This window comes from Vanessa tameamea, chromosome 7 (assembly GCF_037043105.1).
Source record: "Vanessa tameamea isolate UH-Manoa-2023 chromosome 7, ilVanTame1 primary haplotype, whole genome shotgun sequence".
Classification (NCBI taxonomy): Eukaryota; Metazoa; Arthropoda; class Insecta; order Lepidoptera; family Nymphalidae; genus Vanessa; species Vanessa tameamea.
The window spans coordinates 1,152,715-1,224,803 of NC_087315.1; the positions used below are offsets into that span (position 1 = coordinate 1,152,715).

General features: G+C 32.9%; 1 protein-coding gene across 1 annotated transcript; it reads left to right on the top strand.

Moving 5' to 3' along the window:
• Window positions 1-17,062: 17,062 nt before the first annotated feature.
• On the top strand, window positions 17,063-49,483 carry LOC113392207 (sodium- and chloride-dependent glycine transporter 2-like). Its single transcript, XM_026628502.2, has 11 exons — window positions 17,063-17,195; window positions 20,140-20,418; window positions 21,515-21,731; window positions 26,594-26,708; window positions 26,990-27,169; window positions 29,364-29,553; window positions 39,594-39,793; window positions 43,501-43,632; window positions 44,968-45,102; window positions 47,540-47,692; window positions 49,337-49,483. The coding sequence occupies exons 2-11, from the start codon at window positions 20,166-20,168 to the stop codon at window positions 49,466-49,468; spliced, it is 1,707 nt and encodes a 568-aa protein (XP_026484287.2). The 5' UTR covers window positions 17,063-17,195; window positions 20,140-20,165; the 3' UTR covers window positions 49,469-49,483.
• Window positions 49,484-72,089: the final 22,606 nt, after the last annotated feature.

Genomic DNA, 72,089 nt, shown 5'->3' on the forward strand with positions numbered 1-72,089 from the left:
CTGCCTTAAGGTGAACCCTTTTGGGCTCGAGAGTGACGTTCGTCCTGAGGGTGTCTCCTATGAGATCGCACCTCGGCTCAGAACGTAGTCGGTGGGGAAATGTCTCATAGATACACAAAGGCTTTTATATGCGACGCGTTTAGGTTACCTCACGACATTTTCCTTCTGAGCACTAAATGCGTATTGCGTAATAAATACAAATTAAGTACATGAAAATTTAGTGGTCCTGGCCCGAGTTTTTAGATTTTAGGAACTTACCTTAGTGTACCATTTTTGTGGTAATGTGTTACACTAACAAAAAATCAAACTATATATATTCAGACAATATAATAATATTGAAATACATAAATATCATCCAACGTTATGGAAATGGTTAATATTACACTCTGTCAAATACCATCTGAGTTACACGTATAATGCAATTATGCTAGTCGTCCACTCGGCGCCTAAATTGCGTTACACATAAGTAGGGCATTTAGTGTATTAACAACTCGCCTGATACATTCGTATCCATTACGATACTACAAATCAGGTTTAAATTGAAATAGGGACAAAAAACATACGACAATTATCTAAATATATATTATATTATTAGGTATTTGAAAGTTGTTAAAGTTGTAGCCAAAAAAAAGTTTGTTTTAAATAATAGTCAAATAAAGAGCCATCACGCTACAAGATTTCTTAAAATTTGTATCGTTATGAAACCTATGTGCATCCGCTATTAACTCAAACCGAAATAACCGCAAAGTATCAGGTGCAGGACTGAAATTATTTTTGAGGTATAGGGGAGCAACAACTCCCAAACTTCAGCGAGCTATTTTTTTTTTTTCTATGAACGGCAAAACCCGAAAACATTCAACCTCTTGAGACACCACTAGAACAACAACCTCCAATAAAATTTACAACTAAAGTCGTATTGTGTAAATATTTTGTATGAGTTAAACTTGAAAATATATTTATTCTCAAAATCGAGCACTTCACTAGGGGATTGAAGTTCGTTGAGAAGTCGATATTTTCAGACAATGATAAGAGAAATAAATGATATTTCACAATGACGATACTCCGCCGACCCCCAGCTCCCTCTATCCAATCCAATATTGATTTCAAGTGGCCTCTGAATGAGCCACTTGGTATATGGGAATACTTTTAAAATACTAACAATGAAAAATACTCCTTATATTTATTTTGAAATCGTTTCAATTTAGTTTATTAAATTAGTTTTCAAGTTAGATAGAATGATGTAAGACCTGAGTGAATCATATATAAATACATAGTATATATGTTACTGTAAAAGCTCGAACTAAGGTAAATCTAAAGATTTTCCAGTAAAACCTAAGATTTACCAATTAAATGAGGGTAAAAGTTCGAATCACAAAGTTTTATGGACATTAACCATTCATAATCGGTAAATCTTAGGTTTTACTGAAAAATCTTAAGATTTACCGTAGATCGAGCTTTTACAGTAATATATATACTGGGTGGTTAGGCTTTGTACAATATTGTCTGGCTAGCTAAGCCACTAGTCACATATTCTACCGTTAAACAGAACTACTTTTTTTGTATATCTTAATCTATTAATATGTATCTCCATTTTACATTCTGTATATTGTAACCTATTACAATTTAATTATATTAAACATTTTTTTTTTATTAAGTAGTTATTATCGACAGTTCAGTTTAAATCTCTTATTTCAGAAACTTCAAATTGCATTTAAACTGGTCAAAATGGAAAATAGTTCCGTTTCAGTAGTATTTGTAATAAATACTGAATATTAAATACAACATATATTTTAATTAATTTATGAAACAAACTATTATGAACTAAAATAATATTTAGTGCGTGCAATATAAAATAGTGCATACAAACCTAAATTAAATGAGAGGTCAAAATTTATCAAGGTCTTTCAACTCAATTATATGAGTATTTTCCTTTCTTTTGTGCTATACAGCTTTTGCAACATTAGGTAACTGATAAAAAAATATAATAAAGGATGTGGAGCTTGCTCTGCCATGCTGCTTAGAGACGAGTTGGTGGATAGGTACACTTGTGGCAGCATTACTCGTTAAGTCCAGGTTTCCCCACAACGTTTTCTTTAATTTTTTTCCACTTTCTTTTCATTGACGAAATGCTTGAAATATTTTACAACCCACATCGATGTCAAGTATTCTGTTCATAAATAACTAAGTGAGTTAAACTGCTTCGCAAAATATCAATTTAAAGGCATGCACTAAATTAATTATTGTTATGGAAGCGTTGTACGGCCGGAAGGTAGGAAAGAGCTACCAAGATTTATACCTCGCATCCGATGTGGCTTCAACGTGCTAAGTCTCTAGACATAGCGTTTACCGATATATAGGTGTAAATTATAAAGATGCGGTACGCTACAAAGGAGTTAAGATACTTATTAACTTTTTTGGTCGTGTTTTGATTCAAATTTCAATGAATTCGTTGATCTATTGGATATATTATAAGACTTCAGTTCCTCAGAGCAAAGTTAAAATTTTACGTTGCATTAGAAAAAAGTAATTGAGTTTTCTATCCAGAAATTCATAATAGAAGTCTAAAATTAGGATGAGCGTCACTCTCCAGTGCCGCGTAAGGTAGTTGGAACTACTTCACAAACTGGCCTGATTTTGATTTGGATTAATCTGTAGTTTCACTTGTATTTACTAAATCATTTACTTACAATTATTTACAATATATTGATAAGATAATACATGCAGGTTCATCAAACCGATTAAACTTTTCAATTGAAATATTAATAAGCCAATTTTATGTTTTTTACAAAATTGTAGGTTCAAACTTTTTTATCTGTGACACAATTTGTATGATATGTTTCAATCTTCTTTGACAGTGAAAGTAAAGATATATATATATATTTTTCAACTATTGGGCAATAATTATACAGACTTAGACTATCGTCTATAACTCAGGCCGAAACATTTGCAAAGACTGGAGTTATTAATTAAAACATTATGAGCAGACGCACATTTCGCCTTTGATAATACATAAAATTACTACACAGTCGTGGTTAAAATATTAAAACCGGTGGAATCACTCCACCGTTAACAAGATTTTTGAAGGTGCTACTTTTTACTACTTGTAATGGGATAAACGATTTGAAAAAGTATAAAACACAAACAAATAAAAGCATTATTTTTTCTCCTTTAATCTTGGGAGGGAAGGTTTTGAAATTTATTCGACACAGTTTTAATTAACTGAATTGATCGAATTATATAAATTAAACGATATTCAACTGATTGGTCATTCGTCAGTAGAGGAATTGTCGACAAATACAGGTCTATTCAAGATTTTTAATTAAATTAACCATTAAAGAAATTATTAACGGTATTCAACATTAATTGCTTACTCATATTTGTTTTTCTTCAAACTCTAATTAAATTGATGTAATTTTCCAGAATCCATTGAGAATGCGGAAAAATAAAGACATTTTTATCTAAATGGCCTCATAGATCATTTTTGAATAGTCATTGTTACGGCGTTCAATTAATTGTAAAGCTACTACCAGTTCGGAAGGTATATTATACCGAGAAGAATTGCCAAGAACCTCAGCAAGTATTGTCCACTTTAATAGTATGAAGTATTTGTAGGTTTTTGTTGATTTACCCTAAATATAAATAATATCCGCCCATTTGAATTACAGTTACGGAGAAAAATCTCAAAGAAAAGTCAAGCACGTGATTATCATTCAGGGAATATAGAACCAATATTGACAAACACACTTGGCGTTCTATTTCCTCTTTGAAATTGAAAGTCCGATGGGATAGCAATCCAACGCGACCGTTACAAGATGTAACACTGCCAACATCTTAATGATAGTCCGTTAAAAAGTCCGAGCATTTCTTCACGTGAAAACCCGATATATATGATGCTTAAATTAGCCTAACCCAGGATTCAACTGAAAGGTTCCGAGTAACTCTTGAAACGAACTACTAGACCAAAGTAAATTAGTGATTTTCTCAAACACCGTAAATATTCCAATTCGATTGATTGATTGAAAGGAGATAATATTGCTCATTCATCATTGACGAGAAAAAACTTCGCCATACTCTTGAAACTTCGGAAGTGCTGATGTACTTTAAGTCCGTCGTCTAAAGGAAGAAACGAAGATACTTTAAAACGACAGTACAAAATTACCGCAATTTTTCAGGGAAGCATAGCAACATGGATGAAATGTTAAAATGGTTTTAGCCATTAGTGGAGGGAGAGATCTCGACAAATTGGTAAAGACATTGTTGGCAAATTACATAAAATCTTTTTTTTTTTTTCAAAGATAATAGGCAGAAACAAGAGAAGCCTTAATTTGCATAATGGGGTGTAGCTTTAGCCGCTTCTATTCTATTTTTTTCAATCACATTCCTAGACCAGGAGATTGCATTTTTTTTAAATTACAATGACAAATTCTACATTAAATATTTTTGAAATTAATTAACCAATGATCATTAACTTAGGTCTTGTACTTATTTAGTTATTTTGAGTAAAATTTTTGCATCACAAATTATATATTAGCATGAGAAAGGAATACATTTTTTATTTCAATATTTAATCATAAATCTTAAACTTTAACGCCGTGATTACCCAGCGGTTAGAAGTCGTAAGTCTTAACCAATTATTCTGGGTTCAATCTCGGGGAAGCATCACCAACTTCTATGAGCTTAATTTGTGATTATAATTCATCTCGTGCTCGATGAAAACATCGTGAAGAAACCTGCAAAGGCGGATGAGGATATTTATCCACTTGTATCCTCCATACCCACATTGGAGCAGCGTAGTGGAATAAGCTTAAAACAAACAGCAATCCAAGCCTTCTTCTCAAAAAACGGTCTACTCCGTTTTTAGCCAAGAAGGCCTAAGCCCAGGAGACCTTAAAAATAAATTAACCAATAAGATTGTTACAATATGCAATCGGGAATAGTCATGTTGGTACTAAATGTAAAACAATAATTTCAAGTTAATGTAATTATAAAACTAGTATGGTCATGCATAAACATTAACATACATAACATATACAAGAAAAATCATCCAAATACTTGATCACCTGCATCTTTTTAATTTATATATATTTGACATTTATAATATTTGTGTCAAAGACCAGCCAACTACGCCGCACATATAGATGCAATACAAATGGCTTTGAGAACTTTTCGACAGAAAAACCCAATAACTATTTATTGACTCAATCTGGGGTTTCAACCCAGAACTTTGGGATCTGGGGCCTTATATATATCCAATAGACTAACAAGGCAGTCAATGATCGATATTCGAACAAAAGTTTAGTAATATATCTATGACGTAACAGATAATAACCAAATTTTAAATTAACATGGTTATTTTTATTACTATCAGAGTTTACTAGGTCTCGTGAACAAGACATTCGTAGATAATGTCGAAATATCGAGCTCCACCAAATAAAAATAAAAAACATGGTAAATATCCCGTTTTAAATACTGATAGAAATAACCAAATTGCTTAAAAAAACAACCGCCTCCTCCCATAGTATATCTTCCCGCACAAAGATGACATCGTTTCTTGATTTCCATTATTTTCAACGTCATTCAGTTCCAAATCTTAAAGATAATCGTAATGATTTCCCGTCTACATTATTAGTAATCCAACTGTGATGAGGCTAAGTAATGTTTTTATTATATATAAATGTACATTGCGTTAAAAAAACATCCAATCTAATAAATGGGATGACAATTTTTGTAACGTTCAACTGTTCTAGCGATTTTAGCCAATATATATAAAACTTATAGCAAAAGATTCAGCGCGTTCCAGAGAAGGTTTATATTTGTAATTAATATTTAAAACGACTTTACTTTATACTTTATTGTACACAACGCGGAGAAAATAAATAAATACAACATAGATCCAACCTAAATAAAAGAGGCGTACAATTTTGGCGAACTTATCGCTACGTAGCGATCTCTTCCAGGCAACCCATACTACAGTAATACTATATGTCGCCCGCAGCTTTGCTAGCCTGTATCTTTTCTTGGGATTCAACATTGCTTCACACAAAATTTTATAAAATTCGCTCTAGTGGTTTGGTCTTGAATGCGTAACAGACAGACAGATAGAATTACATTTGTATTCGCATTTGTAATATATGTGTAGATTTTTATATAAGTAGCTGCGTTCAACAGATTCACTTGCTTCAATTAGATGTTGTCCAGCGTGAATTTCATGTTCTGGCCATTTAAATATTAATGTGTGTACAATTGAAATACATCATATAATATGTATATGAGTATAACATGTCTCATTTTAATATGCTGAGTAATAGAGTGTTTACCTTGTATATAGGCATGCTTAAAATGTATGTGTATTTGATAATTTATTATTCTGACTGTACCTTTATCAATCTACTAATAATATGAAGGGGTAAAATTTATTTGTTTGTGTGTTTTGTCATCTCCAGAACGATAGATCTAATTTTTTTTCGCTCATTACTAATTACGTTATTCCCTAGTGCTATAGGGTAAGTATATGTCATATCATTTTCTTTATTGTTAAATTGCCGCCGCGTTAAGACAGTATGTTGCTAATATAATTATATACTTCTATGATATATATTCATAGTAACATTAATCACTTTAATATAATCAGTGATAATCGTTGTATGTACACGAGTCGTAATAATAGGCTTATGACGCCAAGATTTGACTCCGCAAAGTCAATAAATCCGTCTGGGGCAAAGTATCCGTTTCTATGATAAAATTCCGCAGATATTTTTACCTTTGCCGATTCATAAATTCAAATCATTTGTAAAAAATATATGATTAAATAAAGAATATTATTCAATCCAAGATTATATAGATGATTAAAAAACGTGAAGCTAATACTTGTTGACTTCCAGTCAGGATATATTATATACATATATAATTGTATTTAACTACTGATATTCTAGCCGGTTATTCTCGACAGTGGTGACCACATACCATCAGGGTCACCTGAAACTGTCACTGACCATAAACATCGGCACCGTCAAAAAAAATATTCCTTGCATCGCCAATGCGCCACAGAACTTGAGAGTTCAGATGTTATGTCCCTTTTGCCAATAGTTGCACCGACTCATTCTCAGTTCAAACTGGAACATACAAATACTAAGTATTGCTGTTTGGCGTTAGAATATCTGATGAGTGGGTGGATACCACAGATAACCCAGATAGACTTGCAGAAATCCCTAACACCAAGTAAACCTTTTTTAATTTATTCAAATACACTATCATACTCCGTCACGTACTATGTATTATAATGTATTATATATTTTGTACATTGCGTAACACTTTCTATTCGTTTGAATCTTAACAAGAGAACATCAAACAGGAATATATCTTTGATGTCAAATAACATTCACATTTCACGCGAAAGAAACCGATGAAGTGTATGGAGTGGATAAAAGGATGGAACGTTATAAGTGTTTGGAAATAATTTGACGGGAGTTAATAAGTAATATGCTTTTTATAATATTAAAACTTTTGAGTTGGCAAAAGCGACAAAGTTGCAAAAGTGTCTACACAATATTTTTACTATCGAGTCCCTATATATATTGGAGCGAACCAAACGTTAGCGCGATTCAGAAATCAGACCCTTCTTACAAATTTTCCGTTCTAATTCTTCATTAAATATGTCCGTTATGTGTCCGTTAGCCTATACATTAACAAAAAAAAATAAAACAAATGATAGAAATAATTCTCAAACGTTTCCGGTGACGTGTTAAATATAGAGATACAAGTTATGTATCTTGTGGTACCTATCTTATAATTATATCAAAATTTATTCAACATGGTAGTATTACAGGTTCGTATTGGTTGTCAAATATCAAGAACCAGGTACGTAAATATCAGACCTGAATATAATCTTATATGTTAAATTGTTCGCATGGGTCTTTTCTGTAGGAGAAAAATCGTTCAATCGTGGAATACGATGGAATATCATGTCATAATGGGATGCTTTGTACTGCTATTACAAGCATGAAGGTGCGTCACCTTAGATTTTAAAATTCGGAGTACTTTAACGCTTAGAGGAATGGTTGTGCCATGCTTATTCGGTTTCCCATGCAAAATAATGGCCAGTAAATGTGCTACTGCTGGGCCATTGTGACTTTGGGTTTGAGGAAGAAGTTTTAATTTTATTCCACAGCGTAACTAACTTTAGTCCAATGGAAGTTCAACAAAATTAACACCAGAATTATTACCCGACGGATGCATTTATTTCTGATGATAATAAATACAAAATTCTGAAACTGAAACAAGAAACTGTCTTCAAAAATAACTCAGTAAAATAAACTATAAGTAATGCGAGCCCAAAACAAATTACGTCCCATATTTTTCTTCAGTTTCAAATAGGACCAAACTGGTAGTATATACATATATAATAAATAATAATAAATATCCCAAATAAAAACTATTTTTCCATCACCTGCTAAATAAACAAAAATCAAAATCATTCCATACATGACAAGGTCTTCGAATGGAACTTATCCTTTTTTATAGTCGATTAATGATCGAAAAACATTTATAAAAGGCTCATAAGCCGAGTGTGAGATATAAAAAACCGTGTCCATATGAAATATCCACTAAACTAACTAGTGACTAATTTATCACACAACATTTGTTAAGAGACAATCAGTAAATACGATAAATATCTTCTTATAAAGTAAATTTGTTCATATTATCAATGATAACAAGAAGAAATACTTTAAATTGTGCAACGTATTTTACTTTAATCTTTAAATAACTATCATACGGTTTGTGGCTTTTCATGATAATAGCGATAATACTTACTTTGAAATTAATAAACAATTTGGAATATTTCTCATAAAGGTCATTAATACGGTATTTCAATTGATAATGAAACGCGAACGTTCAATTAGTGCTCGATCCAGTTGTTCGTGCATGACAATATAATAGAGATATTATGTTGTCATTCACTGAGTCAACATGAATTCTGTGTCTTTCATCAAAACCTGAATAAATATTTGTACTGAACATCAAGGCTCAGAAGCTCTTCCTTCCTTCTTTCAACAAGGAAGCAGCTTTTCAGCAAAATCGGCTTTAGTTATTTCGTCAAATTTAAATCACTTGCGCAATTTATTTAAGTACAAGGAGTATTATTAGATTATAATAGTATAATCTTCTTTATAAATATCTCCTCAGGATTTGCAGACCCATAAGTGAACTAGATCAACGAGTCAGTCAAAATACTAACTAAACAGAAAGCATCCAAAGATGCCCAACACCAGGGATCAGAGGATTGAAGACGTTATCTATGACGAGAGGGGCTTGGAAAATTTTGATAGTTCTTCGACAGAAATTCCCCAATAACTTTTAGCTGACTTCAAAATATTGGTTATTTGAACGCACAAGCTCAGGTTCTGCAGACCCATAAGTAAACTAGATAAATGAGTCAGTCAAAAGGCAAACTAAACACAAAGCGTACACAGACTTTATCGCAAGAGAAATACAATACCAGGAAAGTAGATGTAGGTGCATAGGGTTATAGATGTTATCTTTTTTTTATGATATCGGGTGTGCAAATGTACCACCTGATGGTAAATAGTCACCATCTCCCACAGACAATCGCGTTGTAAGAAATATTAACTATTCCTTACATCGCCAATGTGCCACCAACCTTGGGAACTAAGATGTGATATCCCTTGTGCCTGTAGTTACACTGGCTCACTCACCCTTCAAAACTTAACAATACTGAGTACTGCCGTTTGGCGGTAGAATATCTGTACCTACCTAGACGGGCGTGCACAAAGCCCTACCACCAATAATATGAATACTGACAAAAATCGCAGATTACGTTCGTGAAATGTCAGAAAACAAATTATAACGTGACATTGACTATACTAATATAATTATAAAAAATTTACAAAATGTCACTGTAAGTACGGCTCGTTTATATTTTTAATTTGTATCGTAAAATTTATTATTCTAACTCTTTATTAATATGAAAAACCTCACCTGAGAATTGATTTATCGGGATTGGACCAACGTATTAGTTGAGGCTAAATTCAAAATTTAACATCAGCTTCGCAAATAAATTTTGCATTCGAAATTTAAAAAAACATTAAAATTCTAACGTTACATTGACAGTAGTAATTTATCAGCTGTAATGTTGATAACATTTTAGTTGTTTACTTTGATTTATAGACTAAAAAAGATTTTGAATTTAGAATCGAAAACAGTCCTACAGTGACATTTTTTTTTCACTTACCTTTCGTAACTGTTTGTCTCTCTTTCTTTTTTATATTTTTTTTCTTATTCTAGCAAATTACTCACGCGTATAATATGTTATACGTTCGTATCAGACTATTCGTTTGCACAAATTTCTTAATCCTAGACTTGCGTTAAAAGTAATATCATATTGATTACATCACATTTATCATTTCTAATCAGTTCTTTGGAGATAAGACCTATAATTTCGGTGTACGATTCGATCAGTTTCGATCAGATATTTGCGACATGTACCTGTGTTGAAATTTAACGTTTCATCGTCATTTTTAGTGCCTATGTGTCGCATAAAGTATATTTGTTTAGAATTTAATGTTTCGGAGTTCTGTTTACTAAAATGGCTGGTGGAAATAACACTATGAACGAGGCAAGTTATTTAATGTTATTTTAAATTCTCATATTTGGTATATTCGTAAATTTTTTTTTGGTTTTTTATAAGCGTCTATTGGCATATCCTATTCAATATTTAAAATTAAAATTATGTTTGTGAAATTAAAAAAAAATAAATATATATATATGTGTATATATAGAGTTTACTCAAATAGCATCGATAAATATTATTATCGACTATTTTTTATTATAAATAAATCAACGGAATTATTCGTTTCGATTGATTTATCGTACGTTGTAATAAGTATAATAACATTGTTAAAGTATTAGTCGATAAAATGTCAATGCACTGGTTACTTGGCAATGTTAAAAAAAAAACTTAAATTGCAATAGAATTTTATTATATTTCAATATCAATTAATTTATCTTAAATTTATGCTTATAGCAATGAATTGTGTTTTTTTATACATCAGCGTATAAGACGTAATGTAAACGTCCACTTTGTCTCTCTTTTAATTTACTAAGGGAAAGAGATATTTGCAAAACAAATACGTATAAAAAAAAAAAAAAATATTGCAATAGTTTATAAATTTACTAATAGACTTTTATTAGTAATAATAATAACTTTATCGTTAACCTGATGTTTTCAAATCTTAATAATACTACCCTGGCTTCCGAACTAGTTCAAGCTGTGCGTTTCTTCCTATACAATTTTCATCTATTTTTTTTTTTTTTTTAAATAAATAAAACAAAGGACTTGCTAGTTATTACAAAAAAAATATTTGAATATAGAATTAAGTATGTTCTGTATTTAATTTGTTGTTTCTTTAATTTAACAAATCGTGACTGAACATCAGAAACCGATTTTTTTTGAGTTACTTATAAACGAGTCGTATTATATGCGAAACGGAATGATTTTTAATTACGTCTCGAAGATAATTTCATTCAATTTCAAAATAAATAGATTATATTATCCGTATTAGTCTAATAAACACTTTCTTACTAAAATAATTTAAAAATCCTATGTTAAAGAATAAGGAAACGTACAGATAGATTTATTTTACGCATACTTATTGAATTTAAATAAAGAAAAAATTATAAATATAGAAACTCGGAATGGCAGTCTTTTGGAGACGTTGATCGTGGCAAAAGTGAAAATTCAAAATCAAATATTCTTTATTAAATTGGGCTTTTATAAGAATTTTTGATCGAATTAAATTCAATCTGATAGTTACCACGATCTTACGTAACATTCTGTCATAAAGGAGAGGGTACCACTGATTTTAGTAAGCAGCATAGCCCTCGGCTAGGGAGATCACAAAGCTGTTCTTTATATTATTAATATTTAAAACTGTATTCACATTGGTTAGTTATCAATGACCAGCGTGTATTTAAGGGCCGGCAACGCACCTGCAAGCTCCCCGGTGTTGCAGATGTCCATGGGCGGTGGTAATTACTTTCCATCAGGTGAGCTTCCTGTTCGTTTGCCCCCAATAACATAAAAAAAAAATCGACAAAAAAACTGCAAAGTTCTCATGCATTGTTTTTTGCATATGATATCGATTTTTAAAATATAAACGATTATCGATTGGTGATTCATAGTAATTATATTTTGCATATTAAAATTATACGATATTATTTTATCTTTAAATAGGAAACGATTTGATATTCTTAACATATCAATGACGACATTCATTTAAATGATACTTGGTGGTAGGGCTTTGTGCAAGCCTGTCTGGGTAGGTACCACCCACTCATCAGATATTCTACCGCCAAGTAACAGTACTCTGTATTGTTGTGTTCCGGTTAGAAGGGTGAGTGAGCCAGTGTAATCACAGGCACAAGGGACATAACATCTTGGTTCCCAATGTTGGTGGCGCATAGGTGATGTAAGGAATGGTTAATATTTCTTACAGCGCCTTTGTTTATGGGCGGTGGTGACCACTTACCATCAGGTGGCCCATATACTCGTCCGCCAATCAACGCCATAAAAAAAAAAAAATTAAAAAAAAAATGAATCATCTTTAAACAATCACCCTTAGAAAGGGAGTGTGTTCATCTTCTTAAATAAAAATATTTTATTATAAATTATACGAGAAATATAATTTATTCTCTTGTCAACGCCTATAATTCTTGTTTTAATAGTATAACCCTGAAAACTTAAATCAAATCAAATGTATTTTATTCAAGTAAACTTTACAAAAAGCCGAGATGGCCCAGTGGTTAGAACGCGTGCATCTTAACCGATGATTTCGGTTGCAAACCCAGGCCAGCACCACTGAATTTTCATGTGCTTAATTTGTGTTTATAATTCATCTCGTGCTCGGCGGTGAAGGAAAACATCTTGAGGAAACCTTCATGTGTCTAATTTCAACCAAATTCTGCCACATGTATCCACCAAACAGCATTGGAGCAACATGGTGGAATATGGTCCAAACCTTTTCCTCAAAAGAAGAGGAGGCCTTAGCCCAGCTGTGGGAAATTTACAGGCTGTTAATAAAAAATAAAAAAAACTTTACAATAAAGCGTTTTTATAATATCGTCAATATTTAAACACTACCACCGTTTCGGAAATCAGGAGAAAAAACGGCAAGACACTCGCATAGTTTCTCTAATCAAATAAACAGATTTACCAAGCTGTGATTCACAATTATTGTTCAATCTGTGGTGGAATGCGAGCCTAAATCCATACGTTTTTTTTTCTAAATATATTTTTTTAATGAATAATAAGGTTAATAATTAACTTAGTCTTAATAAACTTTTAAATTTGTGAAATGGTAAATTGGTTATATTTTTCGGTATCTTATTATACATGCGTATACCATTGTCCAAAACGTCCACTGTACCGTATGCAAGCGGAAAGCAGGGGTTACAAGTTTATTTTTAAACATTGACAATATAAATTTTTAATAAAATAAAAATTGTAAAATAAGATGAGGTGTTAAGTTGGCTATTTCGCCTTGACACTTAATTGGCGGTTCAGCGAGCAACTTCGTTCGTCGTTTTTGTTCATCATTACTTTTTGCATACCACTCAAAATAAGTATAACTTCAGTTATGATGATTTCCAACGAAACCCAGCACGTCATTATGGTAACAGGTATGGCTGGGTAATTAAATATGTAATAAAAAACCTATCAAAAATGGATGAAAACTAAAAACAAAACTAGAATGATTTTTTTTTTATAATGATATTAATTGTACATAAGGCTTACTTTTAACATACTTTTAATTACGAAGATATCCAGTGGCCAGAAGACCTGAATCGAAGGCTCAATTTAGATCTGCATTGCGTTGATATTTCATAATTATAAATATTTCAAAGACTAATATATCTAAGCGAACTTTTTATAAATCTCAGTATGTCAACATTAATCGTGCTAAGATCTAAAAAGTTTCATTTAGAGTCAAAGCCTTTGATAATGAAGTCTATGTGAAGTAAGAAGTACATAACTCAGTTAACGACATTCTACAAGTATCACTTAAGTTGGTAGGTGTTTGAAACTGGAGCTCTTAACTTCCGAGCGCAGGTGCACATCTCATATGTTTATAGAATCGGTGTAATGTTATCAACAGCGCACTTTTAACTTAACGATTTTGCAATCATTAAAATAAACTAAGTTTAATATTTAATAATTTAAGTCAATAATCAAAATCATAATACTTTTAAAGTAAGCTATTATACGTATATTTTCAAGCACATTTGAATCGCCAGCGTATAGGGAGGGAGGGGAAGACGAGCAGCTCGTCTCGTTCAACACCTCGATGAGATCGATCCTGATCTCTCAGAGGATCAGTACGGGTTCGGGTTCAGCTCTACGATTTATTATCATCTACATAGTCTTGTGTTAAATAACATACTTTTGTTATGTTATCCTTAACACAGGTTATTTAATTAGCTTAGCTAGGATAGCCAGCACATGATCTGTGTTTCGTTTTGATGACTATGTTGTTATACATTGAGATTTTTTGTCCTAATTCAACCATGTAATTTTTTATAAAGATGATTTTTTGTGGAATAAATATTATTTTATTAATGTTTTTAACAAAATTGAATTTATCAATTAGTAATGTTAAAAATACTGTAAATGCGATTAATTTATAGTATGAATATCCTTTGTTCAAGCAAATCTTCTACCCTTTAACTCAATTTAAAACACATATAGACTTAAATTTTGGAGAAGATTATGGTTTTGTAACGTGGTGTCACATTAGAAAAGGACTTTGTGTTCAAAGGGACCCTGTACTTGTTCTTCAACTTCATTGGATCAATACGTTTAAAGTGCCATTGTTTTAACGTACTAAGATAAATAATCTCATACAATTTTGTGAGACACAATAAATAGTTTTACTTTTATTTATTTTTTTATATATTGTACGTAGGCAAACGTGATAATGGGACACCTGATCGTAAACGTTCACCTCTGCCCGTAGACAATGGCATAATAAGTAAGGAATGGTTAATATCCTTACATCGATAATGCACGTCTGACTGTGGGAACTTAAATGTAACCTCCTTTGTGTCTGTAGTTATACTAGTTCACTTATCATTTAAACAGCAATAAATTATTGGGTTCCGCAATAAGTTATTGCTATTACGCGGAATTTTGAAAAAGGAATTGTAAAAAGCGTTAACACCATTTATCAATTTGATGGGTGAATTCATAACGCAGTAAAACAGATACTCAGATGTTGCAAGAAAAATGATTTGATTATATATACCTTAGGAATAGTTTTCTGGATACATGGTATATTCATGGTTTTACTATTAGACAGTAGAAGCAAAATAATAAAATTCATGAAATGCATTACTTATTTAAATAATAAAATATATAAATAATGTTCTGAATACTAAAGAGCGACTGTAGGAGATAGTCTTGTTTCTTAATGTCTGAGCGACAACTTCTGCATAATATTATTTGAAGAACAGCAAACTGAATCGAAGTTAGCATCTCCATTGAGCCCATAGCAATTGAAACGAAATTTGCATTTAAATTAAAATAATTATTCAATTGTTTGATGGGATTAAGTTAGCAAGAATCCACTTTATTCAAATTAATACTTTAAGTAACTATTTAGAGTCAAACTCATTATAACAATTTGGTTCCAAAAGTTATTTTGTAACTTGTAAGCTCCAAAAAGAAGAAAAATAAATGATTTCTGATTGTTGCCCTATCCAACATGACTGATATTAGCAAATGAGGAGACTTTTTTTGCAATGTCTACATGAAACAATGACTAAACCAATATTCGTTAAACTTATACTAGATCATGAAGAGCGTTTTGGAAAAGGTTTTAGTATATAATATTGTTAAATAATATACTGTGCTTTGCAGTTAAATCTGTTTCAAATTTAGACTATTGACAAAACAAGTGTGATTTATATAATAAAACTATCATCCCGCCCCGGCTTCGCTTGGGTGCAATGCGGATATTAATGTCTTTATATACAACGTTCACAGCATTTTTTTTTGATTAGACAATACAAACCGCTATGTCCCTGCATTTTAAATCTGTAATATATTGGAAAATATTCATTTAAATTACATACTGTAAGGGTTCATATTATTTTGGGATATGCCTAAAAATAGACATATACTCGGGAAATTTTTTTATAGACTCTTTTAAGGTGTACAATACTGTAGTACATTATTTTGTTATATCTCGTAAGGTTCAGCCAGCTTTTGCAATGTAAGCGCAAATAATGTGTTTATTTACGACATCACATTAGAAACCTCCAAAATTATCAGTGTTTCTCGACTATGTTATACTTGTGTTATTCACATAAACCTTCCTCTTGAACCACTCTATCTATCAAAAAAAACACCATCAAAATCCGTTGCGTGGTTTTAAAGATCTAAGCATACATAGGGACGGGCGGACAGCGGGAAGCGAATTTGTTTAATACTATTATATTAATTATATTATACTAAATATATGCGATAAAGGTATCCATGAAGGATATATTTGGTCCCATAAACTCTTACACATATAAAAACACTCAGATTTTAACTCAAATGTTTCATGTAATTCTATAATGAAAAAAAAAAAATAAACAACGAATTTGTAAAAGATCACACCAACCCCTGTGAAGGACATGCGAAATAAACTCGGTTTTATTTCAAAGTTCATGATCTTACCGCTTTCAATTTATAATAATATTAAAAATAATAAGAAATAGCTTGAATACGGTCGTTTTATTTCCAAACGTGCTGCCATCCTTTTATAGCAACCTCTACATATATAAAACAGTTATAGATAAAAAATATCTGTCTGTAATAAGACCATTAAAAAAAAACATCTTAACTAACTCTGTACCATAACAATACCCTATCATTATGAAAAACATTACCAACATAATAAAAAAAATAACAGAACTGAAATGCAAGAAATGTTCATTTTAAAACTGAAAATATATTTCCTTCTAGGCAAAGACTAAAGGCAGTCTGCCGGAAAACGGTAGTGATAATGCCTTGAACGATACTCCCGAGCGAGCAGCGTGGGGACGACCGCTGGAATTCATATTGGCATGTCTAGGATACGCCGTCGGACTTGGGAATGTCTGGCGATTCCCTTACCTGTGCTACAGAAATGGTGGAGGTAAGAAGCTATTTGATAAAACAGTTTCTATTCCCTAGAACGAAGCCATTGTTTTAGGTAAGGTCTTATTTGAATATCTCTTTAACGCCTCGATGATATTTTCGTCTATGCTATCTAATATAAATGTTTTGGTAACATTTTAGTAGTGGTTCTCTTCACGAATATTTTTTTTATTTTATCCAAAGAATAATATATTTGAAACTGATTTTGAAAGTTATAATCGATTTGGAAAAAAACAGTTAAGAGATACCCGAGAAAAACTAGTGAATGAAATTTGCTTGAAAATTAAAATGACACATACCAGGACCAGTACAGAATCCTAACACTAGCGAAAAAAGATGATCCTTTTTTTTATGCACATCTGCAGTACACTAAGAGCTCTTGTCTCAAATTCTGCTTCGAAAATTTACATAATATTAGTAAAATTGTTTACACACCGTATTATATATCTTGATAATTCTACATTATATACAATAATATATAATTATAGTATCTATTTATAACTTATATAAGCAGTAAATCAATCTAGATAAATTATATTCAATAGAAACTTATAGGGTTTACGATATTTCTGCGTAAAACATTATGAAAATACAAAAATGTTAGCACATTAAAAAAAAACCATCACAGACAATAAAACACCACAATAACTGGGTAAAATATTTAATGATACTATTGTGTGAGTTCAGCTTTCGAAATTTAAAAATTAAGTGAGAACAATTCGTTAGTTTAAACATGTTTGTGTTAATTATTATCTTATTTTTGGCTAGTAACCATGCTTAGCACAACAAGGACGTAGACGTAAAAATATCAAAGAAAATCAGTCAATGGGATTATTAGGATTATAACTTGTTTTCGAGATTCAAGTTTCTATTGTGCATGGTTCTTATTCTTGTAAGGACTAAAAGGGTAAAATTTTTCAAAGTAAAATCCGCGTTAAGCTATGAAAAATGAGCTTTGTGATGCGTATATTGCGTAATTGCATTTTCTTTGACGCGACCGAGAACAAATTTTGTTTTCCTTTTGTAAAGAAATGTAGAAAACTATTTTCTTTTACAAATTTAAGCTTAGCCGTTGTAATTTTAAGTATTTTCATGTCGTTAATATATAAACAATTTTGATTAATAAATTATATATTAATGTTTCAGTAATTTTTTTTGACGACCTCCGTGGTCGATTGGTGTGTACACCGGTTTTCATGGGTACGCCACTGCAAAGTACCGGGTTTCGATTCCCGGCCGAATCGATGTAGAAAAAGTTCATTAGTTTTCTATATTGTCTTGGATCTGATTGTTTGTGGTACCGTCGTTACGTCTGATTTTCCATAACACAATGCTTTAGCTACTTACATTGGGATCAGAGTAATGTATGTGATGTTGTCCAATATTAAAAAATATTAACAAATGCAATTAATGTAAGAAATAATAATAATAATAATCGATTATTATGTATAATAACGTAAATGTTATAAAAACAGAAATTCAACATTTTTACCGGGTGTTATTAATAATTCTTCTCTTATGATAATTAAAAAAAAAAGACTAATCGAACTTTTTCGTTTCTTTTTTCAATATTTATTGGGAATTCATAATGTACCACGATATTTATAGGTAGCTCAATAAAGCCGATGTAATGAATAATAATTATTATGTAGTTAGATTGAACAATAAATCTACATTAAAATCTTTAAGAATTTACTAAAAGTAAATTGAGTGATAAAAATGTGATTTATGTTTGCAAGAAATCCTTTCGTTATGGAACTAAGAATTACCAATAAAAGTTGCGGTTGAGGTTATTTTTATAAATTCAATATATTTATCAAAATCAAGGTGTCTTTATCAATAATAGAATAACAGATAAAAGACATTAATTACCTCATTTTGCATATTCGATAGCCTATTTATAGAAAAAGCTTATTAAATATGACATAATGCCGCGACCTACGGAGGCGAAACAGTAACGTTTAAAGTAAATGAAACTGTACGGAGCCACTATTTGTATATACCATAGATTATTCCAATCGAAGAAGGACTAAAAATAAATAAACATGAGATTTTCATATTCCAAGTGTTTGCTTTGCTTATAAGTGTATACTACACTTTAGACTGATTAATATATCTTACATAACTACTGAGAATTTTTCGATTGAAAAACCCAATAACTTTTTATCGGTCCGACCTTGGCCAACCCCCCCCCCCTCAGGACCTCGTGTCTGCGGCCATATATTAGACCAACGAAGCATTCAGATTATTTTGAATTTAACAACACAAGCCCACTTCACTACAATGTTACTTAACATATCAACTTAAATTTTACTTCTAGAGTTCTGATATCATCCTTGCAGATATCCAAAACACAATTTTCCGCGAATTCATAATGTTGTTTATGATGCTTTACTCCTTTTGTGGTCAAAATCGACTAAAGACGTATATTCGTGTGCAGTCGGGCAGAAGATGAGGGTTCGGTTGTTTTCTTGAAATACTATTATAATAATATACTATATCAGTAAAGGTGGAATTACGGACCCGAAAAGACCATAAAAGATTTCACGATAGCGTTATTAATATATTGTCGTTATAAATTCCAAGATAATGAAATAAAGAAACAGATTGAATATATTTCCAATATATTTTAGGTAGGATCGAGTCTTTCAACTAAAACGATTAAAATGCAAAATATCAAAAAATGCTCGATCGATTGAGTTAGGTAGTTGTAAATTCAGTTGAATCATCTGACGCATAAATAAAGTTACATAGAAGCAGTACTGCAGACCATGAGATCTAATCTTTCATATTCTTGGTACTTAATAACACTGGCTCTTCATCCAAACCCGAAACAAAACAATCCATAATATTGATATTTAACTTGATATTTAACACAAATAATTGGCAAAGTTTTAAAATGTACTAGTAAATATGATTGTAATAAAAAAATATTGTTCCAGGTGCATTTTTGATCCCGTTTTTCTTGATGTTGGTCCTAATTGGACTTCCAATATTCTACCTTGAGCTGTATATTGGACAATACACAGCATTGGGGCCAATCAAGGCTTTTAGTTCGATTGGTCCTTTCTTCAGCGGCGTTGGTTACTGCACATTGGTTGTGATCAGTATTATATCAATATATTTCATGATCATCATCGCTTGGACTAGTTTTTATACATTCGTGTCAATTGGCGGTCAACTTGGTTGGGGATCCTGTGACAATGTGTATAACACTGACTGTAAGTGGTTTGTTTTTATTTATGAAAGATAATGTTTATATTGATGAAAAGCACTGTGTTTTGTCTCATTGTAGTTGAATGGACATATCAAAAGACAATCAAAAGACACGTGTTCGAATATAATTAAGGGCGTATAACAATCAATCCCATGATTTCCTCAACATTTCTCCTTAGAAATTCAATGGCATAGAGGTATATTCCAAAGCCCCGTTTATATAAATATAGTTCATATCAGTAGCTACTTTTTGTAAATGTGTCAATATTTTACGATTTGGAAATATGAATAAATGTAAAATTCACATAATTAACTAACAACATGATCATTGATGTTTGCGATTTATGCTTCGTAAATTTTATTTAAGATTTGAATTTAAATTTAGAAATTATCTTCTCTCATACGTATAAAAGTAATACAATCCTTACTTTAGTCGTTAAATTTATGCTCGAGTCGTATAAAATTTATGACTGACGAGTATATTATAATCGTAAAAAGTACGTATATTATTGGCAATACTAAGGTATATGGTAATTTTGAACACAAAAATAAAATAAAAAAACGTTAAAAAGATTCTGACTACATTTTATTTAAATTACAAAACTGAAATTAATTTATGATATAAAATTCTCTCATGTTTTTTCTCTAGTAGAAATATATGCACCAATTATTTCTATACTTACTTAGTTCTTAATTCTGTTTTTTTTAGCTAAGTGTGGCAGATTTTGTTTGACCTTTTCTACCTCCAAAATATCCTTGAACACAAATTAGTATATTCATAATACAGAATGTATACCAGTCTAATGTCTTTTGATAAAGTTTAATTCAATCATTATATTACTTTCAATACGTGATAATGCAAAATTGCTACAGAAAGGGAAATGAAGAAATATTTTTTTGCTTGTTTGTCTGAAAAAAAAACTTTTATGCAAATTAATGATTGATATTATTATTATATAAACTTAGCTTACTCCTGCACCAATTTTAAACAAACGTGTGCCATACTATATTCCCAAATTGTAGATATTCGAAGAAGCTCTTGCACATTAATTGTCCGATTTTATAGTTAATTCAAGTCTAATATGTAAATTCTAAATACAGTTTGTTACAGTGGTTCATACGATAAGGAGTGCAGAATGAATAACACAGGAGAATCTTCAGATCTGACGTATTATTTACGAAAGTGCATGAGCATTGATGAAATATGTAGAATGACAGGATTCGAATCATATGATGGAAAATATTGCTGGAACGGAAATGAAACAGTTCCTTGGTACACGAACGTTACCAGAAGACTGGCTTCCGAAGAGTACTACAAGTAAGTTTAAGAAATATCGTTATATTAAAAAGGCACTGATGATGGTAAAGGTGATGAGGATATGGATCTGGTAATTCTAAAACTTCCTCGCAATACTTGGCAAATGTTTTGGAATACTGAGACAGAACTGAGAAGTGTGAAGTACATGTTTGCAATGAAAGGTCGTCAAATAATTATGACTTTCGAAACGATTTTGGTCACAGCAGATATTTTTAAGAAATATTGATATGAAAGTGAAAAAGTATTTGCGCCACCTGACTGTGTCTGTCCGTATGTTTACTTCCACACCATCCATTTGCCAATCGGTCTACTTATTTTCAAATAAAAAATACAATTTTAAGCGGAAATTCGCCACAAAAATTCTTATTTGTATGTAATAATTGAATAATTTAAAGGTTTATTTATCTTTATGAAATTCATCCATAAAGTTAACCAAGAGTTAGTTTTTATCGTTTTTTTTTTGGATCATCTTATCAGTTTATTCGTATAAAGTGTTTTGGACACTTAACTCACTTTTATGTAATCTATAAAGTACTGAGTACTTGTTGGTTTTTTTTTATTGAATGTGAAGAGGCTTATTTCTGCAAGGCATATATGGTTTTTATTGGACCTATTATAAACAATTTAAATTTGATATTTATAAAGATCACTAATTTTTGTCCGCGAAATTTGGTCCTTTGCCCGTTCCACGTTATCAGCAAAAAGGTGTTGACAACGTATGTGACAATTTAATGGTTATTAATATTTAATATTACATATCATATATAAGGTTTTTTATTGTACGATTCATTAATGAAATAGTTAGCTTAATCATTATTTGCTGATGGCCGAGATGGCCCAGTGGTTATAACGCGTGCATCTTAACCGATATATCAGGTTCAAACCCAGGCAAGCACCACTGAATTTTCATGTTCTTAATTTGTGTTTATAATTCATCTCGTGCTCGGAGGTGAAGGAAAACATCGTGAGGAAACCTGCATGTGTCTAATTTCAACGAAATTCTGCCACATGTTTATTCCACCAACCCGCATTGGAGCAGCGTGGTGGAATATGCTCCAAACCTTCTCCACAAAGGGAGAGGAGGCCTTAGCCCAGCAGTGGGAAATTTACCGGCTGCTAATGTAATCATTATTTCGATTCAATCACATACTGTAACAATTACTGGCTCTAACCCCACTCCTCTGCTTCGAACAGCACATTAGGCCGTTTGTCCTGCACCTGAACTTCGATCGTGTTGGATTTGCTGTCCCATCGGATAGTGATATTGGATGTCGTATTGGATTTGCCGTCCCATTGGATAGTGATAGTCAGGGAAGCCGTTTGTCCTGCACATGAACTTTGTCGATCGTGTTGGATTTGCCGTCCCGTCGGATAGTGATAGTCAGGGAAACCGTTTATCCTGCACCTTAACTTTGTCGATCGTGTTGGATTTGCCGTCCCGTCGGATAGTGATAGTCAGGGAAACCGTTTGTCCTGCACCTTAACTTTGTCGATCGTGTTGGATTTGCCGGCCCGTCGGATAGTGATAGTAAGGGAGACCGTTTGTCCTGCACCTTAACTTTGTCGATCGTGTTGGATTTGCCGTCCCGTCGGATAGTGATAGTAAGGGAGACCGTTTGTCCTGCACCTTAACTTTGTCGATCGTGTTGGATTTGCCGTCCCGTCGGATAGTGATAGTCAGGGAAACCGTTTGTCCTGCACCTTAACTTTGTCGATCGTGTTGGATTTGCCGGCCCGTCGGATAGTGATAGTAAGGGAGACCGTTTGTCCTGCACCTTAACTTTGTCGATCGTGTTGGATTTGCCGTCCCGTCGGATAGTGATAGTCAGGGAAACCGTTTATCCTACACCTTAACTTTGTCGATCGTGTTGGATTTGCCGTCCCGTCGGATAGTGATAGTCAGGGAAACCGTTTATCCTGCACCTTAACTTTGTCGATCGTGTTGGATTTGCCGTCCCATCGGATAGTGATAGTCAGGGAAACCGTTTATCCTGCACCTTAACTTTGTCGATCGTGTTGGATTTCCCGTCCCGTCGGATAGTGATTGTAAGGTAATAGATAGTACCCCTATGTTTGCGCAAACTCTTGTGCCCCATGATGTTGTACGTAGTTGGCTGTTCGGCCTTGAGATTGGCTGTCGTAGCTAATATCGGTCCGAACGACATCATCAAGTATAATCATTATTTTGATTAAACCAATTTAACAACTACCTAGCTCCTAAGTGTTACTTGATTTGAAAATATAATTAGAATTTTTTTTTATAGTCGATACATAATGCTCAAATCTGTTTCCTTACTTATATAATCTGATTATTCTAAATAAGTTATCTGTATTATCATGTTGATAATATGACGTTATATATATTATTAGAATTTTTAAATACCATTCGAATTAGCAAAGTGAATTGTGATTGAGATAGTTTATAACTTCTTAGGTTATAAAGAATAATATAATATATAAATATATATATAATAATATAATACAAAAATAGAATATAATATTTATAAAGAACCGACCTGTATACATAGCAGGAAATAACTGGTTATATATAAATAACTTAATAAATACTAAAACTTTGGTACTAATAATACAATGTATGCTGCTTCTCCCTCTTCTCTTCACCTCACCTCACCATACCTTACCTCACCGAAGTACCCCCACTACAAAACGCCAGCTTCATTCAGCTCACTTCATAATATCACCGTCATTTATATGTATATATATGTGTAAAGATTAACTATTGCGTTTAACAATTTTAATGGGTATTTATTGTGCACTACATCCTTAGTGCAGAAGTATATGAACAACGCAAGTACAATCCCTATTCCCTTAATACGATGAGGTGATAAATCTGACACGACTGGACAAAAGTTTAAGTGCATGTTCGGCTTTACATACCGGGTGGTAGGGCTTTGTGCAAGCCCAATGCTAGGTACCACCCAGTGACCAAATATTCTAAAGCCATACAGCAACACTTACAATATTCTTGAGTTCCAGTGAGTGAAAGGAAACTACAGGAAAGCAACATAATGTTTGTAGACAAAACAAATGTAAAGAGTTCTTGGTCAATGTTTGTTGATTATTATCAAATTTTAAATATATTTAAACTGTAACCATGCAGTGGCTATCCGGTAGCGTGTGCGTATTAAGATTTTTATCAATCACATCACTAATTACATTATCAGATTTGGTCGCCTTGTTATCAAACAAGACTCGCGTAATATATTAAATATTTATTGATACTAATCGAATTATGTATGTATATTAATTATTCGCAAAATAGACATTGCTTTCGTGACTACTATCAAAATCAAAATATACTTTATTCAAGGCTTTTACATTCAAAAGTGCTTACTTTTGAATCATCATTTAACAAACTATAACAAGTGAAACTACCATCGGTTCGGAATTCAGATTCTACCAAGGCGAACCGGCAAACTCAGTAGGTACCCTTCTTCAACATTTAAAAAGTCATGTTAATTAAATACAATTATATATGTCTGCCTACCTGGAAGTCCACACTTTTTTATCATCTATATAACCTTGTATTGAATAATATGCCTTATTTAACAATGTATTTTTTACAAATTATTTGAATTTATGAATCGGCATGGTAAAAAATATCTGCGGATTTTTATTATAGAAACGAACACCTTGTCCCAAGAAGGATTTATTGACTTTGCAAAATCGGAAACTTGACGTTATAAGCTTAACCTTACGTCTCGTGCACATACGATGATTATTATCACTGATTCTATCAAAGTGATCAATGTTACTGTGAATATAAATACATAATATTATTGTAAATATATTGTAACGCAACAGTAAGTATTCCTACTTTGTTACATACATGTCGAACACAACGTTTTGTTAAAGTTTTTCGAGGAAATCTCGATTTATTTCAGGACGATTACTGTTCCTAATCCTTATGGAGCGTACGCGTCATTACTTCCCTGACTGATAAATAACGATAAAAATGATAAAAAACGCAAGGGTAATCTAGATTTAATAATAATAACATTTTCGATGTATTCAAACAAGGTTTATGAATATTTATGATATACCTTACAAGGTCAGAGAGCATCGATAATTGAATGGAACCTCAATGAAAGAACAATCAAAATTATTATGTGAACGTTGCAATAAAGTCGTGTTTTCCAATAATATATTTGAATTTAGAACGTACTTGTCTCTTATTCCATTTACTTTAGTCATATTATTTCTTATTTTTCATATCTATTTCTGATCATGTCCTCATTACTCAATCTCTGAACTTGTAATTTCTAAGTGGATCAATTTATTTTTTAACTTTTTCACCTTTGATGACGCTGACCCTGAAACTGATGCTGCGTATGGACCTCGCACCTTAAAAATCTTTAATCATTCCTTATATCCCCAATGCACCAACATCTTTGACAGCTGATATGTTCTTGATCTTGATGATCTTCCTCGTGCCAGAAGTTTATACTGGGTCATTGATCTTTCAAACTGGAAAACGATAACACTAAATATTTCTGGTTGACAGTAGAGCATGTGTAGCGTGTTGCTGATGTGTGTGGGTGGATTCTACCCAGATGGGCTAAAACAGGGCTTAGAATATCACTGGATTGATTAATTCTGATCACACTTAAACATTTTCTGATCACTCTATGGTCGTATAGAATTGCTGGTTTGGACCAGCTCGGTTTGTATTCCATGGTGCACTATGATATTTACGTGCACTGTGCAGACTAGTCTAGTTATTGAGATTCGATATTGAGTTTGGACTTAATTAATGAATATTTGTCACAATTATCCTACTGTCCAAGTGTACAATAGTTTTTAAACTAGCAAATATTAAACGAATGATTATTTATTTTTAGTGAACGTGTATTAGGACGCGGTGATTCCACATGGGAGAATTGGGGAACTATTCAGTGGCACATAGTTGGATGTCTTTTCTTTTCTTGGTTTGTGGCATTCCTATGTGTTATAAAGGTAAGAATTTTTTATTATATTTAACCTAAAAGAAAAAGCTCAATAAAAAGTGGTACACTGTACCACTTTACCAGTGATACACCACTTTCCATTGAGCCTTGAGTCAAGACGTAGATGTTTACATGTTGAGATAAGTAACTGCACAGTGAAGGGCCTATTTATTCAAGCTTTCAATAAACATCTACCTAAGAAGAAAGATTATACAATTGGTTGAATTAATATTTAGTTAATAAATGTTTTAACAGCAAAACTGTATCTTATCTGGACTTTATTTGTTTTAGGGGGTACAGTCAGCGGGAAAAGTAGTATATTTCACGGCTCTATTCCCATACGTGATGTTAACAGCTTTATTAATCAGGGGTGTGACGCTGGAAGGAGCTGCAGAAGGTATAATGTTCTACCTATCCCCTAATTGGAGTACGCTATTGGAAGCTCGAGTCTGGGGAGATGCAGCTTCCCAGGTAAATATATACACATTTTAAACATTTTATTTTGTTGCGATTAAAAATTATGTTTTGAGCAATACTATATTTGACCTTGAATTAGTTACGACTTGTTAATAGCTTAAAAAAAATAGTACTGTTTTGTTAAAGTTGTTAAGCGAAATAGCCTTAATTTTATATTATAGCAATACCGCATATAAACTAAGGAGGTGTGTATATGTCGCCGGCAACTGGTTAATTAACCATCAAAGTTAAACGCCTAGCCACTTTACTAAATATTCTCCGTTCATAGAATAGGGTAAATTTCTTCTCTCTTTTTAAAATGAGTTAAAAAAGACCGACTCTCCAACTCTATTTGCTCTTCTCGGTCTGACCCCTAACCTTAAATGCTCCGTTCCTGAGATAGTATCAAAAATAAATATAGTAATTCTAACTTAGATTAAATTAGGTTGTGTATCAACAATTCTAAAACGAAATAGTTTTATCTCTTAGAGGTTAATAGAAATATATCATTAAAGTAAATAAATTAAAAATAACGAACCGCCTGGTAACACCTTTGAGACACACTATCGAGCTCATTTCACAACGCTTCTTCAAAGCGGGGGATAAGGGGTAGAATTTTAGATATTAATGTTCTTGCGATGTTATTCATTAGTGACCAGTCCTGTATACATTAAAACAAAAGACTTGAACCATATCAAACATTACTTAAGAGTATCAGCTTTTATTTGATCACAATGTATAATTAATTTATCCATTATACTGCATTGCGACATTGTAATAACGCATCTATTTATTATTATTTTTTAAATATTACTCAAGTTACTGTAAAACTATGTCGTGTAATTAAACACTCATCAATAATTAAAGAATAAATATTTTCTCATTTTCTATTATAAAATAAATTACTTGCTTTTAAAGTAGATCTTTTGTCTTACTTTGTTTTAAAAGAAACTTTTATAATTGTTGTCCCTAATGTTGTCTGTACACATTCAGGACAGCTGCCTAGACCTAAATAAAATTGGTTAAAAGATCCTATAAAAAATGCAAATGTGTTCGATGTTTAGAAACAATGATGTATCAATTAAACGGAGCATAGTTTTAATCTCCTTTCGCCAAAGTGCTATTCAGTCACTCATTAAAACTTAAGAAACTCTCGAGTCAAAACATTAATCCTTCTACGGGATTTATCGAAAACAATTTCCACTTTTATTCGCGTTATACATAAATAAACACCTTAAGACTAATTAAGTTGAAAATTTGTACAAATTGTGCGGCGATTAATACAAAGTTTTAAATTAATTGACGCTGTTTTTATTAGCGAAATTTTCTTCAAGTTTTTTCGGCGAAGTTTTTCACTTAAGCTACTGAGCGACTTTAAGAACTTTGAAGCAAATAATATTACCAGTTTCTTGCTGGATTTTTGTAACACAAGTTTGCAATGACGAAGTCTTAGATTTCATTTTTTCCGTTTTACGTTTAGAACCTTATAAAATGAAAAATTTTCGTGAGCTGTATAGATGGAGCTGTTTACGATCACAAATTAAATAAATTAAAATTTGCCAATATTCTAAAAAATTGGAACTAAAAATCTTTACAATATGTTTATTTTAAATATATTAATTACCATTTTGAATAATCCTTCTCCAAAGGAGAACAGGCCTTAGCTCAGCTGTGCTGATACTTATATAGGTAACAATATTATAAACTTCGGTCCACCCAGTTATTAGTAATTAGTAATGCGTCACTTTACTCCTGTTATTTTTGGTAGTGATAGATAGACAAAAGGGAGGCAAGTATGTAACAGGAAGCGATTTGATTTGAAGCGAAAATTATTCGATTTGACCAATGACCATGCGTGGTTCTAGAGTTGACCGTCTGATGCCAACCCATTTCCCAAAAAAAATACAATGTTATTATAGGTTATCCGAACATGATGACATATCAGCCGTTACATATCGTATGCGACTGTTTTATGGGTCCGTTTTTTATTTAAAACATTAGGGTATACATTTTTTCTTCTGTTTTAAATACCAAAACTGCATACAACGTTTGAATGCACCTTTTTACCTTGGACCTGGTACCTACCGAGGTCATGACTGTCTCTTATTTCTGTAATTATTTAGGCAGTAATGTTTTGTGCATCTAGGCAGACTTGGACTAGCAATATAGTATATCAATTAATTTAATAAAAATACATTCTTTTCAACAGATTTTCTATTCCTTCGGAGTCGCTTGCGGCTCCCTGGTCACCTTGGCATCGTATAACAAGTTCAACAATAACTGTCATTTCGACGCCGTATTTGTCAGCTGTACAAACTTTCTGACATCAATATACGCGGGTTTCGCCATATTTTCCGTCCTCGGTTTCCAAGCTCAGATGATGGGAGTCAGCGTTGATGGTAAGTGATAAAACCATTTTTTAGCCTGATGCATCAGTTTAATATGCTTTATGCGACTGCACCTGACTTCCTTGTGTCTCATCTAGGTCAGACTATATAATTTCTTGTTTAATCTTTAAGATTTCAAACCGTGGTTATGATCTGATCAGAAAGACGTCAAAGAAAGGATATTTACTTAAATAATAAATGAACTTCTGTTACCTTATAATTAACATATCAGTGGTTAAATGGAAACAAAAATGAATTATGAGCAATAAAAGTTAAAAAAATCACTTAGTAAACACTTAGCTTCGTATGGAAGTCACAATATTTTACTTAAGATATCATACTTATGATTTTCAGTAGATATAGATTACTATTTATTTCTGTAATACAGTTTTAATAAATATGAGACTCTTTTTCTTAACTGAACGTACGTTTATAACGAAGCTGACTTTAAGGAAGCTGACTCATTTCAAACTTGGATGGTTATTCAATTGTAAAAAAATGTTGGTTTTAAACAGATTAGTTTCTTTTTAATGTTTTGGTGGCAAGTTAGCCGCCACGCCATTATAGCCCGTGGATTATGCAAGAGATTTTTTCTAAGTTATAAGTTAAGCGCTATCTATCAATCGAGTACGTTGACACCTCTATGACTGTGTGTTGGCTGAATCCCAACACCAGCACAAGCATTCCCAAATCTGAAAACATCTCTTTTTCATACATATTAATCAGCATATTGAACGCTTGCTTTATAAATATTCACTTTAATACAAACTTACCAAATTCAAATGGTTTTATCTTTAGTTTTTTATGGTTTTGTGCTGCTTGTCCATAGCGCGATTTTATTACGGTACGTTCAGTTAACTGCGCTGCAGAAAAATAGTACATGTTACGGCGGCCCACCGGCGTATCGGCATTTGTATGCTGAATAAACCGGTTTCAACTAGTTCGCACCGATATATTGACGTTTTGAATAAAATGTCGTCAATTTTATATCAAACTTGAAAATTAAGCTTAGATAATACCGTAGACGATAACCTTACTCCTTAATTCGTTTATATTATAAGTGGATTCATGTAGACTGTAGTGGTTCTCATTAGTATTATTATTTGAAGTGTGCCGAGATGACCACTTACCACGAGGCCCAATTTTGTGACTAATATTAAACTGTAAATTAAAAAATATAGCTTTTATTTTAAACAAATAAAACATACTAAAAACTAAAACTCAACTGAATTGACTGCCCAACGTACGATAACAATGTCAGTTCGATCTAGTTAAAACTGGTTGTTACCGCTTACAAAACATAGGGCAGACATGCCGAGTTATATCGTTAGAAGATTTCAACATTGCAAACAACATCACTGACCGTATGCAATCAATCTACATGTGATATTCACATTACAACAATTTTAATTAACTGGCTTCAATGTATAAGCGATTTTACTGCTTAATTAATAAAGTTTATTATTAATATTACGTATATTTTTTTAACTGAATCGAAAATATTTCCGATCAACGGCCACAAAGCAAATATAAGAAGAAACTTCTATCGATATCCCACAAAAGGAATGTGTGGTTTTATTCCAATATACTCCGTATGTTAAACAAAGAAAGGGGCGAAAGTAAATCCAATAAAACGATACTGTTCGCAATTCAAATCTGTAACGAATCAGACCGGTTTTTTTTCTTTTTAAAGAATGAATGGATTGAGTTATTCTATAATTAACTATTGGGATCTTCGGATTTGGTATTTAATTACATGCACAGGATTTATTTAGGACTTGCAATATAATGTATACTAGGTACCAAATAAGTAGGTGGTTAGTTTTATGATTAGAGTAGATGAATTTGAACCAAATATTGGGAGTTTGGGTTCCACTGGTGTTCAGACCGACAATCTGCTGCTACGTGCTTTGTGTCTTTGATTCTTCTCGTTTTTCTTCACCGTCGAGTTTATTTGAAGAATATTTTCAGTACGGCAATTTTAACTACAAATAAAAACACGAATGCAATTAAAGTAATATATTGTGAACTAAAACAATTTACAAATATTGTACAAAATTAAGGGTAAATAAATAGATGCAGGGCCGCAAAGCTAAAGAAATCTTGCACATAGTGGATTTTGAGAGTTCATGTAGCCTTGGAAATAGGAAAGGTTTTTTTTTTAAATGAATAATTATATACAAAGTAAAGAAAGAAGTGGTTTCAAATGCTTAACACAAAGGCCTTAAGTATGTACATACATACGTAGTGAATTCGTTAAAAAGTGAGAAATCATTATTATTTACCACAATAATGAAATGCGAATTTCGATTACCAAGTATATTTTGGCATCGGTATGAGGATGAAGTTCTTACATAACCTATGCGTGAACAACCTTAACATATACCAGAGGTTATGCTCCGTGTGCCTATAGTTACGATGGCTGATTTACTCATCAGACCGGAACCCAAAAATACTACTGGGTGATACAAAGACGTGCCTGCACAGAGCCTTACTACCAATTAAAAAAAAAAAAAAACTATATAATCCTGAGCAAATATTTTATAAATAATTTAAATAATATTGCTTCAATTATTGTATATGGCAGAATAATTTCAATGATTTTACTTTATCGGCGTATCATTAATGAGGACGTGAGGTGAAATCAAAATGATAACCGGTCTATATTTCGGACCACATGCTTACATTGTCGACTATATTACTCCAACTTTTTAAGAGAATTGATCAAAGGTACTGTTCTATGATCGTAGATTATTTTCATTTTCTATGCTGAAATATTTTTTCATTACGCAAAACAAGCAATAAATGATTAACCCGACATCAAGAGTTTTATTTATGATATTGGTAAGCGGACGAGCAAATGGACGGACCTGATGGTAAGTGGTCACCACCGCCGATAGATAATGGTATAAGAAATATTAACCATTCCTTATATCACCAACGCGCCACCAACCTTGGGAACTAAGATGTTATGTCCTTTGAGGCTGTAGTTACACTGGCTCACTCACCCTTCAAACCGGAACACAACAATACTGAGTACTGATTTTTGGCGGTAGAATATTTGATGGGTGGTACCTACCCAGACGAGCTTGGACAAAGCCCTACCACCGAGTAACGGTAATTACACTAAAAAGTGAAAAAAGATAATTTCTCTAATACTTCAACTACAAATTCAAAAGAAGAACATATTATGTTTGTTATTTATTTTGATCGTTTATTTCATATTTCGAATATAAAAATGGGGCCAGTGACCTGATTCAGAATACATACATAATATGCTATATCAACATTTTATACAGACAGTTCCGAGATTTACAAATCACTATTACGAAGTTTTTGTATATTATCCGTTAGAAGCGTGCACTTGGAAAGTGTCCAGTCTGTCAATTGTCTTTCCAACGACATAAACTTCATAAGCATATACATATATATATAATAAAAAGTTATTATATTCGTCCTGTCCTGCGTCCTGCTATTATATCCTACATCTATTCCAAAACTATATTTTAAATCACTTTAAAAATGCAAAATATTAATATTTAAAATATTAGTATGATTGTATATAATTTAAAATAAAACTGCTATCATTCTAACCGTTTAGCTATCAAAAAATAAGATTTCTTATCTAAATATTCTTACAATAGCACTAAATTCAAAAGCATTTCTTCTAATCTGTATTATGTAAACTTACGATAACACAAAAATTGAAAATGCAAACGAAATCTCAACAAAAACGACCGAGGCGAATGCAACGTACAATTTTGTTGCATGAACGAAGTCTCTGTCAGAGGTAGCTTGCAAGCCGACATCCCGCGTGTTGTATTGATCTGGTCGAGTTGATTAATCCGAGGTCCGTGCATGCCACGGATACAGTAAACAACTTCACACAAATTCGAACTGGTATCGGTTTGCGGTAAGCTGAAAAACCAACATAATTTTTTAACTCTTCGTTCTTCTAACAAAACATTCGTTTGTTTTGCTTAAGGCGTTCTATGTTTTTAAAATGCGTTATGATGACTCTTTTTTAGTCTTGTATTTAAAACTGAGTTAAACTTTTAATATAATAATAATCTACAAGAAAATAACCTCTTATAATGCGGCAATATAAAAGACAATAATAATAATAATTACGCCCGAACTTAGGTGCCAACTCTCGAAGATAATTCGACGATTCTTTTCAATGTCTTCAGTACACTTTTATTTTTGAACCATAATTAATCCTTGACCTTAACCATGCTAGCTAGCAATTGGATACAGTTATATTACCCATACAGAAATCGACACTAAGAATTACCAAACCAATATTAGATAAATAACGAATACAATGAAAATCATAAATGTTCGCGAATAATTGTAGACAACAACTTAATTTCTGAACGAAAGTGCCAATTCAATACATTGTTACATTCGCTTATAGCGGTGATTGTCAGAATCGTTTTATATTAGACAAGGTCCCTCGTGTGGGTTAACTTTAATTTATCTGGAACATGACTTTTATTGTATTTTGAGGTTGTTGAATTTACGATATTCTTCCAAAAAAGTCAGTTTTTTAATGTCAATTAGTTACTGCATAGCATAAAATAAATACGTAAAACTTAAACATCAAAGGCACGCTCTTCTAAGGCGTTTTGACAAATCTGCAGGTTCCCTCAGGATGTATTCCATCAACTAGAAATTAAGCACATAGAATTTTAGTGGTTCTTGAGTGATTTGAACACGCAATCATGGATTAAAATTAATGTGTCGTACTGCTATGTATAAGAAAAATATTTTTAAAGTGGAAATTGGCTTTTGTGAAAAGTTTTCAATCGTTATACAGGTATTCCTGTAGCTCTGTATAACAGGTGATCGATTGATGCGGAGCTCATTCGTTTGAATGTTGAATGTGCAATAATGGATTAAGCAAATATTAGGGTGTAAATAGATCGATGCGACAACTCAATTTGATAACGTTTGCTAGTATTTTTTTTTTTTTTATGTTAGTGATGGCAAACGAGCAGGAGGCTCACCTGATGGAAAGTAACTACCACCGCCCATGGACATCTGCAACACCGGGGGGCTTGCAGGTGCGTTGCCAGCCTTTCAGGAAAGAGTACGCTCTTTTCTTGAAGGTTCCCAAGTCGTATCGGTTCGGAAAAACCGCCGTCGAAAGCTGGTTCCACAGAGTGGTTGTGCGAGGCAGAAAATGTCTTAAAAATCGCGCTGTTGTGGATTTTCGGACATCTAGGTGGTGTGGGTGATATTTTGAATTTTGACGAGATGTCCGAAGGTGAAATTGTCACCCGCCCAGAGGTAAGAGCAGTACTCCATGTGTGGCCGAATTTGTGCCTTGTAGAGTCTTAGATGATGGGCCGACGTGAAATACTGTCTTGCCTTGCTGAGCACACCGAGCTTTTTTGATGCCAATTTGGCTTTGCCTTCCAATTGACCGCGGAACTCAACGAGGCTCGAAATATCAACGCCAAGTATTCCGATACTAGCTGTGGCGGCTAATGGAATGTTCTTAAATAGTGGAGATACGACAAATGGTGTTTTTTTAGCAGTTAACGCGCAAACTTGCGTCTTTTTGGGGTTGAAATGGACTAGGTTCAGCCGGCCTCAGATCGAAACTTTGTTTAACGAAGACTCGATTTCAGACACAAGTTTGTTCCGGTTTTCTTCGACGTTTTCCCGAGAAATATTAGCACGGCCGGTGTATGAAGTGTCTACGGTGCTATTGTCTGCATAGCAGTAAATTTTACTGCAACAAGTCATTGATATACAGAAGAAACAGAGTGGGTGATAGAACACAGCTTTGTGGAACACCAGCATTGACGAATTTTAAGTCGGAGCATGCACCGTCGACAACGACTTTGATGCTCCGATCTGCCAAAAAGCTGGTAATCCAATTGCATAATTTCCATAGGAAGGAAGCTTCGAATGAAGCGCTTTGTGCCACACGCGATCGAAGGCCTTCGCTATGTCCAGACTGGCTGCTAATTCCACTGCTTCCGCCCATTTATGAGTAAGGTATACTAGAAGATCACTGGCTGAGCGACCCCGACGGAAACCGTACTGGCGGTCGCTAATCAGCTGGTACTCCTCTAGGTACCGCAGGAGCTGGCAGTTTATAATGGACTCCATTACCTTGGAGAACAAGGAGGTGATGGCTATAGGCCTATAATTGGACGGGTCTGAGCGGTTGCCCTTTTTAGGGATCCGATGCACCAAAGCAGTCTTCCAGGAGTTCGGGACGACGCCGAATGCATAGGATTGCCGGAAAAGACGCGTTAAGACCGGTGCCAACTCGGGAGCACAAGTTCGTAGCACGATTGGAGGGATGCCATCGGGTACTCTCGACTTATGAATATCCAAGGAAAGAAGTGCTTTACGAACTGTACTTTGCCGGAATTTAACCTCTGGCATCGTGGTATCACACCGCGGGATTGTTGGTGGTGACTTTCCTCGGTCATCCAGAGTCGAGTTCGCCGCGAAGAGAGAACTTAAAAGATCAGCTTTCTCCTTCGCGGTATGGGCCAAAGACTCACCGTCTCTGTGCAAAGATGGAAAAGAAGGCTGATAGAAATTCCCTAAGACAGCCTTAGCGAGAGACCAGAACGCACGTGTTCCTGAAGGGAGACGCACCAGTCTCTTGCCAATTGTGCCAATGTAGTCCGTCTTCGCCTTGGCAATCACGTTTTTGAAGGATCTAGAGGCAGAGTTATATTCCTTTCTGAATGCGCTGATATTGACATCACGAGACGCCGATGCGTTAGCCCAGTCTTGGTAGCGTTCCCATTTTCGGCGTGAAGCCGTTTTGCAGAAACGACCAAACCACGGCTGGGACTTGCCACCGATGGGGACCGCAGAATACGGAATGAACAGTTCCATACCCTGAAGTACCACATCGGCGACAGAGTCAGCAACAACGCTCGTATCATCCGACGAGAAACAAACCTGCCCCCATGGGTAGGATGCAAAGAAAGACCGCATCCCATCCCAATCTGCTGACTTGTAGTGCCACACTCGGCGGCAGCCCACGAAACGAGGTCGTGAGTACCGCGCAACCGGCACTGTACTCTGGATGAGACAGTGGTCCGACGAGCCCAGAGGGGGATCGATGATAACCTGGTAGCCATCCGGATGGGAAGTCAGCAGAAGATCCAACAGGGAGGTTATATGATCCTCCACGTCCGGTATTCGCGTTGGCGAGGTGACCAGTTGTGTCAAATCATATGTTAAAGCGAAGTCGAGAACAGATCTACCCGCATGATCGGTAGTGCGTGATCCAAACCATTCGACATGGTGGGCATTAAAATCGCCAAGAATTACGATCTCTGCGGATGGGATCTCCTGCAGCACGGAATCTGTAGCCATTTGAACGTGCTCAACCGGTCGGTTTCGGCATTACCGCTATGGGACCTATAAAGGCACGCGTAGATTCGCTGATGGTCGTCGCAGTCTACACGCAGCCAGATAATCGATAGGTCCTGCCCTTCAAGGCTGCCGAGGCGCACACCCCAGCTCGTGGTACAAAGCAATGTTCCAATTATTATCAAGAATTGTACCCGGGGTAAGAAAGAAAAGTCGTATCGGCAGGAGAGGAGATCTGGGTCTCGATAAGAAAGAGCCCCGAACAGTAGCGAGCGCAAAATTGCCACCCCCCCAGAATTCGGAGGACAGCCTGGGCATCCCTGCTCAGGTGGTGTACGTCCTTTGCATGGATGCCAAGAGAGGGATTCTCCACCGCAGTCGCTGATGGTACCCACCTGGGCTAATGAAACAATATTCTGCACAACCATTATGTTTTGGGGGGGAGGGGGATCGGGCCTCCGAGACTCTCACATACCGGACGAAACGCGGTAGCAGATTTTTAAGGATATTTAATTTATAAAAGAATCATCGCCAAAATGTTGAGATTATTATTAAAACGCTTTTTATGACGTCATGTATCGCTTCTTCTCTGTTCCTTATTCCATATTGCATGCGTGCGTTCCATAATGATTCGTGGCTAGATATTCTTATAATATTAAAACATACATATTTATTTGATAAATAAAAATCTATGATTTATTTAGATTTATTTGTACGTTCGATAACAGATTCAATGTCAATATCGATGTTACAGCCGCCGGGCGTCCAGTATCGTTTTTATATATTTTAATAAAAGAGTTTTTATTTGTTGATTCAATGAATATATATGAAAAACGAGTGAACTGTCTTGCCTCACACGGATGTAACTTTATATGTTTTTATCAGTTCATAGTCTCCATTAGAAAACGAGTGAAAGCTGCTAACACCTGAAGGATTTTTTGCATTGCTGACGTCATGCTCTTCATTACTATCAAAACTTTCCATAATGAAAGTAAATAAAACCAATTTCTTCAAATTAATCACTTTATTCAGATATAACTGACAATAGAGAGCTCTAACCTGTTCGGCTACTCGTCACAGAAGCCCTCTTTTCTGACAACAACCACTCATATTTATAACTGAAAGAGATTAGGGCAATCTTATGATTTTTTTTTTACAATCACCCTACTGTTTACATGCTCCGTACTTATTCGTAATAATCATAATTTAACGTAACTAATTTTAACATTAAGAAAATAATTTTACAAATAACAATAAACATAGCAATCAGTTTCTGAGAATTTCATTTTAAAACATAATTGAAATTATTTAAAACACATCAACATAAATAAATAATGCCGTTGCGCCGATATATATATATATATATATAAATAAATTAATGAATATTATCGTGTTATTAGTAGTGGCATCTCGATTACATAGTGTTATTAAAATGCGATAAAAAATAACAGTGATAAAACGTTATATAGACTACATTTAATCTTTTGTTTTTTTAGCACTTGACAAAACATCATAACAACACGTATATGAAAATTAACATTTCGTACATCCATAGTTTATTTGTCGTAATGTCTCGGTTTAATTGCTAGCTTATAGGATCGCAGATCTTGAGGTCCTGAGTCCATACGGGTCTGACACGTAAGCCAGGTTTTATATTGGCAAAGTGTTAAAAAAACATCCTTTTATATATTATATCGACGTTATTAACGTACTATGTAAGATGATGTACATATGTAATGTATGCCGACTATGTATATACATATGTATGTCGACTATGCCGGCTAAAACTTTTACCGATTTTTTCACATATTATGAACTGATCATTTTTAATCTCAAAAATTTTAATGGAAATTATATAAATCTTATATAATATAAATCTTATAGAAATATATATTGAAGAATGAAAACAGCTTGCGAACACTAAAACCAGTATTGTCGACTTCCCCGATAAAAGAATTGCTATTTAAATGGGTGTCAAGATCCATTAGAAGTAGTTTATACCTTTCCTACGGGAGTATCCAAAGTACCTCAAACGCTTTAAAGTGAAAATATCCTAATTCCAGATTATATATAGTTTTCACATATCGTTATAATAAATCAGAAAGCGATTGCTTTTTACAAAAAGTTTTCTTATGTCACATACAAGGTTGTAAAACGTTTTTTTTTTATGGGATGCTTTGTAACGCATCTATGCAAACAAATATTTTCTTGTGACCACTTATAATACAATTGTTATAAACGCAGCATTATGTCATTATTTATAACTATTTAGACGATATAATTTTTTTAAAGCGCTTGAGAAACACTTTACTTGGCGACGATGTTTATACATGTTCATATGTTTTGACATTGATTTAATAATAATTATTTATTTATTTGCCAAGAATTACTACTATTAGTAGCAAGTAGTACTACTGTTTATATGGGTGGTACATATTTATCAATGTTAGTCAACTAAATTTATACTGTGCAATTTGTATACATAAGAATGAATAAAGAGTCCTTCTTAATATAATATCTATTAAAATGTATATAAAATGTATATAAATATAAACATTAGAAAAATAAACGAAGAAATCAAATTAATTATTCATGAATTCAAAAAATACAACATATTTAAAGTCCATCCCTAGACTTCTTATTGTAGGTCATTCAGTAGTTTGAGTTAGAAAGAGTTATATTGTATTTTTTATTCTCAGACGTGGCTGAACAAGGACCGGGCTTGGCATTCGTGGCGTACCCTGAAGCAATTCTCCAGATGCCGATACCACAACTCTGGTCAATTCTTTTCTTCTTCATGCTTTTCATTCTTGGTCTTGGCAGCCAGTTCGCTGGCATCGAAGCGATAAACACTGCTATTGTTGATCAATGGCCTCAGCTCAGGAAGAGATATTGGATGGTAAGTAACTTAGTAATCGATTTTAATTTTCCACTGGTGTTCCCCTTCTTATGTTAAGAAGACGTGGATGTTATTCCATTTCGCTGTTTCAATATAGTTTGGTGAATATACGCGTGGCAGACTATCATTCAATGAATGCAGGTTTCCTTACGATGTTTTCTTTCACTGTCTAGCACGAGGCGTATGATAAACACAAATTAAGCCATTACAGCAAATATAAGATATAAGATCGTCTTTTGTCTATCTTATGCTTCTCGTCATAGTCCTTGGTTTTAGTTATTATTATTTTATTGCATGTAACTTATATTACGTCTTATCACTTACAAATATCTATCTCTGATATTTCCAGAAATTAACTTAGCGTTTTTTAAAACAATCTGAGATTCTATCTATTTATAAACCGAAACCGATTTAAATAATATTATGGAATATTAAAATGGTACGGTACTGGTGTTTCACGAAGTGACGAGCGCCGGATGCTTGTGTCCGTTGCTGTAGTTAATGTCGCATATTACTTTCCGGCATTTGACAATCAAGTATACGTCTAGTTTCTAGGCAACTCTCGTGGAATAGGTTTAGTGGTGTTATACCTATATATGTATAATATAATATTTTTGTTGTTATAGAAAATAATGTTTACAAGAAATTTGAGTAATATTCCTTTTTAGTTTATAAGTTATACAACTTGGAGGTAGCGATTTATCAAATATTAATAGCTCAATGTTATACAAGCTTGAACCCTGAACTATTGTAACCTACTACTTAAAACAGGCTTGCTTATTTTTGCTCATAAATTTTTTTTTTTTTTTCTCGGCTATAATCCTCTTTTTATTTCTTTGACGTAAAAGAATCTTAATCAAATTCCTTTAAACAACAATATAGTTATTTGCTCATATAATGCTTTAGCTTAAGAGTTATTTATGCAGTTTGCAAGAGAAAATCTTTCTTTGACAGTAACATCTGACCTTATCAACTTCAAATCCTTTTTCGCCCATAAATCCTTACCGATTTTAGATAAAAACCTGACGCATGAAATAAAACTTCCGAAGATATATTCCACCGTTTCCAAATAATTGGAAAGAATATTTATTCAAAATTCGAATATGTTCTATCGTAATAATCTCAATTGTAGTTTTATATGTCAGGTTGTCGTTCCGAATTCAGTTAATTAAAAATGATATCGATAAAAATAATGAGATTGCTTTTATTGAATCGATTTCAAATCCATTAGATAGAATTATCTTGGTCTCGCGGCTTAATAACATTACTGAATCAATTTTTTTTTTGTACTAGAGAAAGGCTCCTGTGACTAGAGAAAGTTAATAATAAAATGAAATAAAAATAAGAAAAAATATTATGTTAGGACCAATTAATAATTTTGTCAATTAATGTTTAAATCACAATTTCTAGACTTCGATACCAAGACGCCTTTCAATGATCAATCTTATTCTCTAACAGTGATTTATTATGTACCGACCACAATAAATACATAATCTTTGCCTTATCTGAGATTCCCAATCTAATTGTAATCATTGTGGAATTGATTATTGATGATGATGTGTATATTAGATATTATTCATATTTAGCCGTACGTTAAACATTGAATGATATTATATTAGGATAATGTTTGGCTAAAAACGTCTGAAACATGTGAGTCATAATGGTTTTATGTCAAAATGTTTATTAAGCGGTTATTTGGTGATGGACGTTTTAAAAATTAGCGATCTTGTAATACATAAGGATAAATAAAGTTTGAAGTATACATATAAACCGATCATTTTGTTACATTGTACAATTTTATATGAAGTTAAAGTATGTCATATAAATTGAAGAAGAAATTTAGTAATTTTTATTTTAGATTAAACAAAATTAGAAATGGGAGATTAAGTTTTGTATAGAAATTGGTCATTTTTGATATAAGAAATATTTGATATAAGATCATGTATATTGAAATTATAACTCTTTTGTAAATTCATATTAAGTTTCGTCATCTGTATATTCACTTGGTGGTAGGGCTTTGTGCAAGCCCGTCTGGGTAGGTACCACCCACTCATCAGATATTCTACCGCCAAATAACAGTACTCTGTATTGTTGTGTTCCGGTTAGAAGGGTGAGTGAGCCAGTGTAATCACAGGCACATGGGACATAACATCTTAGTTCCCAATGTTGGTGGCGCATAGGTGATGTAAGGAATGGTTAATATTTCTTACAGCGCCTTTGTCTATGGGCGGTGGTGACCACTTACCATCAGGAGGCCCATATGCTCGTCCGCCAATCAATGCCATAAAAAAAAAAAAATTAAGGCGATAGATGAGAAGCAAGATTTAAACCAAAGCAAACAAAAAAAATATGCAAGCAATATTGCAATTAAATAAATGCTTGTAAAAAAATACTTAATATTTATACAAAATCTAATTCATGTAATCCATTGTTTTCATAAAAACCATTATTATTACTAAGATACCTTCTCCAAGGGATGAAGGAAAATTAAAAGAAAAAATAGTGTCGTAAATCATAGTGACTATTATGAAAAATCTCTTTTTACTCGCAACTTGTGTTGGAAAATCAAGCTGCTGATGCTTAGGGAAGTGAACTATAAAATAATATGTTCTCAATTATAAAAATTTAATTCAATTCTAACAGTTAACTGATATAAAATGTCTTCAGGTATTAAGTCCGCCTTTAGTGTAAATTCAAGATTTTTTTTTATGTAATATACTTATTTAAATTTAATGGATTTAATCTTCACATTAAATATTGTGTTGATCTAAAGCCAATTTACCTTGATAAAGTCCACTGTTTTATGTATAATTATATATTAGTTTTCGCTTCCGTTTTAGTGGTCTGTTGTCAATTATTATTCACAAAATATCATTATAAATTATGACCTATGTGTTATTCTGTATATAAGCTATATCATTGTAAAGTTTCGTTAAAAGTATTTTTTCCTTGAAACAATAACAAGCATCCATACATATTATATATATAAGGTCAAGGGTTTTTCAATGTTCATGCTTTAATTCCTTATTTAAAAGTGAACTGGAATTGTCCTTTCCACTCTAAATGAACACTAATTAATAAAAAAATACGTTTATAACAAAGTCTTAAATAAATATTTAAATTACAATTTAAATTAACTGACACTTTTTATGCCATTAAAAAATTAGATACGTTTTTTACTGAGACGCCGCCCTCATTCGACTCAACTGCCAACACTCGAATGTCAACAAAAAGCTTACATATAATTGCCTTTACAAAGGTAACAAATTTGTTTAAAATAAAACAATAAACACGCATTAAGTAAACGCCACATGGCTGGACTGGTTCTTTTTTTTAATAAATGAGGTACCTCAGATATTTTAGTTAAATTCTGCATCATCAAGATTTAAAAAATATAATATACCTATATATACCTATATTGGACAACATCACATACATTACTGATCCCAATGTAAGTAGCTAAAGCACTTGTGTTACGGAAAATCAGAAGTAACGACGATACCACATACACCCAGACCCAAGACAACATAGAAAACCAATGAACCTTTTCTACATCGACTCGGCTAGGAATCGAACCCGGGACCTCGGAGTGGCGTACCCATGAAAACCGGTGTACACACTACTCGACCACGGAGGTCGTCATATATTATTAATCTCTATACATTGGGAATATTTTAGTCTTAAATATAAGATATGTTATATTTCAGGTAACAGCTGCCACGTGTTTCACGTTTTTCATCCTCGGTCTGCCAATGTGCTTCAGTGGAGGCGTTTATTTATTTACGCTACTGGATTGGAATACCGCGTCATGGGCTATTCTACTTATTGGAATTGCTGAGGTAAAGTATTGTCTCTTTCCTTGTTCGTCTGGATATAAACTAATTCCAAACTGGTGTCTTTAATTTAAATTTTGTCATGTAATTTCCATTTAGAAGTGTGTTTAGGAGCGTATTGGAATTGAGTATATTTAGATTTTCATGTATGTTTATGTGTTTGTTTTTATATATATTTATATGTATAATAAAAAGTACTTATACAATACATATTAAGACAATGTAAACTTCTCAGCTTCGGGTTGCTATTAGAAATGTAGTGGCAAAAACAATCCATAAATATTTATGACAAGGTTTTGAGTCGACACCTTGGACTATATAGACTAACAATAATATCCCAGATATACTTCCAAGAACAAATTGCATCACATTCCTTAAAACTGGTAACCTGCGGATTAAATTATGAAGCTGACCCGCTTAAATAATTTCGAGACAATCTTTTCGAGTTCAACTCGTAAAGAATTTTTCTCCGTACGTTGCTCCCCAATCTTTTTAGACAGAATCCAATGAATATTAATTTATTCTTATCTGCCCGGCATATCAGACTCCTCAGGACGTGAACAAGAGTGACGTATCAAATGGTATTGTTCTAGATGTACCACAGCTGATTGTATTCCGAGCGTCTATCAATATTTCTAATTAAAATGATACCGTTTCGTAATCATATCTGTGACAGCGTGTCTTCGGATATTAATATCCCCTAGAATAACGTTGTTTTCATTTTTAGGAATAACTAGTGGCATTATTCGAAATTCGACCGTAATTCATTGCTAATAAAATATTAAATGCGTTGATTAGAAAGATAAAAATAAGGCTCTACTGAACGATACCTTGTCACTACAACAATAAAAAAAATCAAATGTTAAAAAAAACCTCATTGATTTATTGATGATGATTGAAATTTGCCGTTTAATAAATTCAAATCATATTATTGGATACAAGATAAAATAAATAATAAAAAATCGTAGAGCTAATACTAGTTGACTTTCAAGCATGATATACATATTTGTATTTAACTAACATTTAACTTTGTATTTTAAATCTTGAAAAAGAGTAACTATTGAGTCTCTTACCGGTTCTTCTCGGTAGAATCTACATTTCGAACCGATGGAATTATTCAAAGTGGTCGTAAAAGTCTACTTGAATTAAGAATTTTGATTGTGATTTTAACATGACGATATAAAAAGTAAAAATATAATAAAAATAGAAAATTAATACTTTAAAGAAACTTAATTTAAGAAACGATCTTTTGAAACACTTCAGCCGTATCTTAAACAATATACAGAGTCAATATTATCTCACAAGGAACAAGCTTACTGAACTTAACTAACAATCTTACAGACCACAGCGGTGTCTTGGAGCTACGGTATTAACCGCGCTATGCGAGACTTGGCTTCTATGGATATGAAACTCAATAAAGTGTTGAGATTTTACTGGAAGGCTGCCTGGACGTTTACCGTACCTGTTGCGAGTTTTGTAAGTTTATTTTTTTTAATTTAATGGAAACGTTTTACAGGCAATGATAGGATTTTGTACAGGCTCATCTGGTTAATTGATACTTCCACATATTACACAGTATTTATAGTTGTGTTTTGATTGCTAAATGAGCCAAATTAATTACAGATTGTATAAAACAAATTCGCTTCCCGCTGTCTGTCTGTCCCTATGTATGCTTATATCTTTAAAACTACGCGAAGAATTTTGTATTTTTTTTTTAAATAGATAGAATGAATCAAGAGGAAGTTTTATATATATAAACAAGCATAATATAGTAGAGAAACACTGATAATTTTAGTACATAAACACATTTTTTGCGATTTCATTGCAACATACATACATACATTAGCAGCCTGTAAATTTCCCATTGCTGGGCTAAGACCTCCTCTCCCTTTGAGGAGAAGGTTTGGAGCATATTCCACCACGCTGCTCCAATGCGGGTTGGTGGAATACACATGTGGCAGAATTTCGTTGAAATTAGACACATGCAGGTTTCCTCACGATGTTTTCCTTCACCGCCGAGCACGAGATGAATTTTAAACACAAATTAAGCACATGAAAATTCAGTTGTGCCTGCCTGGGTTTGAACCCGAAATCATCGGTTAAGATGCACGCGTTCTAACCACTGGGTCATCTTGGCTCTTTTCATTGCAAACGCTGATTAAACCCTACGGGATAGATCAAAATAATGTACAACAGTATTGTAAAACTTAAAAAGTTCTACAAAAAAGCCCATAATGGTATTTTTCTAACTCTTAGAAATTATTTACAATAACCATTTTTTATCATTTACATTTTACGAGAAACAATGGCTTATTTACGAAGCAATTTAAGCCAATACAGCATTAATCCTTATCCAATTAAGCACCTTTATTACAATGTGCATTCAATATAGATCAATATGGCATTGAACTGACTGAAAAAGCTGTGAAGGTTGTATATAGATACATTCTGCAACATATTTAGTATCAGCATTGCACCCGTGCGAAGCCGGGGCGGGTACTAGTGTACTAATAAGTAAATCTAACGTGACGTTGAAACCGTGGCATCGTGGCCAATAACATTATCAGATTCTTCTAGTCAATAGTTTTATTATAATACATACATTTATTGGTCTCCCCTAATAGAATCTGTCTTTGATCCGTTTTTTCTCACAAACAAAAGCATAGGAAAATATTTGTATCGTTCGTCAACTCTGGCTAAAAGATCACAGTGATTATATTGCAACGTGTTTAAATAAAACCATGCAAAAATGTTGTGAAAATGAATATGATACTAGTTTTTACATTTAGGCTAATTAGTTTGTAAGGGTTATTATAAAACTGCTTGCGCATTAACGAGTGGAAAATATCTCTTATGTTTTTTATATGTTAAGGCTGTAAATTCTGCTTTGAAAATATATTTTTTAAATATAAATACGAAATTTTGGATGGATGTTTGTAACTCAATCACGCCAGAACAGTTGATCTTATCCGAATGAAAATTGGCACAGAGATAAATTTTAGTCTGGATTAGCACATATGGGACTTTTTATCCCTAACACCTGCACCCCCCGCCCCTCATACGCGGGCGAAGTCACGGACGGAAAGTAGTAAAATTATAAATATGAAAGGAATTTAGTTTGTTATGCTTTTACGTATTAACTATACAATTGATTATCATGATAAATTTACGTTATCAAGAGTACAAAAAAGAATAGGTATATGGTACCGAAAACCTCCCCTCTTCACACGTAAAGCCACAAAGCTACGCGGGGAATTACATCAAATAATAAATGAAACTAGAATCATCAATCACGTATGTTGTTATACTTTATTGAGTGTTGTTGGTTCAGTTTTTAATTTGTTTTGTAATTCCATAGAATGATAAACAGTTATAATAAATACGACGGTAAATACAGCAATTTTATTATATATTTATACGTATATGACATAATGCATACAAAATAAAGTTGTGATATGGGGGAAGCGACTAGAGCTCTAAAAAGTGATTTACTTTTTAAATGAAATATTGATGCATTGCACTTAATGAAAGGCAAAAATAAAAAGAAAATACTCAAATCTGAGACAGAATCGTTGGAGGAACTTGAGTCGATTTTACTTTAGTTATTTACGAGCTAAACGTAACTTTTTGTTATTTATATATTATTGATGTTCATTTAATTTCTTACAAACTTGAACTTAAGTTGCTTGAACTGCAAAAAAAAAATTAAAAATAAATAATTTATAACAAATTAATTTTAATGTTGTTAATAAATTACAAGAATGTCGACAAAATTGTGATGTCTAATGATCGATTTTTTTTTTACAAACATTATTTTATTACATTCATTTATTGAGTTCCAGTAAATGTATCTATTGTTTTGTTATGCAAAATCTGTATCTGTGACGTAATTCATTGTAATTTTACTTCACAGGGTATTTTAGTGTTCGTTTTCTCCGCTTGGTCCCCGCCATCTTATGAGGATTACCTATTCCCGCTATTCGCTGATCTACTCGGGTGGGCTGTTGGTTTTTCTACGTTGATTTTATTCCCTGTCGGAGTATGTTGGGCTCTTTATAAAGGATATGTAAGTATGATAATCAATTTAATAGAAATCCGGCTCGAAGGACTTAATTAACATAAATGTATTTTATTTTTTTTTATTTAGTTATTATAGTAGGTATGTGGCCAATAGGGTTACCGATTATAATCCATCCATTTCCAATAGCCGTTGGAATGCACCACTAACTTTTACGCTGGCTTACTAACCTTTAAGCCGGCAAGCAAAAGAAATACTATGTAACGCTGCTTGTCGGTTTAATATGACGTGGGTGGTATATAAATTGACGATACATGATTTTTTTTCCGAAATGAGTATGTTGGCCATAATGGCCTCTACAGCGTCACCGGGCGAATCGATAGATGGGTTAGCATAAACTTCTACTTTCAAGTTAAAGTGACAATAATAATAATTGAATATGAATGTGTGCAGTTAGATAACCTAAATAGTAACACAGATAATAAACATTTGTAGGGACAAAAAATCTCTTTTTTTTTTCAATCGTTATTCATGGCACGGATTGCGTTAAGCTAAGACAACCTAAATGTCTAAAGATATCTCAGAATACTTGAATCTATTTCTGGGTGAGTGCCACGTAGTTTTATCGCGGACTTGTGCCAAGATAATACATGACTCACAAAGGTTTAAATATTTTTTACTTTGACACAATTTTAACGAAATATAAGTATTTCATTTTTACTATTTAAAGTGTATTGAGCATGTTATGTTAAGTTACACGATTGTGGATTAATAACAAGTTAGAAACTCAAATAATAAAAATTTCATAGGATTTAAAAAGTTAAAATTATAAATTAAATTGATGTTTATTTATTTATGATATTTCAAAACATAAGTATTATATTAGTGAAATTATGACCAAAAAAAATCTATATTATATTCAATAGTCGTATTATAAATCTTAACTATAAAAAGTCCTATATTGACAAAACAATGAAATTACTTAAAATACAATCAGAACGTTCTTCGATATTAATATATTACGGAAAATAGATTCCATTGCGCCTTAATATATCACAATAACTTTTTATTGACCACCTTGCGATTTGCTTTCCAATTTATTTAACAAATTTCGAAATATTATTAAGACAAAATTAATCAACAAATCTTATTATTCATTAAAATAATATTTTTAATTAAAGACGCCTGGATTTAGGCTCGGGTTCTAATACAGGACTGATTAAAAAATAATTGTGAATATTAACATTATTGTAAATCTGGTTATTTAAAAGAGCAACTGTGCGCGTTTCGTACCATTTTTCTCGCTGGAGGATACTTTCCGAAAGGTCAATATTTCAACCCTGGTAGAGTAGATTCAAAAATACTTAATCGTAAAGCTTACGTCTTGAATAAAATACATTTGATTTGATTTAAAAGCGAGTTAGCAACTAGCAGCAGATCAAAGACAATCGGTATCACTAGTCATTTCTGGTAAGGCATCGTGCACCACTCACTCATCTGTATGAGTGACCCAGTGTAATTACAAGCACAAGAGACTGAATATCTTAGATTATACGTATATTGACGGATTTAAAAACGTTTATATAATATAAACGAAAAATTCTTTGGTCACAGTTGACTATTAGCTTCTAGTATGAATAAAAAAATGAATAATTCATATTTAGAATTTAAATTTTACTTTTAATTTTGCAGAGGGGCAAAGAACTGTTTACGCCGACACCTGTATGGCAGCCAGCTGTCAAATCGCTTGAACCCTTGAACTCCGGTTCCAATATTGTCGATGATCCTGAGCGTGCAGGACACGAAAATATTGCATATATGTAGTTATAAAATGAGAATAAAAATATGTAAATAATTTTAAAAATATGAAATGTTTTATAATCCTTATTCGTTTGATCAGTAATTTTTTATTAGTTCCTGTTTTAGATTAAATTTGGAGTATGCGAATGACGTTGTGTAGTGGAATTTGAGGCACAGAGGCTATGATGTATGATTCCTGTTAACTTTTTATTTTTATATAATTAAATATATTTCTCAAATGAAGTCTATTTTATTAAATTTATTCCCGCAGCTAACCATTATATTAAGATATGTATATTGAGGCAAACTCAATTGATAAATAAATTATAATAAAATTATTATTATGAATTATTTTTTTAATCTTGATAATTATTAATTTCATGGTACATTATTAAGTTAGTTAAATACTTATTTAACGTTTTATTTAATAATTGAAATACGGTCATATTTTCTTTTCATACATTAGTGTAAAAAATATTTTTAACCGACTTCAAAAATTAAGGAGGTTCTCAATTTGACTGTACTTTTTTTTTTAATAAACTACAGTAATTAATATTTACACGTAAGTTGTATTTTAATTTCCATCAGACCAAAATATTACAAATTATTTTATTTTTTTTTCATTTTATTTGTCGTAGTAACATTGTAAAGTTAGTAAGGTCGTAATTGGAAAAAGTTTGCTGTAATTAACAACTAAGCCCACTTATCTTCCTATCCATCTATTGAGATTTGTTTGCGACAATATTTAAGCGACCGCTCAAGTTGCCGAGATGTCTTAATATAATCATTCAAAAGTATCTAATCGGAATCAGCGTCTTTAACTGAATGTCGCAAGAGACTTAAAACCACAAAGTTTTCTCAGATAACAACAAGTTAATTCCTTTTAAATTGAACTAAATTAATGTTAGCGTTATCGTTTAATTCTTATAACAGCTTTCTTCGAGTCCTTTTCATCTTCATTTTATTATCTCTCGTCCATTCTGAGAGATACTTTAATAAAGAGATGTATGGAGATAAGATTTTTGGATAGCCAATCATTTTAATATTATTTTGGAACTAATTGCCGCCGGAGGCTTTTCTCGCTGTTTGTGGGTTAATCATCAGGTGTTAAAAAAATCCTATGGGGTTCAAGCTTGCTTCAAACCAAATAATATGAAACGTAACATACAGAGTTATTTTCTCGTTTATAATATTAGAATAGAGTAAAAATGTTTTATGTAATGTACGTTGTGATAATAATGAGTAATTTTTAAATCAATAAAAGGACGAAGGTACCCGACATTTATCTTCAGTGTTTGTAAGTATTAATGATAATGATAGACCACGTCGTTCGATAGGGTTCAGAAGGGTCCTCAAATGTAACAGCCCGGAATTAAATACGTCGCCGGACTCCAACTGGAATTAACGGACGGATAAAGGTATGGACCGTAGTTCGTCGTTTGTTTAATTATATCTTAAGATTATTATTACGAACTATTTATAAACATTTTTAATGATATTAAATCAAACTAATTTTTCACTCATTTGTAACTTTACGGATTCAGTTGTTTATTAAATAATATGAGAACAATTTCTTAAAGTTAAAGAACCATAACGCCTCGGCGTTCGTATAAATTCGCAACAGTTTCAAAACTTCCGACTTTAAAATACACTGAACTTCAAACTGCACTTCAAAAAGCTGAATGGTATATAAATACATAAGTTTGTATGTAATTAATACAGCCTTAAATATTAATTAGAGCTTTATACGAGTCTGACAATTACTATTACCTTGAACGTCGGCCCATCGTCTAAGACTATACAAGGCGCAAATTCGGCCTCACATGGAGTACTGCTCTCACCTCTGGGCGGGTGCTCCCCAGTACCAGCTCCTTCCATTTGACCGTATCCAACATAGAGCAGCTCAAATTATTGACGATCAAGCCCTTTCTGATCTGCTCGGTCCTTTGGCTCTGCGTAGATGTTGGATCACTCTGCATCTTCTGCCGAATCTTCCATGGGGAATGTTCCGAGGAATTGTTTGGATTAATCCCGGCAGCTGAATTTCACCTTCGGGTATCTCGTCAAAATTTTAAATTTCACCCGCATCACCTAGATGTCCGAAAATCCACAACAGCGCGATTTTTAAGACATTTTCTGCCTCGCACAACCACTCTGTGGAACCAGCTTTCGCTGGCGGTTTTTCCGAACCGATACGACTTGGGAACCTTCAAAAAAAGAGCGTACTCCTTCCTAAAAGGCCGGCAACGCACCTGCAACCCCCCTGGTGTTGCCATTCAAATATGCCATGTCCATGGGCGGTGGTAATCACTTTCCATCAGGTGAGCCTCCTGCTCGGTTGCCCCCTATAACATAAAGAAAAAAAAGGGACTCGTTTACAAAATCTCGTCGATAATTTTAATAAAAAAAAAAATATTACTATTAGTTCTCATTTTATATTTCCATGGAAGATTAATTATTGTTGAAATAATAACATACATATTATGTTCTAAATATATAACAGCCTAAACATTTTGTTAGTGAAAAATACCTATTGATAAATTATGATTATTTGATGATATTGTATGAAAATCTATTTCTGAATCGCGTCATCTTTTCGTTGCTTCCCCTTTCCACACTCCACGTATTGACAAGAGAACTACACGATGAAGTTGCTCGCTAAGCCGTCCTTTAAATGCCAAACCGTTCGAAACAGACGACTTCACAACATAACTCATTTCAAAATGTTTAATTACAAATCTAATTTGCGAGTGAGTGTTATTTTATTGGTGAAAAAAGAATAAATCACATTTATCATAACAATCATTATTGTTTTATTATTAAGTGTATTTAAATTAAGTGAAGAAGTAGAACTGTACTCGCACCTTTTTTATTTAGTAATGAACGTAAAAACTTACTGGTTAGATTCGATTAGTTTAGATGTTGCTCAAAATAAATGAACATAGCATGAAATATACTATAACCTTTTTGCCTTATTATGTAATATGTGAGTTTGTTCTACTTTCTCGCTTTAATGTTTTACCCTCATGACATTTGGCACGCGAAAAGCTTGAGAGACGTGCTAGTGCTTATCATTCCACGGTGAACAGTTCCTATTCTAGCGAAGCCTCAAAATAAAGAACATCTAATTTAAAATTTTAATGTATTCAGAAATTTATATTAGGTATGTATACAATAATAGATGAGTCACCAAAATGGAGATTATGGGTTCAAATTTCAATTTTCGTTTGGGTTTTTTTTATAAGTCACCTCGTGGTGGGGAATTTCTGCTGTGGAAAGTATAAGTAAAACATAATTCTACCACAAGTGTGTTGAGTGTTGTGTGCATGAGTTACGTTTTAAGAACAGAGTCTTCAAATTAAAATTATATGAGATATTAATTTTTCATTGACGTGCACACGCATGCGTGACGATAAGATATCAGGGTAGCAGCTTTAACCATACTAATCTATAATCCATGCTTGGAAAAGTTGGTCCTTCGAGCCGGATTTGGCCAAACCATCGTACTTCAATTTATTTTCAGACTGATCCTTTATTTTAGTCATGCGCTTATTAAAACTAGAAACTTAACGACGTATAAATTAATAACAGTCCACTAAATAACTTTCAAAGCAATCACATTACTCATAAAGCAGCAAACCCTGACACATTTCATATTAAACATAGACGTGTAACACTAAGTCTAACTCGATACAGAATCGTACATTCGAATAAACATTCACTTACTGTAAATACCACAACAAGCTTAGTCCTATTTACTTATCCGTAACTTAGACGCGCAAATATTGAAGTCGGTCTCAAAACAGATCTGCCTAAATGTGTTGAGATACACGGTAGGATTGATACGAGCGACTGAGTAGGTTCTATTGCATTCGATTCGATTCATTGTATACATATAATCTAAATAAATAAAAAATTATAAATCTAAAATTACTACCCGTTTAAATTCCGAATTTAAGTTAAATGATTAATTTAAATAAATCTTACGTCACATATATTTTTATAATTTATCATGAGCGAGGATACTTGTCCGTTTACCTTGATATTCTGTCACATGCTAGTTACAGGGATCGGTCTTGTTGAAAAATCTCCACGGCTTCTCTTTAAGTGATACAAAGACTGCACATGTTATAACCGGTTTATTACTTTTATTAAATAAAATACAATTGATCTGTTTACTTACGAAGGATCTCCACGTTAAATTATCAAGACGTCTTAGTGTGCGTGAGATAATTACTACTAAGTACACGCTTTTTTTACCCTTGTAACCTTATGTACTATAAGGCATACTTTTCAATGACGCTCTTTTCAAAAGTATATTATTTTAATAAAAGGCAAAGCTAAAATTATCGAACAATACAAAATACAAAGTATTGTGGACTTGAAGTCATTACTTTAAACATCATTACACAGTATAAAACAAAGTCGCTTACCGCTGTCTGTCCCTGTGTATGCTTATTTCTTTTAAAATTACACAACGGATTTTGATGCGTTTTTTTTAAATATATATATTGATTCAAGTGGAAAGTTTATATGTATAATATGTACATGCACAAAATAGCAGAGAAACATTGATAATTTTAGTTTACTGAGTTTTCTGAAGTGATGTCGTAAATAAACACATTTTTTGCGCTTACATTGCAAACGCTGGCTGAATCATACGAGAATAATGTACTACAGTATTGTACACGCTAAAAAGGTCTTCAAAAAATTCCGAGATGGTATATGACTATCTCTAATGGATAGCACACAACGACCATTTTTTATCTTTACTTTTTACGAGAAATAATGGCTTATTTTCGAAGCGATTTTAGACAGTACAGCATTTATCCTCACCCAATTAAGTACCTTAAATACATTATACATTTAATATAGATCATTATGGCCCTTTACAGCATGTAATTTAAATGAATATTGTCGAAGATATTACAGATTTAAAAAGCAGGTACATAGCGGTTTCTATTGTCTAATGACTGAAAAACTATGAACATTGTAAGACATTCTGTAGTATATTTAGTATCAGCATTGCACCCGTGCGAAGCCGGGGTGGGTCGCTAGTTTAAGTATGAGATCGGTTCATGAAATCGAAAAAATGTTCCTTGAAAGCCCTCGTGTACTCATAAATAATATGACGTGAGTCATTGATATTATTAAGTCATTAGCTAACAAGTATAATATTATATACTGAAACAGAACGTCAATACTCAGCAATACTAGTAACTCACTTCGTATCTTATTCGTGAATTATTAAAGTAACGACTCGCGCGTGTTACACTATTTTGACGTGTGTATTCCTAAGTTTATTACTTAATCTCATTACACAGTCATATTCTGCGGTGAGATTCGAGTTTATTCTTACATAATAGCAATCATTACATGTATATACTTTATTGTTATAAAACAAAACAAATAATATTTTATTTTATAAATGTTTAATAACACACACGTTGTATGACTGTTTACTCTTCGCTCGAAACAACAATATAGCTTTAAACTAACACTAATTGAATAATAACAAAAACATTCAATTCAATGCAAATACAGTTGACGAGCTCTGGACTTCACAAACAATAATTTAAAATAATATATTGATAAATACTCTCGGCTCTAATTCCATGGCATTTTTGATTCTATTTGGGTTTGAATTTAGAATTTTATTTTTTTATTTTATCTATTTAGGAAGTAAAGAGCAAAGTGGATAAACTGTTAGTACCATTATAATTATATTTATTACAGAGTATCTTTCGGCCACGGTGGTCATTAACAAGTCGCCTACACAAGAGATACTATTGTGCACAAAATAGGGGGCAATTCTACTGACTAGCAACAGCTCCTTACAAATATAAACCTCAGTTTAAACGTAACTGAGTGCCAATTCTACTTATTTATATCGATTGTGATACATTCCGATCAAACCTCGACCGAACCGCAACAGGATTTTTGTTAATAGAGTAGAAACACGTTTCAATTTGATTACGTTAAAGTGACAACTTGTTAGTAGAATTAACCTCAGTTCGGTGATGTGCTGTCTCCCTCACTCATATAGCAAAAATGAATAGACGAAAATATTTTTCTACCTGATGGTTGAGTAAATTATTAAATTAATTTTCCTGAGGATTATAGAAGCCGTTTAAGTTCACGGATTGCTTTCAAACGAAATTTTACTATTTGATGTTTGAAATTAGACTGTTCGAGGATTGTCTATATTTAATTATCAGACGCTTTCATCTTCTACATAGGGATTAAATCGTAACAAATTACTTCCACGGTTTCACCACGATTATAAGCTTTATTTTATTTCATTAAACAACAAAAAAAAAAACAAATTACGATAAATTTATTTAAGTAATGTGGCAACTGTTTTTTTTCTATTTTTAATACACCAACTACGTTTCATTTGATAATTACACATAAAATGCAATCTCTGCCACTTACAATTATGTAATCGTCCTTTCTGAAATGATTTCATACCTATTGAACGGCATGACTCCTTAGATAAACAACCTTGCTAAATAATTAGACGACCTCCGTGGTCGAGTAGTGTGTACACCGGTTTTCATGGGTACGCCACTCCGAGGTCCCGGGTTCGATTCCCGGCCGAGTCGATGTAGAAAAAGTTCATTAGTTTTCTATGTTGTCTTGGGTCTGGGTGTTTGTGGTACCGTCGTTACTTCTGATTTCCATAACACAAGTGTTTTAGCTACTTACATTGGGATCAGAGTAATGTATGTGATGTTGTCCAATGTTTATTTATTTATTTATAAATAAAATTGCGTCTCATTTACGTGAAATTTATCCTTATGTCTGTCTTTTTAGTAATCTATAGAAACAAATTAAATACTTTCAACTCCAATACAGGCGTTCAGCGAGGAGATTCATCGAGACGAAAGATTATTATTATGAATTATCATGATACTTCACTTATTTGCGCGTCAAATGTAATGACGTTAAAAAATATGTACATGTATAAATACAATGAAAAATAAAATACTACAAAATATTGTAAATATTTTTCTCTGTTTTTTAATCAATAAATGATTATTATTATTAAATCAGTTTACGCAACAATTAAATTAATTGTTTTATTGAATTGACATAACTTTGTCGAGTGTTTCAAATTCAGTTCAATTAAGCGCTTTTTGTAATTTGAGATTCGTTATCCTAATAAATTCCTCATTCGTTTTACGCTTCGTGTTACAAGTTGATTAAATTCTTCTTCCGCAGCTATGTAACTTTTTAATTTTCGAGAATTTTGTAGAGCTGACAATTTCAGAAACGATCAACCAGAGACCACGCTGATACAATAAAGAGAAATTCATACAAATGTGTAGAAACAGTAATGTGGAATAGACAGAGGTTAGGATTAATTGCAAACTATATAATAAATAAAAATCAAATTATGTTTGTTGGTAAGCGCATCACTTAGGAACGGTTCAACTAATTGACCCTCTCTTTTTTCAAAATGTTTGTAATAATCCAAATATAATTTTTATAAGTTAGAAAAAAAATCCGAGAAATTTTCAAATTCAGCGAAACTAAATGTATCCTTTTTAGAGGATTCGGACGCTACTCCGTCGTTTTGTAAACAAAAGTCTATATGTGTCTATCGAGCACATGCCGTTTGCCGTAACGGCATACGAGTCGGTCTTGCGTCAAAAGCGCGCATATTATTATTATTTCATGTTCAAATAATACATACTACATTATTTTTGTTCATTGGAATCCCTTAAAATCATACTTCATTCAACGTTCGGAAAAAGATCGAAAAGTTAAACCTCTCTCGGTATCCTCGCCGACTTTTTTGAATCCCTCGTTTGTGAACGAGTGGACATGTTGAAACAAGGCCGGTTTAGCATTGTTAGTTCTATACAGGACGCGCCTATAAACCTATTTTTTACATTTGATTGTTACGCTGTATGCCTTCTCTATTTAAAGTCTAGTCGCGAAAAAAATTTGACTTTTATTTTATATCTGAATACGTTGAATGTAAGGATTACGATATAAGTTCTGTTAGTTTTTTGTAGTTTTTAGTCTCATTTTGTATTAAAGCGATTTAATCTAATTCCAAATTCAAAATTATTTATTCAAAATTCGAATACTTACACAAACTTATTGATAGCCAAATTCACAAAAACGTTCCTTCACAATTATTTTTGAGGTATTTCGAATGCTTTCTGGAATCCTATTATAACCAAATCCCCACAAAAGTGTTACTGAATGGCTAATAAAATATCATATCTCCTATTCAAGTATAATCATCTTACCAAATTTCATTAAGATCCATTCAACAGTGCGATACTATTTGAAGCAACTCCATATCCAATTCGTGAAATGTTGACTGAGTTATCTGAGTTAACTGACTTACCGTAATATGCCATTTTGTTACGTGTATCCTATAAATTTTGTGATCATTATAGTCGCATCTCACATTCTTACATGTCGTGATCATGTTCTGCGGTGAGTTTCGATTTTTTTCTTACATTATCCTCTCTCCAGCTCTACAGTAAGAACCAGCGTTGAGGATTCATTCTCAACACAGCCATATAAAGGAATCAGTTGCGTCATATTGAATTTGACTTTACATTGCAGTCACATCTTTTCCTATAATAACAATATTATTTAAAATTTCCCCTCTTATAGATTCATACCTATATTTATTTTTCAATATCAATGTCCTTCTGTGATAAAAATGGAGAAAAAAAAATTGTATCATAAACGTCTTTTTCCAAGTTCGGTGGCGCATTGGCGGTGTAAGGAATATTTGCTGCACCAATGTTTAATGACGTCGCGGAGGCGGACGTGACGTCAATTAGATTCAATCAATGCTCCGATTAGAAGTGTTCCCACCCCACCAGCCGTTCTGAGCCGAGGTGCGATCTCATAAGAGACATCCTAATGACGAACGTCAACCCCGAGCCAAAAAGGGCTCAAACTTTAAGGCTGAGTCTAGTACTCGCCCCAACGTCCGGGTACGCCTGTAAAGGCCAGTAGGGCCAACAGAACTACAAAATTCAGGAAAAAAAAACAATGTTTAGTATTAAATGCACCGTGGTGACCATTTACATAAATAAAAAAAAAAACAATGTTCATATGATCCAAGAATGAAGTGTCCCAATATACCCAACACGTATTTTTCTAGTAGGATATCTTTGTCTATCATTTCATTTATGTACCAACTTTAAGTTATTCTACCAAGACAATATAAAAACCGTATTGTGTGTGAACTGTATATACCTATTTAAAAGTCTAAAGAGCTAGAGATCTAGAACGTCTAAAATGAGGAATAATATAATTTTTAGTGCTATATAATGAGGACTTCCTACTCTGTCGTCTTGTCCAGTTCGATTTAATATTTTAAATAATTAAAGTAAAAAATTCTATTCACAAAGTTGGTATTAGCTAACTATAATTAACGACGTCGGTAAGTGTAATCTTGATAAGTTTAAAATGTAGCTTAGTAATACAAGTCAGCGACCGAAGTGACCTACATTTTCAGCTCGTCTCGTTTTCTGAGTTAATTAAATAAAACAAGACCCTCATCGATTCATAGTTCCCTAAGGCTATACGATCTAGTTTCACAATTGATAAAATAAAACACATCGGACTATTCTCACACCTAACTAGTGACTTTGTTTTTTATGTATATTAAAATCAACTGACATTCATTTACTTAATTCCGTTTTGAGGATAAGGTTTAGAGATTATTCCACCACGGTACTCTAATATCGATATCGACATTGTCGAATATAATATAATTATCACATATGTTACGTAAATTTCATATCATTAGGGAAAGGATTTGACTGCCTCGCTAGGTATAGTCGTTTGCTTATAAGGCTAGAGACATCGATATCCTGAGCTCAAACATAGGGCCAGGTAAAAAAAAATTGTGTTGAAAAAATTACAATTAAAGCAACCGAAAATTATACTGAATGTCTGGTATATTCCGAGAATTTATAATCAATAGTCGAGTGTCTCCGACATCATCATCGACAAAAAAACGATGTATTATTTGTTCCAGCTCTTAATATTAAAAACAAAAAAAAAACGTTACATTTCCCCAAACAAACTACGTTCCAATTAAATTGTTATATATTCTCGAACATATCCACTCTAATCCCTCATTCACATAGTTCGATGGGAGCCGTCTCATCCGAAATCCATCCAATCCAAATCGACTCCGAGTGAGATCAAGCAGCGTTAAGTGCTTTCAGAGGCACGGGAATGTAAACACTGTCATCTCCTTAACTTGACGCGACGCCCAGCAGATATGAAACATCTTTTTGATTTCTACTGAAAATATAATTACAGAGAAAACTAATAAATAAAAATATAATTACATTTGACGTAAAATGAATAAAAATATAGAGTCTTCTACGTTAAATATATGTATATTTGTTGTAATAATAATAATAATATTTAGCAACGATGGCTACAGTATACGCGCTATACGCATGCAAGTGTAAAAAGCGACGGTTTTATTTTATAATTGGCTATAATTTTATTCTGTAATTGGAATTGAAGGCGTAGAGTAACTACTGAGTTTCTTGCTAGCTCGTCGCAGTAGAATCTAAATAAATAAATAAATAACATAGATCCTTTTGAAAGAAACCATGACAATCATTGTATAGACGCGAGGAGGAAAGGAAGCCTAATAACACCTCATTTACGATTTCGCAAAGTTAATACAGCCTTCGTGGGGAACGTTATTTGTCTCTATAATAAGATTCCAAAGCTTTTTTAATTGAGCCTATTAAAAAAATTAAGGGTCGTATAAATAAGCTATCGATAAAAAAGACATATTACTCAATACAGAATTATATCTATACATATAATAAAATTGAAGTGTCTGTTTGTAATATTAAAATAACCCATTTTTAGTAAATTCCTATGTATGTATACACGGTACATATACCAAAATAACATTTTTTACAATTTTTGTCTGTTTGTTCCGGCTAATCTCTGGAACGGCTGAACCGATTTCGACTGGACTTCCACTGGAAGCTAGCAGATGTAATAAGGAGTAACTTAGTCTTCTTTTATTTTAGAATTATGTATAGAATAAAAATTAAATCACGCTACAATATCCAAATAACTTAAATTCAAACAACGCTCACGAAGTCGCGGGTACTTTTAGTTAAAAATAAAAAAGTGTGGACCTAGTTTTTTTTTTTTTGGGAATATATTTAAACATTTAACTGTATTTACACTGACATACTTTGTTATTAAAATAGTGGAAAAGAGAGTGAGTCTTTTTAAATAAAGAACATTTTAATTTTAATTTCAACATGAAAATGAGCATGATGCCGTTTGGCGTCACGTAAACGAGCCAAAAACTTTATAGAATCATGAGATCTGCAACATTACAAGCAATTCGACCGAAGTACTTAAAAATTAAACACATGATTCAGGTATAATTCCTTCGTTTTTAGGGGAAAAAATGATAATATTTCATATTTAATAATCACACGAAGTGAAGGCAGTGCTGAAAGGTTTCGTTAGTTAAATACGAGTAGAAGCGTGTACTTTAGCGCTGGGAATTAATGTCAAGACAGCTTAACAACTGCGATTTATAACAAGTTAGCTGTAAAAGTAAATTAAAAACTTAATTGCCCATAAATTTTAACGCTAACGAAGGTACTGATATTATTAATTTTATTTTGTAATCCTTAAATGTTATAAGATTAATTGTAATAAAATATTATGAGTAATTACATACTCGGGATACATTCAACTCTAACTATTTAGACTTCAATTTAATTATATTTATATATATTTTTGTACTTCACGTAGGTGGACTAGCCAATGGGCTTGATGGTAAGTGATCACCACCTCCTGGAGTCGTTAGCGCTATAATAAATACCAACCATTCCGTACATTGCCGATGAACTTTACAGCTTGTTAGCTATGATGTTAAGCTACGTAGATACTATATTTACATTTCACGTTTGATAGATATATAATATATAACTTTATTTTAACATTGATGATGAAAATGATAAAAGTCTCACCGTACGGATAGTACTACTAGTATTTCAAATATTATCCTTCCAAAATTTCAAATCTTGAACAACTTTAAAAACAATATTTTTTTCTTAAGAAATAAACTTGTATTTCATTATATTATAAAAACACAATTTTTTTAAGATTAATCTGAGCGAAGCTAGTCGTTAAATAATCTCGATTCAAAATCAAAAACTAAAATAATAAAACTCAACAGGACATCTTCGTCGCATTTCGCGAGGTTGGAGTTCTTAACTTTTTCCAATTAAATTAAGTTTAAATTGTCATAATTGAATAGAATAAAAAATATGCGACCAGAGGAAGTTAAAGTCGAAGGAAAGTAAGTTAAATTAGCCCAGAAGCCAGGGGGTTATCTCATAGCTCGGGCTATAATTGAACTCCGATGTAAGAAGGTTGAAAGGTGACGGTTAGTTTTACTTGTTGGAGCAAATTCAACTTATTATTTATGGAGATTATTATCTAGTATGAGTTTCTATCATGCCAGAATTAACAATTAAAATATATATTTAAGAAGACTTTACAACTTTATTCTATAGTTTTCTTCCGCGGCTTCGCTCGCGTTTTAGATGTCGGTTGTCAGGATTTCACACTATGCGTTATTCTGATGTATAAACTATATTATTGTAAAGTTTCATTAAAATGTATTCTGTAGCGTTTGCGAGGAAGAGTAACAAACATCCATACATACAAACTTTCGCGTTTACAATATTAGTGAAGATGATTAGTAAAGATTCACCTGAACCTGATTAGGTTTCGTAAATATTTAATTAATAGTATTATTCTATTTTATTTTTTAAAGTTTGTTTTCATACAAATAGTGTCAGATTTTGTTTGGAAAGTTTGATTAATTTTACTCTTAGGCAAATAAAAAAATACATTTCTATCGGTTTCAATAAGTAAAATGAGATGACCGTCCCTATTAAGTACATTTCATAAAAGTCGTTTTTGTTTGGGTCCCTTTAACGTTGAAATTTACAAAAAACATTATTTAATAAGTGTCTATGTCGCGAAAGGAATGGCTATACTAAATTTCAAGCCTACTAACATAGTTTATAGAAGATCTCTTGGTGAGTCTGTCAATGATAGTTCGCTCATAAATAATATATAAATTATATTTAATAAAAAAAATGTGGTTGAAAATCGAATTTTTATAAAAAATCATAAAAGGTAAATAATTTCTAATAATTATATGTATGTATTTTAGTATATTCAATGCGCTGTTTAAATTTAGAACGATATTTTATTGTATAGACGTTTCATATTAAAATATTCCTTCTTAATGTCCCCCGATCAAAATTAACTAACAAAATATTTTTAAGACATCTCTTACATAGTATAAAAGACACTTCCCGTCGAACATTTAGATCTTTTAAATTACGCAATGGATGTAATCCAATTTTCATCAATAAGCAATGTGATTCAAGAGGAATACATGTATATTATGAATGTCAACGTTCGTAAATGGAAAAAATACCTTTATTTTTTTTTATTTCTTCTTCAGTCTTTAAGTTATATATAAAACCTTTTCACACCCATGTGAAGCCCGAACGGGTAGTTAGTTTTATATAACTCATGATTGTAGCATAAGTTTGCTTATTAAAAAAAAACCGATTTTACAGTAACACAGGATAGAGTTTGTTAGCGGAACTGTTCATTACCATAATACTTGCCAGAAAGGAAAATATGTATAGCATTATTTTATATTACATAATATATTTCGAGTAATCGTAACATTATTAAGTATATCAAATAATGTGAGCCAGTCGTATACACCATAAAATTTTATATCGCTCGTTTGAAGCGTATCAACAACTCGAATGCTTGCCATATAACTCCCTTGTTGATTTAGTGGTTGGCTTACGAGGATGTCGATCCGAGGTTCGAGGTTTAAATTCTGAGTTCATTTAATAAATATATTTATTATTATTCTCTCAAAGTCTGAAATGGAAATGGGCTGGTCATGTGGCGAGATAGGACGACAGTCATTGACTATCTACATCACGAGATGAAAAGGACCGTTTGGCGCTAGAAAGAGAGGTCGCCCGTACGCTCGGTGGCAGGACGAGATTGTGGCCTACGTAGGAAGGGACTGGATGTCCTCTGCCAAAAACAGAAATAAATGGAATTCTTTGGAGGAGGCTTTTACCCTGACCCGGGGGTCCACAAATTAAAATGGGTCAATTTACTAAACTTGTTGGTTACAATTTATTTTTGTGGAATAAATAAAGCTATTTTTTTATTATAATCTTTATTTATTATCACACACAAACACAACACATTTTTAAATATAAAATACAAAATATATAAAATATATTTAAAAATATAAAATACAGAGGCCAACCAGTGGCGGGAACAGGGTCCAAGCCACCGGTGGTAAGGGCCCGAGAGAGAGGAACTTCCTCACAATACGCACCATGCCGAGGAGTACTGCCTTCTGCATCAGGCTCTTGACCCAGCTGCCTAACGAGAGCCTCTTAAGGCGTTGGTCGAGGCTCTTGGCCATTAGGCCATTCGCTGAAACGACTATCGGCACAATAACTGCTGTATCCACATCCCACATGTCGACAACCTCGAGAAGTACTCGTCGCTCGAGCTCGACGCAATTGCAGACACCAGACTACTTCCTTGTGCGGGGTCCTGTCCCTGCGAGGCGGAGCTGAGCGGTGGGTCCGGAGATGGATTGTTGTGCGCTCGTTGTCTGGCTCTTGTCAACATGTTCTTGGATTTTATACATTATTTATTTTGTTTTGACACAATAACTGTGATGTACCTCGAAAACTAAACGTGATGGATACCACATATGTTTGAAATATTTAATATATGACTATTCATTCCAGGTGACAGTTAAGAGGGTACCAAAATTGTGTAACGCAGTCTAATAAATACTTCGTCCTGAGTCCAAAAGATAGCCATAATCATTCGTTAGAACCTTAATTAAAGATACTACTAGACAAAACTAATTGTGGTTTTAATCTAGTAATTGTTTCATTGGAGGAAATATCTGATAACGGAAACCGAATCAACAGACCTCTTGAAAACGGAATTTCTTATGAATATGCGGCTCATTGTATATATTACGACGTATAATACGTTATTTAATGCCTTATTTTTACAGAAAAAAAAAAAATATAAAAACCACATCAATTTTATGATCGTATATATATGTTTGAAAAGGGTGGAAGTTTTCCACGTATAAAATAATAAAATATAATAACAACAGGATATTTTTTTTGTTTTATATATACATCCACATATTGTCCGGCTTTTGGAATATATACATAGTATTTATTGTTTTAGTATTTTTGTATGTTTTAATTACTAGCAATATAACAATTGAAGCTTTAGGGTTATTTTATTTTTTATGTTACGCAATTATATGGTATCCGCTTGTAATATAAATATGAATAGGGTGCATTAGAAGTCGAAGATTCCGTATATCTTTAGTGTCTTATTTGAACTTGTTCCTTTGTCTATTTATTTAATTTAGTTTATTAAATGTTTGTATTATATTATATACTATATGTGTGTATTTATTTATATTTATAGTTATATGTGTATTATATTTTATATACAGTTTAATATATAATTTATTAAAATTATTGTACCCCTTCCCAAGTTAGTTTTACAACCAGTCCTCTGCCCAAAGGTTGCCTGGAAGAGATCGCTGTTTTAGCGATAAGGCCGCCTGTTGCATTCATGCAACGTTTAATGTTAATCCTTAGGTATAATTTTGTATTAAGTATTGGTGCAATAAATCATAAATAAATAAACTTAGGACCTTAGAATCTGCAGCCATACAAATCTACTACATCAACGAAGTAAAATGTAATATTTTAATTAAAAAAGACAAAATTAAATTGAAAACAGACTCGTCAGATCATTGAAAAAAGTTAAAATGGAATCTATGTGTATTAATTTATATTAACTCAATAAATAATATACAATTTTTGTCTCTTATAGATTTGTAGACTAGCAAATGAGCCATGATGACACTAATGCCCATAAACATTTATTCTAAGAAATACTAATCAGTCCTCATATCACTGATGCACTAGAAACCTTGGGAACTAGGATGTTATGTTCCTAGTACCTTTAGTTGCACTCGTTAACTCACTCTTCAAACCGGAACACATCGATGTTAAGTGTTGCTGTTTTTTGGTGTAATATTTGATGAGTGGCACTTAACTTGCACTAAGCTTTATCCAAGTAAAATACCGAATAAGTCTAGTCTATTCTTGTATATATACATTTTATATTGACTCAGTCAAACCGCATCTGTCAAAGCAATAAAAACTGGCTGTATCATGTTATATTACAATGAAGCTATTGCAGTATTAGGACACACGAACGTAGAGAACAGTCGTGCGTAGTCCTACGAGGACTCCATTAATATCTTACTTACAAAATGTTGAAATCGACTTATGATGATACGCTATTCTGATGCGCGTATCCTTTAAATATTATTATTATTAAAGGCAATGTCGCATGTCAGTTATGCCAATTGTCATGTTTTTAATTTTTAAAGTCGAGGTTTTACTGATTTTTGTAATGATTGTCCTCCAGACTGAAATTCACTGCGAGCATACCACGGAAGAGACTGTAGATGCGTTCCAAATAACCCAGTTCAGCAAGGGCACAGGCACTATTCTGAAGGTTATCCTGCCTGCGTGAAAAGTGTAACATAGTTTCTTGCCGATTCTTCTCGGTAGAATCTACTTTTCGAACCTGCAATTTTACATTTAATTTAACACTGTAACTTAACGATTCAAAATTGATTTTATGAGCCTACTTGAATAAATTATATTGATTTAGATTTTGTGTCCGTCAAGACACAAACAAATGTATTATTCATCAATTTTCATCGCCATTTGTTTCGTCACTAAAATTATCATTATCAAAAGTGGATTAAATATTGTCAGCGGTATTTTCATCTAAATTACTCTGTCTCGCTAACTATTCGTTAGTGGAAAATCGTCTATCGTATCGTTGTTTATAATTGCGAAATAGTAAGATCATTCGAATTTCAAAACAAACAACAAAACGTCAATTGCCATCAAATACTAAAACAAATTGAATCAAATGTTCTTGGAAATATTCCGCCCGCGAGATGGACGGACGATCTGGTCAAGTCCGCGGGGTGTCGCTGGATGCAGGCCGCTACTCACCGGTCAAGGTGGAAGTCATTGGGAGAGGCCTATGTTCAGCAGTGGACGTCTTACGGCTGATATGATGATGATGATGCTTATGTTCTTGGAAAGTAATAAAATTCCTTTCTTCAATATAAATATCATCAAAAGATATAAATAACAAAAAATATATATAATACATAAGATGTAAATTAACAATATTTCCAAAATTACAGCTAACAATAACCTCTAGTAATTGAAATTCTATCTATTACAAATTGTAAGTATATTCTCAGAAAACTTATCGTTGTAACAAAGCATTCTTTACAAAACAGGGCCCGTGGAACTTTCTCATAATCGGTTATCATTGACCCGAAAAACTCAAGACATAATAAACCTTATTATCTTATAATAAGACACATAATGATAATTTTACTTCCTTTTTTCTTTAAGATAAATATATTTAGTCCCTAAATTCAAAGAAGCTGTGTGTAACACTACAAAAATACAGACATCGCGTGTCATGAAATTTATTAGGCGATAACTCTTTTATGAGAGGCTTTCACGATTCTTATAATGACGTTTGTTTCATAATTAAAATTTTCGGCCGTTCATTGTTTTGTCGGCTTAAGCTCCCTAAGTGTTATTAATTAATTTTCAGTATTATTTAACGATTGCCAAGTTATTTTGATTGAAGTAGCTGTGCCGCAAATGGTCACGAATCGAAACCAATTATAATAAAAATATTTTATGTATTTTATTTTTAAAAAAGAATCCTGAATACCTTAAAAAGTATGTATATGATTATTGAATATAAAAAATAATGAAATAGAATTATTGCATAAGAAAATATAAATAACGTCCTCCTGTATCCCAAAAAATTATAATAAAAAAAGTATCAGCACAGGTAAGTTTAGAGTGCACTTGAGTGTGCATTAGCATTACACACAAACACAACCACTAGCTCCATTTATTTTTAACTGAAAATTCGCTTGCATAAAATGACAATTCCTTTGTAAAGAGTTAACGCTTTAGATAATATTTATATTGTAAAGATGTGTACTAAATCTTGTACATAGCTTTAATATTTATGTTTCGTTGTAATTTTTTGCTTTTCTTTTTGTATCAAATAATTGTAACAGTAATTTATGCGTTTATATTATATATAAACGCATAAATTACATATATATTATATATATATATGTTTGTATATTATTGTATATGTTTAATCAGACCAGTTGGTTCAACCTAAGATTGGAATCCACGACAACAGCAACTTTATAAGCTAGCTAGCTAACTTTATTTAAAGGCGGCATCAGAACAAATATTTTTACGAACTTCTAGTCTCATGCACTATTATATCGAAGTAATCATGAATACCATGAATATGAAATGAAAAAAAAAACATAAGATTTTAAACAAATTTTCATGAAACTGGTCTTTTCCAGTACTACATAACCACCAAAAAATATTTTGATGCTAAACAATTACTCGTGGTCTCGTATTGGATGTGCTGCTGGATTTCCACTTGATGCAAAAATTCGATGATGAGGCGGCATTTTTTACAGTACCGAGCACCGAATGCGGCGTGGTAATGTGTTAGTAATAACTTACCGCAAAATACTGCTTCACTGCGAATTGACGACCAAACCTAAGGCAAAATATCATCGGTAACCAATTTTCTTGACCATGTGAACTATAAAATCAAGGAATGGCCGGATTTGAATCAGCAATCTCTATATTTTTTTTTTATGTTATAGGTGGCAACCACGAGCAGGAGGCTCACCTGATGGAAAGTGTTTACCACCGCCCATGGACATCTGCAACACCAGGGGGGTTGCAGGTGCGTTGCCGGCCTTTTAGGAAAGAGTACGCTCTTTTTTTGAAGGTTCCCAAGTCGTATCGGTTCGGAAAAACCGCCGGCGAAAGCTGGTTCCACAGAGTGGTTGTGCGAGGCAGAAAATGTCTTAAAAATCGCGCTGTTGTGGATTTTCGGACATCTAGGTGGTGCGGGTGAAATTTAGAATTTTGACGAGATGTCCAAAGGTGAAATTCAGCTGCCGGGATTAATCCAAACAATTCCTCGGTACATTCCCCTGGAAGATTCGGTAGAAGATGCAGAGTGATTCAACATCTCTACGCAGAGCCAAATGATCGAGCAGATCAGAAAGGGCTTCATCGTCGACAATTCGAGCTGCTCTACGTTGAATACGGTCAAATGGAAGGAGCTGGTACTGGGGAGCACCCGCCCAGAGGTGAGAGCAGTACTCCGTGTGAGGCCGAATTTGCGCTTTGTATAGTCTTAGGCGATGGGCCGATGTGAAATACTGTCTTGCCTTGCTGAGCACACCGAGCTTTTTTGATGTCAATTTGGCTTTGCCTTCCAATTGACCGCGGAACTGAACGAGGCTCGAAATATCAACGCCAAGTATTCCGATACTAGCTGTGGCGGCTAGCGGAATGTTCTCGAATCGTGGAGATACGACAAATGGTGTTTTTTAACAGTTAACACGCAAACTTGCGTCTTTTTGGGGTTGAAGTGGACTAGGTTTAGCCAGCCCCAGATCGAAACTTTTTTAACGAAGACTCGATTTCACTCTGTTTGTTCCGGTTTTCTTCGACGTTTTCCCGAGAAATATTAGCACGGCCGGTGTATGAGGTGTCTACGGTATTGTCGTCTGCATAGCAGTGAATGTTACTGATTTGCAACAAGTCATTGATATGCAGAAGAAACAGAGTGGGTGATAGAAGGCAGCCTTGTGGAACACCAGCATTGACGAATTTTAAGTCGGAGCATGCACCGTCGACAACGACCTTGATGCTCCGATCTGCCAAAAAGCTGGTAATCCAATTGCATAATTTCTCGGGAAGCCCATAGGAAGGAAGCTTCGAAAGAAGCGCTTTGTGCCACACGCGATCGAAGGCCTTCGCTATGTCCAGACTGGCTGCTAATGCCTCCCCCTTGCTCTCAACTGTTTCCGCCCATATATGAGTAAGGTAATGCGCGTTCTAAACACTGGGCCATCTCGGCTCAATCATCATCAATCACTATACTCATCTCGAATATATTTTACCCTCTGAGTATATCAGTTCTTAGAACATAGTACAATAAAAGATGTACAATAATTATTAAAGGTAGACTACGTTAAAGTCGCAGGTACGGATATGTATAAGGTGACAGGTGCCATTTAATACTCTTGAAATCTCTTTAACTGTATGCTGTCTCTGCTCAAGAAAATAATATAGAATTAAGGTGATAGAGATTATAATTTATTGTTCTGTATATATTATTAACAAATAAGGTATTGTTTTTATCAGAATAAAAAAATATTTTAAAATAAAATTACAAATCCTTGAAGTATTAAATATTACTCAAAAAATGGATCATCAAAATTAGTCTATCAAAAATCAAAATCAAAATTTACTTTATTCAAGTAGGCTTTTACAAACACTTTTGCACTTTTGCCATTGGATTCCCAAAGCCACTGGTTCGCTATGTAGATTCTACCACGAAGAACCGGCAAGACACGCAATAGTTACTATGCCCCAACATTTGTTTGCTCCAATATTGATTAACCATTTTACTTTGAAGTCATTCAATAACATAAACAAATAAGATATACCCCACACTGCAATATACAGGTGATAAAAAAGCCTGAAGTTAATACTTGTTACCTTTCATACAGGAAATACAATTTCAATTCACATAATTCCACAGATAAAGTAGTAGAGACGCGAAACTATATAATACTGGACGATTTTTTCTTATCCTTTGTGTTCACGCATCGCTCATCCGATCGTGTTGAAACATTACAGTTGGTAGCACTCAGTAAAAGTTTATTGCTTAGTAACATTAATATACAATAAGTTGTGTTCAAGTCGTATCGGTTTTTTTTTACAAAAAACTTATATCGAGGTGTTGCAACGCAGCTTTCTATGAAAATATTAATCATATACAAGTTACTTATACGTTTGATTATTTTGTCTGTCTTTCTATCTATCTTTGAAATTGTGATTTAAAAATATATTTCGAATATATTCGTTTGAAGAAGAAATTATTAAAAAATATATATATATCTTACACTTTGATACATGAATTTGTAATTAATTTTAATTTTGTAATTAAACAAAAATACAAATTCATGTACCTATTAAATTACATAACCTTTATACCAAAATAAAACACCAATCGAGTATACAAACAAAGCTACTTTTAGCTACCGTTCTGTACCAAGCCAATGAGTAGAATGCCCCTTAGTACGGGCATACGCCGCCTTATAAAGACTTTTTTTATATAGTAGAAATGAGTTTCCTAAATATATAATTAATCTGCCTCTACCAACCTACTGGAGTAGCGTGTTAAGCTCCAAACCTCCTCAAAAGTTGAGGAAATCTTAGTCCAGGAAATCTCAGCGGTACTTTAGCAGGCTGTTACTATTTAACTTTGAAAAACATTGTTAATTATGTCACTTCTAATATCTAATTTTCTGTGTATACTCATATTCCAAGGTCTCATTAAGTGGAAAATATGAGGTGATTAAGTAAGCTTCTCAACGCTTTGACGTTTTTTTTTATTTCTTTCTCGCTGACCTTCGTAAGACCTTTCTGTGACATAAATTTTACTTTTTTAATAAAGTACAAACAGGAATGAAAATTCTCTATGAGCTGAGATGGTCTAGTCCTAGTAGAATATTTATTGTCAGTGGAATGCTGGAACATTATAATATCTGTGGAAAATGTATTTTTTTATAAATTTATATTTAGAATAAAATAATTAAAAATAATAAATAACAAGTATTCAATCATTACATAGTATAAAACAAAGTCGCTTACCGCTGTCTGTCCCTGTGTACGATTAGATCTTTAAAATTACACAACAGATTTAGATGAGGTTTGTTTTAATAGATAGATTAATTCAAGAGGAATGTTTATATATATATATGACACATGCACAATATAGAAGAGAAACACTGATAATTTTAGAGGTTACTAAAGTGATGTGTTATATAAACACATTTTTTGCGCTTACATTGCAAACGCTGGCTGAACCTTTTTTTTTTTCGCTGGACACACGCGTTACTCGTTTCCCCCACTTGGAATTGGGGGGTTATGTGGGACTCGCCGTTGCCCAAGACGCCGAGTGCGCCCCGGTACACCGGAATACACTGATGAACCCTACGAGATAGATCAAAGTACTGTACACCTTAAAAAGATCTTCAAAAAAGTCCGCTATAGTATATGTCTATCTCTTAGGGATAACCCACAATAACCATATTTTATCCTTTATTTTTTTATGATTTTAAACAATACAGCATTAATCCTTATCCAATTAAGTACCTTAAATATATATAGCATGTAATTTAAATGTACATTTTCGAAGATATTACAGATTTAAAATGCAGGGACATTGCGGTTTGTATTGTCTAATGACTGAAAAACTGTGAACCCTGTAAGACATTCGTAGTTTATTTAGTATCAGCATTGCACCTTTGCGA

What these genes read in the sequence shown, in the direction of transcription:
- LOC113392207 (XM_026628502.2), top strand. Translation starts at nt 20,166, where the DNA reads ATGTTGGTCCTAATTGGACTTCCAATATTCTACCTTGAGCTGTATATT. An exon ending in CAATGTGTATAACACTGACT is followed by an intron (nt 20,419 to 21,514) that starts GTAAGTGGTTTG and finishes TTCTAAATACAG; the next exon opens with TTTGTTACAGTGGTTCATAC. An exon ending in TACTTATTGGAATTGCTGAG is followed by an intron (nt 43,633 to 44,967) that starts GTAAAGTATTGT and finishes ACAATCTTACAG; the next exon opens with ACCACAGCGGTGTCTTGGAG.